Genomic DNA, 67,559 nt, shown 5'->3' with positions numbered 1-67,559 from the left:
TTGTGCTTTGTGAGATGCTCATGTGAAAAATAAACAAATGCAAACTCATACACACACATAATAATAATAATAATAATAATAATAATAATAATAATAATAATAATAATAGATAATGAAAAGCATATTCCATTGAATGAATTAATGAATGAATATGAATCAATTTGTGTTTGTTTATGTTTTGACATGCATCAATGTTTGTTGGTGTTCTTTGTGACAAACTCATCAAAGTAAATGATATTATGGGCATCAATGTTTGAGCCTTTTTTGAGCTACACCAAATCCAATGCTCTTGTTCTTTGTGCATTATCTTCCTCACTTGATGACTTAACCAAATGTTAAAGCTTATTTATTTAATTTACAATATGGATAAATTAAACATTTTAAATTTTCCACCATGTTTTAAAAAAAAAATTAACTCTCAATTATCTGCATAAAAATTAATTACACTATGACTATGACTTATTTATAGCAGTGGTAGTTTGGAATTTTTCTTAATTAATTAATTTTTTTATTTTTATTTTCTATGGCTATTGGGCATGAAGAATTTATTTATTTATTTGTTGTAAAAAAAAATTGATGTAGTCAAGCCCCTTTTCTCCGACCTACTCATTCACTTGCCTCCTTATATATATAGGGAAAACATCATCTAGGACGTCCCTAGATTTCAAATCTAGGGATATTTTTAAATCTAAGCCGTTGGATCATCATCTGATGGTTGATTGATTATATAAACACTGTACACCTTTCATCGCTCCGATCATGATCGACATACATGACTTTGTAGAACGCGGTTTTTCATCGTTTCGTAATGATAAAGAGCCAGTCGATTTTCATCGAGTGATTTACTTATGGGCGATCTCTAGATTTGAAATCAGGGACGTCCCTAGATGATGGGTTCATATATATATATATATATATATATATATATATATATGAAGTTATTAGTGGAAATGGGGAAAATATTTTTTTGTGGTTTGGGAACATATCTTGCTTGTTTTGAAGGCTTGAATGAAAGACATGTACTCTTTGTCTCTGCTTATAAATATAAATACATACATATATATATATATATGATTTATTATTTAATTATTCTTTTGTTTAATATTGACTTCATTGAGAGAAATGCAAACCTATTTATGGCCCACTTATTTTTTTAATAATCATGTTTCATATTTATTTTATCTCACTAAATTAGTCATTTATTCTTAGTTATCATATATATATATATATATATAGTAGTTAGAATGGTAGGTGAAATGCTTAGTTCCTACGATTAATTAAAGCATAGAAAGAAATTCAATCAAGAAATTACTCTTTTTCAAACTATCACATGCAATTAGTACAAATTTGAAACAATCTCTTGTTAAGTTAAATAATGTGGAAATTGAGATGTGGAAACCATGAAATTAATAATAATAAAAAAAAGATTAATATAAAAAAGGTCACTCAACATGTATATATATTGAAATAATATTTTAAATTGTAAAATCAATTAAAAAAAAGGTTTCAAAATAGCTCAAATTAAATAAAAAAATAATTTGTTTATTTTCATATTTCCAAATCAATACTATGAAATGATTTTATTTTTATTTTTTCCCTTTACTATTTATATATGTACTATTTGAACTGGTTTGTATTTATGCTCTATAAATCTATAGATTTATACACATTCGTTTTTAAAATAATATTTTAATAATTAAATGTAAGCTCGGAGGCTATAAAAAGCTTTTTCTTATAAACATAAAAATATTTTTTCCCAAAATTATACATAAAATTAGATATTTTTTGGATAATATATATTTTTTTATGAAATGTGGGTAAGTCATTTATTAAAGATGTGTACAGATGCGGAGTTAATATATTAATATACACTTATCACTCTACGTGAGTTAAGATTCAAACGCACCTCATTAGAATAACAAGCATATCATATAGCAGGGAATTAAACATCAATAGACCACAAAGTTATTGGCATTCTGAGAACCATTCAACACAAAAATTAAAAACAAACAACACAAACACACACACATATATATATATATATATATATATATATATATGAGGACGGGTCTCATAATGCTATTTATAGTGCAAAGTGGGATGTATAGTTCTTTGATCTTAAACATCTGATCATAATCGTAATTGTGATTCGATTCCCTAAAAAAAATTATAAAAATAAAACTCATCCCAACTACCTATTTTGGTTGAAAAATACATTGTTTTTGCACTATTCATGACAATGTTGATGCACGTGTGTGTTTGTGTCTGTCTCTCTCTATCTCTACTTTTTCTCATACTACGGATGTTCTATGGACATCTGCACTCTGGTGAATTCTCGTTATCTCTTTTTCTCTCTCTATATAATTATACACACTTTTATTATAATAGAGTAAATATTAGATATGGTTGGGGCTTTTTGTAAAAATCCATTTGAGAATTTAATCAAAGCCCTACTTAAGCAATTGATGGTGGAAACTCCACTAAAACAGGGCATAGTGTTGGACCTGATCATTTCTTTCCGCTACAATTGTTTGGGGCACCATGAGCTTATCTTTCATAAGACACCTAATAGATCTTCCTTTCTTTAAGGAAAAGCATACAACACTATAGGCAGGCTTTTCTACTTGGTGCAGTTTCGCAAGTAAAAGATGATGACTCCACTTTGTTTTGGTTTGATAATTAGGCAGAGAATCAAGCCCTTAAAATTCTCAACCCAGATCTCTTGGTCCTTAAATTTTCTCTACACTAATTATCTACTCTCCAACTGGAGCTTGCTATCCTGCATGACAATTCCTTCCGGTATGCTTTCCTTAGGCAAGGATTGGCGGATTTGCAATTGGGATAAAAATGGTATTTTCACCATCAAATTCTTTTATAGTTTCCTCAATGACGAGTCTTAGATGTTCTTTGAGCAAAGCTCTCTAGAAGTATACTTGCCGCTAAAAATCAAGATTTTCATTTGGCTCACTTGGGATAATAAAATCTTGACCTTGGACAACCTCGCCAGATGCAGTTATAATTTCATTTCAACTCCTATGCATGTGTTTTGCCACCAATCATTAGAAACAACGGATCATTTGTTTTTTCTTTGCAAATTTACTACCAGAATTTGGAAAAATTTTATGTGTTTTTCAGTATCCTCGGCACTCCTTCTCTTATATGTTTGGTTGGGGGAGTGAGGGAGGGGTGAGAGGGTGTAGTGGTTGTTTAGTTATGGGAGTGAAGGGGGTGAGAGGGGGTGGGGAGGGGTGCCTCTCATCTCTCGTAACCAATGTTTTTAAAACCGGACCGGATAACGAACCGGTCTCATATTTGGGTCACGTCACGGGTCGGTTCGACCGGGATGGCCCTGCTTTTAGTCGAGACCGGGATGACGTCATAAATAAATAATTATCTTAAATATTATATATATACTATATATATATATAATAACAAACTTTATTATATTTTTAATCATAATTATCTTAAATATTTATTTTAATATCATTATGAGAAGATTCAAATAATTAATCTAGATAAAGCAATAAATACAATTCCCTAAACTTTTTATTTCTTAATCTATTAATCATAAATGGATGATGATAACTACATAAATTAAACAACTAATTAAATTACTAATTATGTGAGGATGAGACAAGGCATGAACAAAAAAAATTCAAAACAAAACTAGAACTAAGTATGATTAATTTAATTCTCATATTTGATCATCATTACCATTAAAATAAAAGTATAAAATAAAATAAGTCCTAAATGATCTATACTTCTTAAACAATTTACAAGTTTCTTTTTTTTTATTTTCTCATACCTCTAAACTCCAAAGTTCCAAAAATCCAAATAATATTTTCGACAAATCAAGACTCAAAGAGTATCATGAAATCAAGAAGAAAAAAAAGAGCCAATTCATGCCCTAAGTCCTTTCTTAAAAACAAAAAAACAAAACAAAAACAAAAACAAAAACAAAATAAAAAAAAATTGAAAACCGGGTTCCATCCGGTTTTGGTCCGACCGGCCGGTTCACCGGGTTTGGCCGGGTTTGACCGGTTCAAAATTCGGTCAACATTAATTCTAAAACCGGACCGGGCTATGGGCCGGTTCCCGGTTTTTCCGGTCCGACCGGCCGGTCCGGTCCGGTTTTCAAAACATGGCTCGTAACCCACTCCCCCAAATTGGAGTCTTTTGGGGGAGTGGGTGTTTGTTAAATTTTTTTTTTTTTTTATAAAATGATATAAAATACTAATACTACCCTTTACTTATTTCTATAATTTCCATTATATCCACGCTTATTAGAAATCTTATATTTTACTTATTAAACTTTTATGAAAAGACCAAATTACCTTTTATTAATTTGAGAAATTACTATACTATATATAATTAAAATCTAGTTTCATCTTTCATATTATTTTTTTCTTAATTTTTTAATGCGTCAATTAAAGATTAATAATAATATTTTCTTAAAATAACAATAATAATGTAAAAAGATAAACAAATATAAAAAATTGAATAATTATAGTATTAGTTTTAAAATAATATTATTATTTATATAATAATGATAATATTATTGCACAAATAATAGTATTATTAATATTAATAAAGTTTGTGTAAAAATAATCTTAGATACGTATAAAAAATTATTATGATTAATTTTATATAAAAAGATAAATTAGTAAAATACACATTACATCTCTTCTCAATCCTCCTCACTCCTCCTTCTAACCAAACAAAAATAAATAGATTACCCCTCTATACTTCTCAATTAAACCAAACATAAATTTTTTTTCAAACTCTCAATTCTCCTCCCTCCTTACTTCGGCTCACTCCCCCCTCCCTTCTCCCCCTCTGAACCAAACAGGGGTATATTTTACTTAGTAAATTTGAGTACTCCCGTTGTGTTTTATTTGGGTTGTGATCTTTTTAAGAGTCTTTTTTTTTGTTTGTCGTTATTTGTCTTTGAGTCTTGTAGTCTTTCCTTTGTAACGAGGTTTAACCCTTAAAAAAATTTAAAAACCTTTGAGAAACGGTTTCCCCAGAAAAAAAGCATGGAATGGGATCGTGTTCAAATCTCCACCTTCTGCTCTTTCAAAGATGGCTCTTTTATGAACTACATTCCAAATCGAAGCATTTTTTCATTATTTCTTATTCTTATTATTATTATTATTATTATTATTATTATTATTATTATTATTATTATTATTATTTTATCTGATTTTGTTTAATGCCTCGCCATCATCTGCCAGAGCTCGTTTCAATCTTTTAACTGCCAATAGGACTTTGTGCACAAAATCCAAGAAAAAAATGGTATCAAAGATGGTGCCTTTTTTATGAATTTGTGCTCAAGATTGAAAGGGCGGCAGAATTGGTTGTTGATTTGCTGCGGTGGATCTGTTTTCTCCTCCGGGTATTCTCCAAAATCGCAGCTTTTCAATCTTTTTTGTTTTTTTTTTGAGTGCATCTAAGATGCTCGATGAATTGCCTAAATGAATATTTATTCTTGTGAATAAGGATATTTCTTGTTTTCTTTAATGTATATTGTTACAAAATTGTTGGCACAACGCAGTGATCTGCTTGTTTTTGTGCAATTTGGTATGAATGACAAGTTATTGGCCAAATTTGTAGAATGGCGAAACTGGTTTTGGATTTGGGAGCTTCATTATGTGTCTAAATATCAATTGAAAATTTCTTCCTTTTTTGAGTCCATAACTTTGAACTTGGAGTTTTAAGTGTGTATATGATAGTTTATTCTACATGTTGGATTATCTTTTTGCTATGAATTCATTTGGGAACAAAGGTTTGGATGAAGTGCATAATCTAATTTGAACAAGACTTGCAAATTGCTTGTACTAAACTTTTAGCATGCTGAAGTTAAACGCTCTTATGTTGTGCTTGCTAGAATCTTACAAAATACTTGTGAAAATTCTGCATGTTAGAACATTCAAACTTGCAACTTGCTGAGTTATGATCACAACTGGTTGTCTTCAATGTGGATGCATCATTAATGGTTCACATTTCTCTTGCTTGCTCATTGACTACAATGAAAATCATGTATTTTGAAGGAGAAACTCTCATGAATGTTGTGACTTGTGAGAGCTCCGTGTTATATTGTTATTTGTTCTGTTTGACGTCAAACTTTTTGAATGACAGAATAACAATATTTATGTCTCATTTAAGAATTCGTTGTATCTTGCTGCTCATATTCTAGATATAGCGTGCTTGTTGGAGTCATTTTACTGGTCTCTAATACTTGGTTCATGTATGCTTTATAGATTTTAATTTCTTTATTTGTTGCTTTATTTGTTGCAATATGGTGCTGAAGTCAGTTGCAAGTTGCAATTGATAATACCAATGAAGATCTGATTGAATAAAAGAAAGTTTATATATTCTTGAACACTCATTGGATGCTCCAATGAGATGGTATATGATTCATGTTTCTGTAAAACCATGCCATATAGATTCATAGTTTGTCACAGAGGAGTTTGGTATGATTGGTCCTGATGAATTAAAGAAAGAGCACTTCTATAGTTGAAAAGAAAGAATCACTCACCTCATAGGCCAGGTGGAATCTAAGAAAAATTCAAATCAAATACTTGTCATCAAGATTTCCTATTGGAAAGAAATCTGTTTGCATTTCTAAATAGGCATGGTAATGAATAATGAGAGGCAATTCCGGTTCATAGTCCCAACCAAGTTCACAATTTTGTTGATAATTGTCTATAATGTTTCTCTCTTTTCATCGTCCTATCATTAATCACTCACCTCATGTTATCTCGGTTATACTGACAGATGGCTTCTTTGGCAACCGCCGAACTTTGTGATTCAAATGCATCTCTTGTAATAAAAGGAGATATTCGTGTTCTGCCACCAATCTTCAACATGTATGGACACTGCCGAGCATTCTCCGGGCCCATTGTGACACTGAAGGTGTTTGAAGACAATGTGCTTGTTAGAGAGCTTCTTGAAACCCCGGGAGATGGAAGAGTCCTGATCATCGACGGAGGAGGGAGCATGAGATGTGCCTTGGTTGGCGGCAATCTAGCACAGCTAGCACAGAACATGGGCTGGGCGGGCATTCTAGTCAATGGCTGCATCAGAGATGTCGACGAGATCAATGCTTGTGATGTCGGCGTCCGAGCATTGGCTTCTCATCCACAGAAATCATACAAGAAAGGCAATGGTGAAAAGCACATTCCAGTAAACATTGGTGGCATTTTAATTTACGACAGAGAATGGTTATATGCCGATAGTGATGGCATCCTCATTTCTAAGACAGAGTTATCTATCTAACAAACGCCGAAGATACCTTTCTTGAATAAAAATCATTACCACAAAGGTGGTAATCGGTAAGTAATCCTTTCCGATATTCGGCTATTTGATTGCAGCCAATTTGTATGTCATTGCTAATTTTTGGACATTGTAACCATTTGTGTTTCTTCTCTGAACCAAAATGTTGTGTAGAAATAATTGATGTTGTTGCTCAGGTTTCATGTTTCACAACCAAAGAACATCTCAAGAATCTCAATATATTGCTCATGACTCTTATCTATTTCTCTAAATGTTATGGTTATTTTAATAAGGATGGAGTGAGAAGTTTGTGTGGATGTAGAAGAGACCTTTAAAACGGAATAATTGTTAGTTACTCAAGAATAATTGCTTGTATACAACTATAAAACGGAATAATTGTTAGTTTACATCCCGTCGAATACTCTCACTATAACATGTAAATGGCAGTATCATTAACTCAATATGTGAATGATAAATGATAGTGTCATCAACTCAATATGTGAATGATAGTGCCATTAACTCGTATACAGATAATTTAAAATTAACCTAAAGTTAACCGAAAAATTTTATAGATACCATTTTCTTACTATGGTATTTTTAATAATTTTTATCATATATAATTGTTTGACTCTATAATCATATAATTAACCATCAAATCTGTCATAATAATAAAGATATATCACTTGCAACCAACTCAAACCATTTCATCATTTGAATGCTAATTTCATAATATTAATAATTAAATGCAAGCTCATATAGGCTTACAAAAAAAATTATTTCTTATTTACATAAGAAAAGAGTTTTTTTAAAAAATTATAAAAAAATTAAATATTTTTGTCAAAACCACTTAGTTTTAGTGGTTAGTGTGGCGATAGTAAGAGTTTGAATTTTTGTTGGAGGATTTAACTCACGGATGATATTACAACCCACACTCATAAGCCATGGAGACAGACGTTTGTCGACTTTTTATAAAAAAAAATATATAAATTAGATATTTTCTCCCAAACATTCACCACAAAAATATAAAAGAATATGTTGATTTTGATGTTATAGGAAATATGAATTTGATGGGGGTTATACATAAAATTACACACACTTTTATCATAGCGGAGTAAATATTAGATATAACTGGGGATATTTGTAAAAATCCCTTTGAGAAACGGTTTCCCTTTCATCCATACGTTTCTCACTCTTGTTCCTATCCATTCTCATCATTTTGCTCTTTCAAAGAAGTCTCTTTTTTACGAACTCCATTCGAAATCGAAGCCATTTTTCATTAATTTCTCTTTTTTTTAGTTTTTTTATTTGATTTTGTTCACTGATTCTCATCATCTGCCAGAGTTATAGTTTCAATCTTTAACTTGCCCATCGGAATTTGTGTACGAATTCAAAGAAAGAATCGGCATCAAAGATGGTGCCTTTTTGATGAATTTGTGCTCAAGATTGGAAGGCCAGCCGAATTTTTTGTTGATTTGCTGCTGTGAATCTGTTTTCTCCTCCGGGTATTCTCTAAAATCTCAGCTTTTCGATCATTTTTTTTGTGTGTCTCACATGCTTGATGAATTGCCTCAATGAGTATTTATTCTTGTGAACTAGGGTTTTTCTTGTTTTCTTTCTCTGATGTATATTGTTACTAAATTGTGGGTCAGCTTTTCGATCATTTTTTTTTTTTTGGGTGTATCTCACATGCTTGATGAATTGCCTCAATGAGTATTTATTCTTGTGAACTAGGGTTTTTCTTGTTTTCTTTGATGTATATTGTTACTAAATTGTGGGTGTAACACAGTAATTTGCTTGATTTTGGTGCAATTTGGTAGTGAATGACAAGTTATTGTTCGACAAGGATCTTCTCCAGGATGCTTCTAGCTCAGAGGAGTCTGAGACTGCGTTTGCCAAAAAGATTAACTTGCTTATGCAGTCTCACCGATCTGATGCCACTTCAATCACCCTCAACTCTCCTCCTGCCCTCGAAGGATCTTGCATTGTGTGCCTGGTGAAGCTAACGTTGCAAGATACCTTCCTCACGTTGGAATGAAGGCATTGGTTTCATGGCCCACCTTCTCCTCTCATCCAAGAAGAAAGGAACCGCAGATCTCTCTCCGGCATGTAATTCTTCTAACTTTTGATAAGAAGAGGTCTGAAGCTATTTATTCAAATAGAAAGAAATCAGAACAAAAGGCTACAAAGAGAAATGGAAAGAAGAAGAAACAACAAAAAAACACTAAAATTACAAAGAAATGCCATTGGCCAACATGACTTTCATGATCTAGTTTGGAAGGTCTCTACCCTGATGGAATAAAGAGATATCATGCAGGCTAAGACCATGAGTAGCAATGCTGAGAGCAGACCGATTCCAGTCTCAAGGAATTGAGCGAATCTGAGGTTTGCCCATTATAACCAATAATTCATTAAGATCTTCAAATTCACGTTCCAACCTCCGATCATCAGCTGATCTTCCATGATTAAGGACAACCCTGCAGATAGTAGTTTGCAGTGAAGACATGTTTGATAGCTATGTTTTTGCCATTAATACATCTGATTGGTCTGATTAGTCTGCAGATGGTAATGGTAATTCTTCTAACTTTTGTCTATTTCTGATTGGTCTGGTATCCAACTAGATAGGTACTGCATGGCACCCAGCATAAATCTAGAGGACTCCCAGCTTCATAAGCAATTCTGTGTTAAACTTATCTGCTAAATGGAGCCCTCTAGAGCAGACCTAAACAGGGTTCTGTGGAGACCTCTTAATAGGTCCGTACCGAGAGACCATGTTAACCCCTGTGAAAATCATCTCCTGAAACATGAGAGGCTTGGGCCATTTGTCCAACCAGTTCCTAGTTAAGGATTTTCTAAATATTTGTGATGTCCTCATCCTTGCTTCGACCGTTGACCAGAGAAAATTTTGGAAGAATGGAAGAAGCTGAGCCCCACCTTTCTTGTCTGTACCACCCTTGAGTTTTGGATCCGGTTGGAGCATTATTGAGTTGCAATAATTGAGGATTAGAGGATGTTAACTGAAGACCAACCTTCTCCTTTAAAGCTTGCTTCTTCTTCTTCACCGAATCAGCTGAAATTCCTTTTGAAGCTTGGAGTTGGAGGAAGGATCTCTTTACCGGTGGCTCATCGGAAGGACTAGTGATAGGTGATCCTTTTTGTTGTTGGTTTATTAGGTTCTTGCTTGTGTTCTAGATTTGTAATTCATGCTTGAGCCTCTTTTTTGTAAGCGTGAACCCTTGTTTTTATGCATCTTTGTAAGCTTGCTTTTGTGTTGAATGTCTGAACTCTTGTTGATTGCTTTCAAATTCTGGTGCAGGTCTTGGAGAAATATGCATATATGAATATTTATGTGTAAGCATGCCTTTGTGATTTAAATAAATTAGATTTATGTATGCTTGTTATTTTATATAAGTACGCTAGCTTAAATCTTGTATAAATTTTTTTGGTGTTGTTAATTTATTGTGGTAGTTTTATTACTATGTTTCTGGAATATATATATATATATATATATTGATTGGGATTTTCATGTTGCTTTGCAATCTTTTTGGCTTGTGAGCTAAATCACTGATGAGATTTCTATCTTATTAGGCTAATCTGTGATTAGAATTAGCACTTAACTTGTGAAGTTTTAACTGCAATCATGTTTCTCCTATCATGCTTAGCACTTTCTGGACACATGTGCACACTTTATTTTCATTTCTTTATATTTTATTAGATTTATGTCCTTGGGTTTTGGTTGTTGATTGATCTACCCTTCTCAAGCCTTGAGTTGTGGTTAGTTAGGGTTTAGTCCTTGGTTTAAGAGTCAATTTCTTTCTGGCTTTAGGATTTTTTCATCAGAGTGACCCTAGTTTTAGGCCTTGAGTTTTAGTTGAGGGTTAAATCCGGCGGCATAAGAAGAATCCAACTTTGTAGCCCAGAATCAGGCAGGCTCTCGCACCCATATAATGTCCGGTAGCACTACAACAGAAAGCATGTACACATGGCTAAGACTTACTCTTCATAGCTGGGCAATTTGCCAAAAATGAAGATGTACTAAAAATCGTAGAAATACAGAGTACAGACAAAGAAAATACCAAATAAATCACTTCACAAAATAATTAACTTAAATAATTAAATAAATAACAAATACAGAATAATAAACAATACCAACATAAATAATGCAAGAACAAAATAAATAAATAAAGTAAATTGCTAAATAATTTTATAAATTAACCACGCACGAGAAATACAAAATGGTAAAATTAGTTTTGGACTATGGAGCTTCTTTATGTGTCTAAATATCAATTGAAAAATTTCTGCCTCCCCTGAGCATTAGCTTTGAAATTGGAGTTTTTAAGTGTGATATAGTCTATTATACATGTTGGGTTTTTTTGTCGGTGCTCAGAAGTGGATTTTGCTTTGAATTCATCTGGGAACAGAGGATTAGATGAAGTGCTTACTCTAATTTAAACAAGACTCACGAATTGCATGTGCTTAATGTTTTGCATGCTGAAGTTAATGCTCTGATGTTGAGCTTGCTAAAATGTTTCAAAGATGTTTGTGTGAATTCTGTGTTAGAACATTCAAACTTGCAACTTGTTGAGTTATGATCACAGCTGCTTGTCTTCAATGTGGATTCATCATTAATGTCTAACATTTCTCTTGCTGGCTCACTGATTACAATGAAAATCATGTATTTTGAAGGAGAAACTCTCATGAATGCTGTGACTTGCAAGTGCTCCATGTTATATTGTTAACGTTTGGCATTGAACTTTTTAAATGACAGAACAACAATATCTGTCTCATTTAAGAATTCGTTACAGATTTTACTAGGTATTTAATACTTGGTTCATGTATGTTTTATAGATTTTAATTTCTTTATTATTCATGAGAAGGCTGCTTTATTTGTTTCAATATGGTGCTAAAATCAGTTGCAAGTTGCAACTGATAATACCAATGAAGATCTGATTGAACAAAAATTTATATATTCTTGGATGTGCAATAGATGCTCGGATGAGATGGTATATGATTTATGTTTCTATAAAACCATGCCATGTCTTGTCATCTAACTTTTTATTGGAAATAAACATGTCTGCAATTTCTAAATAGGAATGGTAATGAATAATGAGGAGCAAGTCCAGTTCATAGTCTCAACAAAGTTGACAATTTTGTTGATAGTTGTTTGTAATGTTTCTCTCTTTTCACTGTCCTATTATTAATCTTTCACCTGGTGTTATCTCTGTTATACTGACAGATTGCTTCCTTGGCAACTACCGAACTTTGTGATTCAAATGCATTGCTTCTAACAAAGGGAGATGTGCGTGTTCTGCCACCGATTTTCAACATATATGGGCACCGCAGAGCATTCTCCGGGCCCATTGTGACAGTGAAGGTGTTTGAAGACAATGTGCTTGTTAGAGAGCTTCTTGAATCTCCGGGAGACGGAAGAGTTCTGATCATCGATGGAGGAGGGAGCATGAGATGTGCCTTGCTTGGTGGCAATCTGGCACAGATAGCCCAGAACATGGGCTGGGCGGGCATTCTGGTTAATGGCTGCATCAGAGATGTCGACGAGATCAATGGCTGTGATGTTGGTGTCCGAGCATTGGCTTCTCATCCACAGAAATCATACAAGAAACGCGTCGGTGAAAAGCATGTTCCAGTGAACATTGGTGGCATTATAATTCATGACGGTGAATGGTTATATGCCGATAGTGATGGCATCCTCATTTCTAAGACGGAATTATCTATTTAACATCTGCAGAAGATTACTTTCTTGGGTAAAAATCATTGAACTATTTGCCTGTACCAAAAAAGGTGGTAAGTAAATCTTTATGATATGCAGTAATTTGATGGCAAACAATTTTATGTGTCATTGCAAATTATGGACATTGTAACCATTTGTGGTTGTTCTCTGAACCAAAATGTTGTGTAGAAAAATAACTGATGTTGCTGACAACCAAAGAACATCTTAAGAAGCTCAGTATATTGCCCATGGCTCTTTCTTTCTCTAAATATTATGAATATTTTTGTTAAGGATGGAGTGAGAAATGCTTGTGTAGCTCCACATAACATTTATATATGTTTTTTTAATATATTCTTATAGTTAAAAATTATCTCTAGATACCATCATCTTCATACATTGGATTTTTGTTTTAATAATTATTTTTCCATAAGTTAAATAGCATATATATATATATATATATTTTTTTTTCCATAAGTTAATATCATATATATATTTGTTTTAATAATTTTTTTACCTTAAGTTAAGAGCATATAAATATAACTTTTTTTCCCGTAAGTTAATAGCATATATATATTTGTTTTAATAATTTTTTCCCATAAGATGAGAGCATATATATATATATATATGACAATATATCTTCTATGGACGTCCGATTATTAGCTGTTGGATCGTAATCCAACGGCTAACATTGATAAACAGTAATTACTGTTTCAAACAATAATCACTGCATATGTTACTATAATAATTACTATTTATCAATGTTTGACCGTTTGATCGAGATCCAACAGCTGATAATAGACGTCCATAGATTTTTTATCCATGAACGTCCATTAAAGCTATGGGTATCCATAAAAGAATAGTCCTCTATATGTATATATATGTACCTAATACCTGGTTAGCTCTATTATATACAACCATACAATCAATCATCAAAATCTGTTATAATAACAAAGATATATAAACAATTACTACCCACTAAAACCATTTCACCATTTGAATGCTAATGCTGATGCCCAGTACTTACTTTTCTTTGCATTTGCTATCAAAGCTCTGATAAATACAAGAAAACAATTGCATTGTATTGAAATCATATTAGCACTAAATTCTTGTATTGTGTTGAAACCATACCAAGCACTAAAAGCACAAGAGATTAGAGCATGAAAATTAAATACATTGAAGCTCAATAAACTGGTAAGTGACAACAAAATGAGGAAGCTGTTGTGGAAATAATGCTCTAGATTTCAACTTGAGATGTGAATAATTGTACAATGGTGGGGAGGCCAGTAAGGTGAGGCATGGCTAAAAATTAGAGAAAACAAAAATTACGGCATGCCCCGACGTTAACAAATCCAGCAAAAAAAAATACCCATGTCATTTGTTACTTTGGTCGCGGTTGCCATCTTTGTCGTCGACCTCCACCATTGCAGAGATGATACCTGAAACCCGACTTTCCGGAACTGGCTTGCTTCTGGTCTTTCACCATATCAGAATGAATCATCTCCTAAGTTAATGGAAAGGAGGTTTCCCAGGATCCTTTTCATTATCATTGGGCTTTCATTGGATTCATCTCTGCAGCTGAAGTATTGAAATGAAAGTCTGGGAAAGCTGTTTGGTTTCAACCATTTGGTTGAGGAGGTCTAAAGTTTGGTAAAACATATGAGGAACTTTCACTTCCGATTGGAACTCTGTCGAATATGAGGCGCCCTCCGCGTCCAATCCTGCCATGGAAGCGGTATGGTGGTGCAACAGATCCATTCTCGATTGGAGGATCAGGTGGCGGCACAATGCTGGCAACCGCTAACCGTTCTGGGTCGAGAGGCTTTGCGAACAACAAAACTGGTTCAAGTGGGTCCTGCAACATGTACATGTTCAATCACATATCAATCTACTAGGCAACAAAGGCGGAACCGATTAGTATTATGATTTATTTTTACGGTTCTTGAACAAAACTTCAAAATTTTAAAATTCCAATAAAAGTGGCCTTCAGAACATTCACTTTCTGTAAAATTTAAATTTCTGCAAGGAAGATGAAAGTGAATAAAGTGCAACTCTAAATACAACAGAAAATTATAAAGTCAGTTTGACACGAAGGATTAAGTTTTACATCATGCAAGGAAAACAAGCTGGACCTGCAATTTAATGGAAGTTAACTACTTATCATAGTCATAACCATATACAACCAAGTGGTTTTTGTGTATGATAACTAGTCCCTTGCACTTTTTCAAAGGATTAGATGAAAAAAGAACAAGCATATTTAACTACATGGTTGAAGCAATGCTATCATGCTACGATATATGGTTCATCTAAGATCTCAGATGCAATCCAAGGTTAATTCCAAGAACTTAGTGACACTTTAAAGTGACAGGTTTTTTTATTTTATTTTTTATTATTTTAATGTAAAAAATAAAGAATTGAGACCAAGTTAGGATTACCCTCTTCTGAATCCATCCATTTGCAAGAGGTCTTCGTTTTAGATCTCGTTTCATGCGCCCAGTTGTGATCATTATTGGCTTGGAGTTATTGAAGCGTGAATTCTGCACTCCAGCTGGGTGAATGCGTGGCTGAGCATTTGCTGCATCATCAGAGTCGATAGGGTCATCCTCACTTGATCCAAATTTGTATGGAGCAGATGAGAAGCCATGTAATGCCAGCCCGTCATCAAGAAGCTGTGCCTCATTCTGAAAATAATTAACATCCAATTCAAATACTTGAGTTATAGCAGAAGACATGATCAGAAATAAAAAAAGCACCATCATAAGGTTACAAAGAAGCTACTTGCGACCAAAATTTGAAGTTCAAGTACTTGCGTATTGAAGATGACATTTTCAACAAACAAAGAACAAATAATAGCCCTAGCATCATTGGCATTTTATTGTATTCGTAAAGCACATGCATTGACCCTCATCTTGAGATAGAGGAAAACCTGAAGTGTGCACAAGCTACTCCAACATAGACAAGAGTTTCTGCTTATAGCAAGCTAAATGCAGGATCTAAAACTAAAACCCCATGCAACAACAGCTTTTATGGCATATATACGTCTTGGATGTTTAGTTTATGATGCATTCAGGAAGATTTGGTGCACCAAATTCAGTTAAGTTGCACTGGCTAGGTACACTCTGCTGATGATTGGGAGCATTTTAATTACAAACAATGCAAAGAAAGCTTAGGGGTGTGTTTTGTCACCCACCCAAACACCAAAGTTATCCCACCAACATTCTTTTACAAAATTTAATTTACTAATTAATTTTTAAAATATTAATATTAAAGAAACACATATTATAAATTAGAAAATTAGAAATTTTTTTATCTTAAAACTATTTATTTTGATACATATACATATATATATACTAATTAAATCAAAGTTTGGTCAACTTTGTACAAAAATTTCCATCCAAAATGATTTCAAACTATGAAACCTTAAGACATAATATCTTGACTCCCAACCAAACACCATGTTCGACATGTAAAGTGCCTGCATAAATATTCTGAATGGCGAATGTCAAAACATAGACAGGCTTAAAACTGAGAAGCAAATCTCAAATGAACAACAATATGAGATGATTATATATGGAAGAGGAACTGAGCAAGTAAATTAAATATAACATACAGGGTGCACTGTACCTTAAACTTCATTTGAATCCGTTGAAGGTTAACCTCATTTTCCATGCACTCTCGCTTCTTCTCTTCCCTCTGCCAATAATGTGTTTCTTAGATGTTATGCATGAACTTTCCAATGGTGTAAACCATATATGAGAGAAAAGTAAATATCTAAAGAGGAGAACAAAATTCTGCATCAAAATGGAAACCTTAATCAAAACTTCCACCATTTTTTTGGCCTGGTCCAAATTACGCCTAACCTGAAACAATTTCATAATACAATACAAGTGAAATGAGCACCAAAATGGAAAACAACGACGAAAAGACACTTAAATAAAATTAATAAATAGCACAAATTCAAGCATAGAAACCATTAGATGCAAGACTTTCATAGGTATATATGCTTAAAAGGTAAGAATCAAATGCAATAATAATATCAAGTTAGATGTAGCATTAGATAGAGCCAATTTCTAAAAGATTATTTAGATAACAGCATAAAAGCCTTAAAACTAATCTAACTTTAAATAATAATTTATGCATACGGACAATGATGCCAGTTTATTCAGGCAGTAGGGAGACTAGAATAGTCAGCAGTGTACACATTCCTATATAGACTTTCACATTAGAGAAAAAAATATAAAGCAACAGACAATAATAAGAATAACAGTAATAAAAATATTAAGTCATGCCAATGCAATTTTAAACTTGAAGGGAAAAAAAAGACAAAGTTGGTCAAACTTGCTCCTTCATCTATTAATAATTTTAAGATTGAATTCAACCTCATCACTGCCTTCTCTAAAATAGCAAAACTCGTTAGCAATATCCAGACAAGCCTAAGGACATCATAAGTGGAGATCAAAGACACATGGCCATTGGATAGGATCCTGGTAAATCAACCAAAATAAGTTGGAGCATCTTCCTATTTCAATTATTGCATTGTCATGCTGGTATTGTTGTTTTGATGAGATCTTTGATGCTCTTTTGCTGGTCCATATTTCTCTCAAGTGAATTTTACAAGGCTCAAATTATTTGTTTCCCAAGGGGACTTTATAGGACTTTCCTACAGGCAGAAACAGACCAGCTAAGTGCAAACTTCAGCAGGAACTGGCTTTGAAACTAACTGATCACTCCAAAAGTGAACTGATCCTTTTCTGAATTAGTTTTGCACATTCACAAAACCACAAAAAAGGGAACTATCACTTTCTGTTCTGAAAGCATAGCATTCAAACTGAAAATAAATCCATGTCATTGATGACCTCCTTCCACACTCATAGTCCAGCTATCAGGATCCACAATAAAGAGGCAGCTAAACATAGAAAGAGATATTTCCACCATAACATGTAACAAAAATCATGAAGTCCACAATAAATAACAAATTAAACCTCAAAATAGGGTAATGTGGTTCAGGCTTTAGATGGATAACGTCAGCAAATCAATAAAATTTACAAGAGGGCATGTTCACAGTTAGGGAACAAAACAAATCACAGCATCATTTAAAGCTCAAATTTTACATAAAAACTCACCTGGCGGAGTTTTTCAAATGACTGCACATTGTTCTCCCTTCTTTGCGTCTGAAGAAAAAAATAGTAATTAACATTAAGAAAATCAATGAAAAAGCACCAAGTTGCCAAAATGGCCCAAAAACAATAGCACCTACCCTTCTTGTGTGAAGACGGTGAACTTTCTCCCTTGGCCTGAACACATTATATGGATTTGTATCATTAACTGGTGGAGGAGGCTGCAGAAAAACAATAATGGGCAAGATAAGTTCAATGGTCCTGTTTCCAAGTTTCCAAAGCTATCCAATAAAATGCATCAATACAGGAGGAAAGAAAATACTAGATAAAATGGCCATCTGAATATGTTCATACATTGATAATTTCAAACAACAAAAGACATTCAACCATCAATGTTGGGTATGTTTATCTTCTAAGAAAGAAAATTTAAGAGTTATGAGGAAAGAAATGGATATAGCATATCTGGAAACCAAATACATTGTAATAAATGTCTTTGAGGCAATGCAAGAGAATGTTACTACAACCGAGACTACCAAGCAAAAGAAAATATCAACCACTTCAGCTCATGGTGTCATTTAAGCACTAGAATGGGACCTAGGAAGCCAAACAAACAATGTGCATAAGAACATCTTTCCTCTAAACAGGGTCACCATATTGATGCTGTTTCATCCAATGTTTGAAATGATTTCTTTTTTATTATCTCCTTTTACAAGGTTCCCAATTACCTCACCTCATCTAAAAGACAGAGACACATCAAAATATAATCGAAGAAAGAACAGTGGAAAGGTTGAGTTCACAAACAAAATTTGTCAAGAAATAGAATCGCACAACAAAGTTCGCAGATGCCACCAATTTGATAAGCAAGCACAAGTAGCAATCATTTCTATTGAATGATAAACAAATCAATTTCTAGCACAAGTTGTCAGACAATTTTGACCAAAGGAAGAGAGCAAACTTCTCTTTCGTTGGCAAGACCAGCTAGTTTGATATAGTTAAAGATATAAACATGCATAAAACAAAGCACACATAATCCACTGAAAAATAACCAATTATAAGGAACCCAAAAGCTTATGGATCTCACCTGCAAACGTCTCAAAATAGGTTTTTGCCACTGTTCTCGCTGGTAATAAAATAAAGAATCCATCAGAAATTCTTCTATATCAGAAACAATAATCTTAGTCATTATAGTAGGCAACCGATGTGAAATTAAAATAAACATGTTTCCAATAGTAAGGGTGAGCTATATGATGCTTTGAAAAGCATGCACATGAATTTGCAAACCAAATCTTTGAAATATGTTAACAAAAAAGGGATGTGACAAGCTAACAGAAGAGCCAAATACCTTTTCTTTCCAATAGTTATATACAGACTGGAAAACTGCAAACCGTATGGATTGAGATTGCAATGCCTGTAGCATGAGATAACATAAAATGAAAATACAAAATAATTAAACAAACCTGTAATATGGCACATAACATAATGAAAAGTTTATGCATTAAGGGTAAAGCAAAATGCTGCATACACAGAAAGACTTACTAACATGCTAAAAATAAGATCATGTTGCTTAGATAAAATGTGTGATACATTTAAAAGGTTGGATTGCTCATCAAACACTTTACAAAAAGAGAAGTAGTCAAGTTCCATAGCAAGTAGGCCTTATTCATAATATCCAAGAAAATTTCCACCATGGTTAGAGCAGTTGAGCCAAAGACTTATTTTTCCTTATTAATAGAAACAGGGGGAAAAAGAGAGAATAAGGTTCTATCAATTTAACTCAAATCACAAGCCAAGAAAAGAACTGTTAAAGACATTCTGGTCATAGAACTCTCTGACAAAGACAGCCCTCTGGTTGATCTTCTGCTTCACTAAAACATATGCCATTGTAATCCAAGGAGATACTCTCATCTCAAATAGTTGAGATTGATATTTCTGATTACAATAATGGAACAAGGGATCGGTGAGAGTTTCACCATAACTGATTGAGCATACTAGAACATGACTTCTCATGTGTACTGGAATATAACTGATCATACAGTTATCTTTTTTTCACCACCACCAGAAAAAAAAAACCTAGTGATATATCACCTCAGCCGCAGCATCTAGCTGGATACGGACTGGAATAGGTGGGCCAAGAGTTGTGGTTATAAATCCGGCTCTTTCTCGCGCCTTTTGATCTAAAACCTCCAGCTTAAACAAAAGAGTCTCAAACCTGCAATTAAAAAGCATGTGAAGGTCCACATAAGCTCCAAAAAAGAAATGCGGTACACCAAGAAGGATAAAAAACAAAAAAAGATTGCATATCATTATCATGTAAGAAGATATATCTTTTTAAGGGAGCTTTTATACATAATCCCCATTTTCTTCTAAAAAGTTCAAAGAAACCAAATCATTTTACAGGAAAGCAAAAAAAAAAAGTCAACCAAAAGAGGCGCTCTTCAGGAGATACCAGACTTCCTTTCTAAACTTTTTCCTCAAAAAAGCAGGTAGTAAGTACTTGGGTCATTAAAATCAGGAGCCAGCAATGTGTAGTAGGGCGCTAGTAAGGCTAGGAAAGATCAAAATGTTTGCAGGCAGGTGGAAGATTTTGTAGCAGGAAAGGACATTCCTTTGTTAGAAATCAATTGGTAGGTGGCCACATTCAATAGCTAAGGATTGCTTCATGACATTGATTTAACTACAGTTTGGTACTTTACCCAAAATGTAACAAACCTATTGTTATTTTGCACCTTTCAAGTGGTTATGATATGAGACAGTGTTGACAATACAGAAATTACATAGAAACTTAGCTTCTCATTCTTCAACCAAGGCACGACCTTTAAAAGAAACAGGCTTATAATAAATAACCAGCTTCAAAGAGTGGAAACCGGAAAGGAGTATTCCTCCAAGATATTTAGTTGTAATGATCAATATTCTAAGGATTAAAAATCTCGTAGCAGAGGCACAACAAATGAAACCATGTCCTAAAACTTAATTAAATCACTAGACCAAAAGGAATTGTTTAGACAAAAAGGGTAGACCAAAAGTAACTATTTAGATAAAACTGGTAATCTAAGGACCAGTACTAAGGAAGCTTACTATGCCAGCCAGGAAAAAAAAAAATCAAAAAAATCTAACTCAGAGTCACAAAGTTACTTTTCAGGTGTAAGAATCTTTCTTTCATTGTTGAAATCTTGAAGCCAGTCCTCATCCTCATTGTCCAAATCATACTCAACAAACTCTCCAATCTCCGCCCTGGCTGCAAACAGTAATTTATGTTCAATAGCTTAACACTATTTCTCTAATAAAAATGCACCTTGTTCAAAACGCAAAAGGTCTGCAAACATACAGACCTCCTCTTCCACGTAAGTATGATGTTGGTTGCACAAACGACCGTGAATAATCTCTTTCATATGTATCCACAATGTTATATTGTGGTGTAGGTATTTCTTGAGCACTTCTCTTAACAGCAGTTTGTTGCACCTACAGTTGTAAATATTTTGAGTCAGTCAGAACTCCCACTACATATGTATAGGAAAAAGCCATTTAAATGTAACAAAAACAAAAAAATAGACTTCCACGTAAATACTGCCCAATATGATAAAATGTGACCAAACACTAGATATTGACCACCTACAAAGACATGCTATGCCAGAATATTTTTCAACAGCCAAGCAAACCATGTTTTCAAGAAGAAACAGTGGTGAGAATACAAAGTGTAAGAATGGTTAAAAATACACTTAACTATTGGCATACAAAGAAACTGAACGCAAAAGCAGAAGATGAAAAACCTTTAAACACGCCAAATTCGTAAACTGGCTAATTATTAATTTTGCTATCTATAAAAGTCAATTTGTGATGGAAAATTTTAGTTACTGTTGATATAGCATCAGAAGACCAAATTAACACGAGACTCACACTCACAAGAAATATCAGGGGAAGAAAAAATAAAACACATCAGAAAAACCACGTTGCTCAAGGTTGATGAGATGAACTAAATAACTCCAACTAATTTCCCTTCTTGTCGGAAGATCAAAAATCAATCAAAGCAAGGCAAGAAATTGAGAAGGTTTTTACCTTTGAACCTTATGTTTTTATAAGTCCATGAGAGCATCCAGTTCATTTTGCTCATTTTCTCAACGGTGCAGATATAACCATCAGCATCACCAATCAGCTAATAAATTGCCTGATCATAACCCACTTGTCGACATAACTAATTTACCACTATAAACCTCCCGTACAAAGTACATTTAGATTATCAAAATGGTATCACCAATGACCATCCAAAATTTTCTGCTATGCCCTAGTTGCAAGAACTTCTAGAACAACTTGAATTGGAAAAAATGAAAGAGATATAGAATCCTAGATTTCATCCCCCAACTGTCATGACTAAGGAGAGTAATACTTCCTACGGAACTCTACTACCTATTCAAAATCAGAAGCTATTCCACTTCCTCCATGCCACGTGCAAGTAAACGACAATCACAATCGATATAAGTTCATATCACGACAAATAGGTAACATGTATCATTTAAAAACAAAAGCAACATGACTAGCAATTTTCTAGGAATCGAATGCAAGCTCAAAAACCGCATTTAGCCGATCAGACAAAGACCATTATTTATTACCTCATTGTCCGTTTCAGCAGCGAGCCGGAGCAACTGAGAGTTGCGAGTGGAAGCACCAGTAGTTGGAGGTTCATCATCCTCAAACTCCTTAATCGATTTAACAATTGGTAGCTTCTTGTGGATGTCAAGGGGACGAGGCCTGAATGACAACCTACTCATTTCCACTTCATCTCTTTCCCTTCCAAAACCACACACCTCACACTCACTCCTCTGCTCTCAGACCACCAAAACCCAACACCACGAACCTCTCCACCAACCAAAAACAGCTAGAATATACACCCAAAGCTCAGAAATGATACCTCAATTCACCCACGAGCTCAAAGGCTCGCCATTCAATCCACTACCACAGTCACGAAAAGAATCAAACCCTGCAGCCCTGCAACCCTAAACAGCAACTCGAACACCAATTCCAACCCAGAACCAATCAAACCGAAGAATGCAAGCTTTTCCGACTTTGCCCAAGCCCTAACTCAGCACAAAAAAACAGACAAGAAACCAGCAAGTTCACAATCTCCACAAAAATTCCCCACCGGCACCGAAACCCCAAGTCCAGGAAACCGATGTACAAGATCAAAAAGCCAATCTTTGGGGTCAATTGGAGAGAAACAACGCCGAAAGAGATGGAGCGGAGGGCGGGGGCAGGGGAGCTAGGGCACGAAACAAGAGAAGCAGAATCGATCGGAGATGGATCAGAGGGCCAAGGGAGGGTGGATTGGGTTGAACAGAGGACGAACGAGGGATCGAAATCGAGGGTTTAAAGGGATTTGGAGAGCTAGGGTTTTGAAAGAGGGGAAAAGAGAGGGAAGCGAAGCGCAGGGCCATGAAGAAGAGAAACAATTTTTAAGGCTGGGTTGGTTTTCTCGGGTTCCCAGATCCATGGCCCTCTCAGCGACGTATACGCGTACACCGTATTTTAATACGTATAAAAAAAACACATTGTATACGATGACCGTTTTTCAGAATTTGGATTCGGGTTTGTGTGGTTCGGATTTGATTTGAGTTGATTGAATCATGATTTGAAATAAATTTGTGACAAGTATTATATATATATATTTTTTTATAAGATTATTCCATAGTTAAAAATATATATATATATATATATAATTTTTTTCTATCATTTATTCAAATATACAGGGGAATATAAAATGTGTATAGTGTTAAAGCGTAGAAAGAGAGATGATAACCACTAGTTAGTAGAACGGTAATCACGTATAGTGAGTGAGCAAAGACGCAAGGTTTTTTAATCTACACTGAAGTATGATTATAATAATCTATACTGAAGTACGGGTTATAATACTGTTGATAATCACTCGTAATTCAGCAGATCATCGTACACGTCTCATCATACTATGAACTTTTTAATGAAACTATATTTATTATTTTTGTTAAAAAAATAAATACAAAACAAACATGTGCATAAAAAAGGAACAGAGTTATCCTCCTCCATGATAACGCAAGTTCGCTTAATATGATACGTCATTATTAGCTCTTTCATCTAGCACCACAAGATCTCAAAAAATGTAAAATATGTTTTATTGACACTTCGAACTTTTTTTTTTATATGCAAGAGCTACAAACACCCAAAGCTAAAAAAGTATAATTAATTTTACTTAAAATCAATGCCGATATCAATGTAATTAAGTTTCCAATTGAATAGGTACTCTTTTTTTCAAACCAAATATTCTAAGCAATTGCTCTAAATAAAAAATTGCAATGTTCATATATATAATTTTAAAAAGCTCGAGGAATAAATAAATAAATATTATATAATTAATTTTCAGTCCCTCAACTTAAAAATCTTGACTTTTGGCCATATAAATTATACATAAATACTTTTTGGTCCAATATGACATATGTTTCTATCAAAAAGATTATTTTAATATTTATTTGTATAATTGTATTAACTTGTCCATATTTTACTATTAAGTTGACCGTTGATATGAAAAAGTTTTCATATTTTTTAATAAAAATAATAAAAAAAGAACATTTTTATTTTTTTATTTTTTAAAAAAAACCTTCATCTCTTTCGCTATTGCTTCATTTTTTAATAAAATAATAATAAAAAGAACATTTTTTTATTTTTATTTTTTTAAAAAAAACCTTCATCTCTTTCGCCATTGCTTCATTTTTTTTAATAAAATAATAATAAAAAAAGAACATTTTTATAATTTTTTTAACCTTCAAAAAACTTCATCTCTTTCTCCTTTGCTTCCCTCTCGCTCATCTGATGCTTTGCTCCCATGGCTTCTTCTCATGGCTTCTTCTCATGGCTTCCTCTTGGCTTACAAGCAACACCAGAGAAAACCCACACTCCTCACTCTTCTCTTTATTCCTCTTTCTTACTGTACTTGGTTGTGATTTGGAGCAAGACTCAAGGATGGAAGATGATTCCTTGCTCTCATGGAGGAGTTCTTCTTCATTCCGCTCTATTTCACTTCTTTTATGCCTCCTCCTCCTCCTCTCTCCCATCGCACCCTGTTCTCTGGTTCGCCAATGGCTGAGGATTCTTCGGAGTCTCTGACCTTGGAGTTCACCCCCACATGGGTGGTGGCTGTTGTCTGCTCCATCATCGTTGCAATCTCGCTCTGCGCCGAGAGGCTCATACATTATCTCGGAAAGGTGCCTCCTTTAGCTACTTGCTTGTTTGATTTCATTTGCTTGTAGGTCTGTTTTAATTGAGAGGAAATTGTGGAATAAATTTGAGACTTTTATCAAAATTGCATGTTCTTCCTTTTAACCGGTTATGGATGGATAAGTAAATTTTAGAATGTTCAGCTTATAGATGCCATGTCATTCAATCAAGGGAGAAGAATCTATTTGGAGGAGAATTGTTTATTGTTAGGAGTATGAAAAACTTGAAATTTTACTCTAATATGTAGGATTTACTGATTGTTTGCGCCATTGTTGTTGACTTACTTGCATTACATTAGATATTTGAGGAATTTCAGTCTGTTTTATGTCAAGCTATATTTATTCTGCTGCTTTCTTTTTTGCAACTGTCCTGGTCTTATTTTAGCTTCTTCCTTTTTGTTAACCTTGTTCTATTTCCAGTTTTTAAAGCATAAGAAGCAGAATGCGCTTTATGGTGCATTGCAGAAGATAAAAGAAGGTCTGTAACATAGGAACTGTATGCACTTTATTTTTTATTTTCATAACACACTTATGCTTAGATTAGAATACTGTCTAACTTGAAGCACATTTTTGTTTTCTTGCAGAATTGATGCTTCTTGGCTTTATTTCACTTCTTTTAACTGTCTTTCAAAGTCTGATCAGCAACATTTGCATCGAAGAAAAAATTGCAGCCAGTATGCTTCCATGCAGTCGTGCAAGGAAAGAGATAGACCATAGTAAAGGTCACTTTCTTGGACGTACAGGGAATGGGCGGAGGCTTTTGGCTGAAGGCGGTGGTTTTGATGTTTGCGCAAAAAAGGTACTTTGGCAAGGCAAGGGGCAATGTTTATTAGAGGAAGAAATTTAGCACCTTAACATCACAAAAATTATGCTGGTGGAATGTTACACATTTATGATGGCATCATATGATAGGAGTGAAGAAAACTAAGTTAATTAGTGCCTATGAAATATCTGAAGAGGCAACTAGGCAAGTGACAATGATGATTGATGGGTGAGGATGTTATAGTGGGATTTTGGAACAGAAGTAATGATGCCGCTGGAAGATCGATGGTGACCCTTAAGGTCTCATCTAATTCATTGCATCTGAAATGATTTCAAGATTGAGAAACATGAAATGAGTTTTAAACTAGTTGGCACTGGCCAGAGTGATAGAATGGCAGAAGTTAGGCTACTTTTGATTGGTTAGACATTAACGTGGTTAGTTTAATATTTTATACAGAATTTGTTGTTTCATATATCCAAAAGAAGTTCCGTGAATGAAAGATAGGGTAACATAGTTAAAGGCATATCAGGCTGAGACTTTTATCTGGAAAAGTTACCATTTGCCTGTTGTTTTCTATTATGGTGCTTATGAGGCTATATATGGTTGATGCTGTGGCCATCAACACTGCTAGAAGCACAAAAATTTACCTCCATGGCAGTGAATTTGACTGATGTCTCCATTTGGTTATGCTTGTTTTCAGGGCAAAGCTCCACTACTATCTCTTGAGGCATTGCATCAACTGCACATCTTTATCTTTGTTCTTGCGGTTGCTCATGTTGCATTCTGTGCCATAAATATGCTTCTAGGAAGAGCAAAGGTAATCCGATGCAGAGTACATATATCTTCTTTCATTCTAGTTCGCCTAATATTTCTGTATTGTGTTTTCTATAGATCAGAGAATGGAAGCTCTGGGAAGATGCAATTCGTGCTGAAACGCCCAAAGAGAATGTAAAACTCACTCCACATCAGCAGGAGTTTGTCAAGGAGCGGGCAGAAGGAAGCTGGCTGGTGAGCTGACCACAATACCTTTCCATATTATACACCATCAACTAAGAATCTTTATTTTTCTTTTAACTGAGCAAAGATAAAATGTTATAAATTCTGAGCCCTTTTTTTATATTCTTTTCTTGATAACCCTTGTGTTGACTCTTCCCCATTGTAATTTATCATAAAATCTGAACCTCCTGTGCCTGACATGGTACTTACACAGTTATCCATCTTTCAATAGGTTTATAACAAAAAATTAGCTGCATGCACTGGTCTTCTTCTTCTTCTTCTTCTTCTTCTTCTTCTTCTTCTCTACCTTGGTTTTCCAGAAGAAGAGATGTCATGCATAATCCTGACAAGTGTTTTAGCAATGACAATGTAGTACTCTGTGAAATTAGACTATTTCAATATGCTTGCAGATATTTCAAGGAGCCAGCCTACTGCATTCTAACCACCAGCTAACGATTGCATTGTTGTTAAGGATGGTTGTTACAACAAAATATGGTTAATCCTTGTTGCCTACTGCATCATAAATAAATCTTTCGGAGTTGCTTTTTATGGATTATGTTTCATGTGTAGTATATAAACAAGGATCAGATTGTCCTACTATTTCTTAAACAACATAATTTCCCCAGTCTATTTGTTTCTGTAGTTTCTTGACCTGCTCCAATTAAATGGAACATCTACCAGTGGCCTAATGAGACCCTGACATAAATATTAGCACCTTTTAGCTGAGGTTGTGGATTCATTAAAAAATGGTTGAAAAACCAATTGTTGTAATAAATAAATGTACAAATAATCCAAGCTAGACTTTGATAGTGCATCACGCGAAATTCTTGACCTCTGATGTAACAGTTGCAACATCGCTTGAGATTGTTGATCAGAAAAAAAAATTGGATAAAATGTACAATGTACTTTCACTTTTCACTTTTCACTTATCCCCTTTTCTTGTTTGAAGCTTTTGTGTGCTATTACAGAGTTAGATCCTAAAGAATGTTCGAGGAAATTGGCATGTTCTCAAAATATTTGTGGACCTTAACTTGCCTAAGTTTATAGTTTTCCTCGTTTGTGATATACAATTGCAGCCTTCTTCTGAAACAGTGCTGAGATTTCGTGTTTGTTGCAGATGTCGTTCTTCAAGCAGTTTCATTCATCTGTCAGCAAATCAGATTACAAATCACTACGAGCAGGATTCATCCAGGTAAGATGTGTATGGCAGTTAACAAGTTACAATTGCTGCTTGCATATTAAATTTATACTTAGGTCCAGGATTGAATCAGTTGATTATGTTTTTAATTCCAGACACATCATGTGACGCGAGAAACCTTTGATTTTCACGAATATATACTGCGCACTCTTGAGGATGACTTCAAGAAAGTTGTTGGTATAAGGTAGATATTGCTAAGGATTCTCAACTTTAATGTTTTTGCATGTTTTAAATTAACTTAGAATTTTTTTACTCTGAGCACAGCTGGTACCTGTGGCTATTTGTTGTCATCTTTCTATTGCTGAACATAAAAGGTATGTTCAGCTGTACAAACTACTTATGGCACATTGATGTATGACATTTTGAAGTCAGTTGACTGTTTCATTCTTCGAGTTCTTAGTTAATGTTGAAGCTATATCTAAGTCGATTTAAACTCTCAACATGGATTTTTTTTTGCAGGATGGCACTCATATTTCTGGCTATCATTCCTGCCTTTGATTGTAAGTGCACTCAACTATTTATAATTATTCAGAATTCTTTGATTTTAGCTACCTTCCTTAGCTATTTGCAAATCAGAATCAGTCATGCTTTTACATGCAATATTTATCGGTGAATGTTGCAGCTTTTACTTCTTGTTGGTGCCAAGCTAGAACATATTATTACTAAATTGGCTCAACAGATGAACGAGAGGGCTTCACATCAGCAACCAAGGATGAAGCTATCCAATGAACATTTTTGGTTCAATAGACCAGCCCTTGTCCTTTACTTGATCCATTTCATATTATTTCAGAATGCCTTTGAGCTCGCAGTTTTCTTTTGGATCTGGGTAAGAAAATTAACAAAAATAAACATTTTACAATGAAATATATAAGCTGATGATAATCTGTATTAAAATTACAGAGCACATATGGATTTCATTCATGCATCATGGAAAGCACAAAGTATCTAATTCCTCGACTTGTTGTAGGGTAAGTTTCAGTGATCATACATTCATGGCTCTTGGAATCAATTTAAGCATCATCATCATGTAAACTAATGCTTTCTATATTCGGCTTTTTCTCTGCAGTGTTCTCATTCAAGTGCTATGCAGTTATAGTACTCTCCCTTTGTATGCTATTGTCACCCAAGTATGTCTACACTTAACATTTAACATTAAACTTCTATGTCTGTCTTACTTTATATAATCTTATTAATCGAATGTGTCGATGAAGATGGGTGAGTCATTCAAACCTGCGATATTCACTGAGCGCACACAAACAACTCTGTTCGGCTGGGCTAAAGCTTCAAAGGACCACCGGAGGCCGAAATGTTTTGAGACATTGTTGAAGAAGATTGGTCTCGGAAAGGAGAACCCCGACACATCTGACGGTGGCACACAGATGCACAGAATGGCATTAGAAGCCGGCGAACCTTCGCATGAAGCATGGCAACCAAATGCTTTGGATGAGATAACAATAGCACATTCAGATGTTGCTAATGCTTCCCTTCAGCCTAGTCCTATTACTTTGCAAAGAACTTAAAGATATACACATGTACTGTTTCATGTGTTGTTCCCTCAAAGTTGTGATTTTTTCTTTTAAAAAAGAAGTAAAATAGAATAAAAACACTTGGAATAAAGTTTTGATGATCATGCCAGTGATCTGTATCTCATGTTTGATGATGATGATGATGATAGTAAATGAAATCTTATGGCTTTCAGCTTTCAGAAGCACTTGTTTATGTTAATAAATTCTTGGGGAAATTATTCTAAGGGGCTTGTGGTTTGTTTTTTTTTTCAATTTGATATATGTGATTTGATTGTTAATACTTACATACTCTGTAGTTTTAACTCTTTACAAAAAAAATGCCAAGACACTTAATCATGTTTAAAAATATATGAATTTACTTTTTTTGGCTTTAGTTGAGTGTAGTTTTTTAATATGAATTTAAGGGCAAAAAGATAAATTCATGTGGTTTTAAATGCCACGTCAGTGTTTTAGCATCTTTTTGCAAACAGTTAAAACCACACAATAATAAATTATTAACAATCAAACCACAAATACTATTACTGAATTGAAAAAGAGAGAAACTACAGGGTACTTTTGAATAATTTCCTCTAAATTTTTGTATGTATTGAACATTTAATCAAGCTGAAAACTCTTTTTCTTTACCTCATAGAACCATTCCACCTCCATAATGAAAAATAAGTAGCTTACACCATTAACCAACACTTATAAAAAAAATAAAAAATCAAAATTCATACTAATATGCATATTTGATAACCCTGGTCACTCAGAATTTGATTTGGTTTTAAGAAAATTCAAATGTGATTTTACATGAGAATTAATTGAAACTGAACTCAATTATCAACAAAGGCCCCTGTATATTTTGCTTGTTTAGTTTTACACTATACAACCATATCACTCAAGCACTGGTCACAACCATGAATTTTACAAAAGGGGCTCCTCAAGTTCCCATTTTCTTTTTTGAGATACAAATCACTAAAAGATAATCCTAAGATTACATCAGTCACTAACACTGATGATTGTTTAGTAATCCAAGATTAAGGATTAGCAACTGCACCAATGGAATTTGCCAACATTAACTACCTAAACTTCTTATGACTCGAATACGAAATTTTTACATCATGGGGATGCAGGAATTGGATCATTGCTGGAAACATAAGATGCTGCTTCTTCCTTTGCAATGGCGACGTAGTTTATCGGAGCTGCCAGGCGGGCGCTCTCTCTCCTTCCGTCTCTAGCTGTCGATCTCCCACCATTCATGCTGTTATTGTGGGTGTTAAGTGATAACCTCCGGTTCGGTGTTCCATTTGGCACACCTCCACCGGCACGAGGTCCTACTGCTTTCTTCGGGCCAAGAGATCTTGCTGGACTTGGCTTTGAGCCAAAAATAGCTTCCTGTTCTGTTGTCAGTTGCTCATGAAACTTCTTCTGATCCTGCAATAATGCATAAAACACAATGAGTTCATTAAATGATCAGAGTGGACTTGTTTTAACATACAAGAGATTCGGTATATATCAAATTTGAACAAGATAATGAGAGTAGACTAAGATTACCCTCATTCTACGTTTTTCTTCCTCTTTGTCTCTCCTGAGAATAGTATATTCATCGAGCATGGCTAGAAGAGGAACACCATCATATGTAAATGCGAAACCGTGGTCCTCTTCCCATGTTCGGGTCTTCGCCACCAGAGTATCAACAAGCGCTAGGGAACATAAATAATATTAAGTCAGAAATTTATATTAAAAACAAATGAGGAGCCAACAATTTTGTTCAATATTATATCAAAAATGCTTGATAAGAAACCCAATGAAAGATGACAACCAGCCTTACTCTAATAATAACAGCCGAGCGAAAATTGGGACACATTTTGAGGCGTAAAAAACAGGGTGTCATGGGTTTAAGGCAATAGTAACCTTTTAATATCTAGGGCTATAATAATAAGATGTCAAGTCAGAACTGATTCTTATGCCCAGATAGGATTACAATAAACCTCTGGAGTTTTAGATAACAAAGTTAATTTAGAGAATAATAATAATTCATATTTTGAATATGCCATGCATGAATGTAAGGCAGGTGGAAACAAGACTGATAATGTGAACTCATAGGAAACCCTTGTTGATAGAAGACACAGAAGCATAAATCAGAAAGGTGGATCATTGTTCATTTTTCAAAAGTATGAAACTTCCATCTTGACAGAGATTAAAGATCATCATAGTAGTTACTACATACAATTACCTGGAATTTTATTAACTAACACACGAGCTTTCTCTGCACGCTTGAGATTTAAGTGGGCTCCTCTGCTCGAGTTATACCTGTTTTCATCCTGAACAAAAAAGACAGATTAATGCACAAATGAATGTCATTATGTCAAGTAAAGTTGTGCGTAAAAGAATACACCATGCCCAACTAAGCTGTTTGGTATATGCCAATAATAATATAACCACGCATGCCAAAACTATCAAGGGGAATAATATTCTGTCAATTCAGTGGTAGGAATTCTTTTTTATAGTTATTTTTTGAAGTTATTTTCAAAAACCCTAGATGAAAATGTGAAAAGCACATTACTTTCTGTGATCATTAGCAGAAGAGAACAAGATGCCTAGACAAGATGCCTATCAGTAAAACCAGTTTCCAAATCTGCAAGGAAAGCAATATTTTTCTGACAATAACAGCTATCAGTGTCAGAACAGGTAGACTGCTCGTGGCCACCAGTGCATATGCATGACCGACACCCCATTAAGATTAGAACTTTAAACATAAATGAGATTGTTACCCGATTGTAGTCCTCAAGCCAACTTTCTTCCTCACAAGCTGACATCCATTTCTCAACCTTCTCCAATATTTCTTTTCTGCTTAGTGCTTCCTCTTTGGCTTTTGAAATCTGATTATCCAAGTCATTTAGTAGCTCTGAAGGTTCAAAATTCCCAGACTCGATTAAAGATACAATGTTCTCCCTCGCAGCCATTGTATCTATCTCTACATGGGCACGAGCATAGATGTCTTCTAGTTCAGCTTGTTTCTTCAAAGCTATTTCCTTCATCTTGCTTCCCTTTAGTTGATCAAGCCGCTCAACTTCAATTTCGGCCTGTTATGACAAATGTGAACAATGAGTAAAACCAAAAGATTAATTCAACAATCTGCATAAGTTACATTGCTTACAAACCTGCTCAATCAAGTCAAGGGCAAGGGCTCCAGGAGTAGAGACATCATCCACTGAAGCAGAGATATTACAGGTGATATGACTAAATAAACTTTGCTCTTCCTCAGGAGTATCCATTAAATTCCAAAGGTCACATAGTTGTGAGGCTAATTCTTGAAGCTGAAAAGGTCAAGAACCGAATATCATGCTACACACATGTCGTATAGTTAATTACAGACCAGTATGATGATTTGGAACATTTGCAAATCTGTCATCTCCCACAACAAAATGTGAATTTTATTTATCCCATATTTCTGTGGCAAATGTAATGTGCTGCTCTAGTTGTATAGACAACACGTGGGAAAAGCATTACAATTTTTTCAACATCAAGATAGTGCAAGGTCATTTAAGGATACTACAGATATAGAAATAGAATTCAGCATGGCCCATTAGCTTAGTGGTTACTCGCACCCATATAGAAGAGGTAAATTAATATAACCAAAATAACCTTAAACAAATTCTTCAAACTTAAAAGGAATTTATGATCTAACACCATCAATCATTAACCAACACACAATAGGGGAAAGGCACTGAAAAGTGTGGTCTGGCATTAAGGCTACAGCCTTCTAAAAGAAGAGCATACTATGCAGTGAAAGCAATAGGACACATGGGTGCTCACGGGGCAAAATTTTCTCTTGTGAAGTAACAGAAATACATAACCAAACAGGCCACTCGTGGATCATATTGTATGATATGTTCCTAAATTCACACAGCACCAAAAACAAAAATTTTAAGTGGAGAAAAAGAGGAATCTAGGTAAACCAGAATTAAGTATCTAATCCTACAGTTAACCAAAAATACCTTCTTAAGCCTTGACTTCTCATCTTCTTTCAGTGACAAGATTGTCCTGGAAAGCATCGATAAGGTATTATCACTAATGCTCTTGGACTGGACACCAATAGAATCATCTAAACTTGGGTGAACTTCAGTTATAGTACTGAAGAAATCCATTCCCAGAACAGCACAAAGATCATGTATCACACTAACAAAGTCGAGGACGTTGTGCAGCCTTTCACTCTGCCCAAAGAGAAAATATTTCAATAGATTTATAGTTAAAATTTGAAAAACAGAAGCAATTAGTTTCACAAGCGACCTTTTCTTTATGCAATTCTTGGAGCTGAGAGTGGAACTCATCTAACTTCTTTAGTGACAAGTCATCCTCATCAACAGCAGGAGTTTCCACATGCTCACCAATTTTCAAATTTCCAGCAATTTCTCCACTAATTTTCTGAATTTGTGCCTGAACATCAGCAAATTCTTTTATCCTCTGCTCTTTCTGCTTGCATAACTGTTCCAACGCTGGTGCTATGGATGCTAATTGCTCTTTGATTGTACCAGATGACCTCTCAGGCTGTTGAACACCAATACCAAGACTTAGCTAAATTCCTTGCTCCAGAAGCTCTTTTGTACGAAATGTTCATTTAAGTTCAAAAAGGTTAGTTTACTTATTTTTTCCTTCTTGCACATTCCTACATGACTAACCAGAATTAAAAAGTATTTATGCTGCTATGCAGTTGTGGAATAATAATGTTCACACCATGAAATACACCCAAATATCACTGCCAGTTTATTTGATACGAAGTTTAAAAGGTATAGAGGATTTCTCACAATGCCTGCAACACTTTGTTCTCCAAGGGAACAAAGAAGCCTGGCAAATTCAGCTTTGGAATCAGCCAATGCCTGAAGAAGGTGTGCCCTTGACCTTGAAGCTTGATCCACTTTATTTCTATAAACATCCAAACACTCTTGCTCAAGTTGGAGCAGCATTTTATCTCGTTCATCATCACTCTCACCAACCTCATCCCAGATTATCTGAAAGAAAGTGCATCAGCTGTGATCAAACAATTTCTTTCAATTGAAAGTGGAACTCAGAACATCAAGAAGGATTACCTGCAACTGTTGAAGTAAAGAGCCACATGTTGTTTCACGAGACAATGGATCCTGTGTTCCCATGACGACAATCACTACCTCAATTGACCTGGCCTGATGAAAGAATTTACAAGTTAACACCTAGTAGTTTCTTGAGAATGATGAGAGCAAAAGAAGCTACTAGTCAACCTCAGTAAGATACAAAGTCAGTGCAGCCAAGAAGATTGATGAAGAATACACTCTCCCGAGCTGCTTTCAAACAATTTCAGGTGGTTTCACAATTTGATTAAAATACTGCAATGACCAATGAGTATCAACATTAGGATTCAACATTTGGAATGCTAGTGATGAGCGTAGTTCTGCACCAGCCAAAAACGAAAAAAAAAAATGCAAATGCAAAGATGCAACAATTCATCTTTATGAATTTTATAGTGCTTATTTCATGAGGTCTGGAAATTTTCTAAGGATTTATCCATATGCAAGTTGACTCCTGCAAAGAAACTAGCCAATGACTTCGCCATAGATTGATGACCAAATCAATTTTATGTTTTTATGTGACTAAAGCAATAATAAATGTTACAGCCTGTCATAATTTACTGAATATAAACAGATATATTTACTACAAAAACCACTTTTTCACTGGCGTCCAAGATCATTTCTTTAAAACATAAACCAGATACAGGTGACTGAAACAATAGATTTGCCCTAGATATTGAAATATACATCAACTAAACAAAGCACGTCTATTGAACCGTATGCACTGAAGAAAGAACTAGTAATAAAACAATCCTAAGAGTCTTTCTACCAAACCTTCTGATCCTGCAAGGACAAGAATGTAAGCAAGTCATCAACAGCAGATCAAAACTTTTGTGGCCTACTGAAAACCACCAAAATCCAAGAAAACATCCATAGCTTCTTTCAAATAGTACATGAACTCTAAAGCATGTAAAATCATTCAAAAAAGCAAATTTTATACTTTAAAAAACGTTGAGGAGAAGTGGAGAACAGAATTCAGCATGGCGTCCAAAGAATAACTCCCAAGAAACATTCATTTAAGCAAGTCTTAGAATCAGAACTGATGCATTGAGTTCGCAACCAAATCTCTCAATGCCAAATTCACAAAATTCAAAACTTTGGCGCTTTCACCCAAGCAAAGCAACACCCAAAGTCTCAAGAACCCATCTTTCACTAAGTCCACCCACCAATCCAAACACCAAACTCACTTCCACTCTAATTCAACATAAAATCCATCCCCGCCCAAACCCCATTCTCCAAAACCACTTGCAAAAACCCTCATTCCCCCAAGAACCCCAACCCATCAAGCCCCAAAACCCCACATTGACCACAATCATCCCCAACACACCACTCAAACCCCCACCACACCGATCTACTTCAAATCAGCATCATTCGAGCTCCATCAACAGAAAAACTTCAAGAAACCAAAAACACCAAAAACACAATGAAGACAGAGAGCAAATACAGAGCAAAGAACACCTTAGGGTTTCCTCCAAGCTCAAAACTCCTCAAGATCCTCGTGCTTAGAGAGATCTGAAGGTCTTCTCGCTTCCCCCCCTCTTTCTCTACCTCTCTCTCAAACGCACAGTGAAGCTAAGAAATGGAATACCGATAACTTACACCGCAGGAACAGGATAACATCAAACTTTCTCACTTATTCGCTAGAGAGCCAATAAAAAGTCACGGGTATTCAAATATCCATCCAATGATCATACGCCACGTGTTGTTTAAAAATACGTTAGTTAAACTACTCCGAGGATCTTCTCCCTCGGCTTCCAAATTTAGTGTTCCAGCGGTGGAAGGGCAAGTGGGCAAACGGGTTATCGGATGTTTATGCTATCGGGTTCGGATCTTGAGTCATATCCATCCGTCCATTGATGTCTCGTGATTCAAGATTTTAAGTCATGCGATAATGTGAATTTTATATTTAAGTTTTTTTTCCTTTTTTTTTTAATGTATTTATATTTAATAATTTCTCGACGGTGAATTTATAGTTTTATGTTTTATAAGGCTGACGTTTTCCAATGGGCCTTAGACAGGGCCTGTGCGTTCCCGGGCCCGTACGGCCCAACAACCCCGGAGTTGGCTCAGTTGGCCCAGCACACCTCAGGGACCAGTTTAAATTTAATTATTTTTATTTAAAAATAAAAATAAAAAAATTCTAAATAATTGCCAAAAAAATAAAATTTTAAATAAATAAAAATTGAGAGCATTTAGAAAATCGTTATAAAACAAAGGAGAATCTATTATATATATATATATATATATGAAGATTTGGTCGACTACGAAACAAAATAGTAGAGAAAGCATGGGGTGGGTGTTGTTGGTTTATATAATTTTATGTGGAGGGAGGGGTGCAAATTAGTTTTAACGGCTGAAATTAAAAAAATTATTGTTGTTATAATTATTGGGCAGTTGTCAATAAAAATATTGTGTATTTCATTTTTATTATTTTTAAAACTATTCATAAGATTATTATGTATCACATTATACTGTTCACACACCGTTCAATCATTGTTTGATGTATTGTTTATTTTTGCAGATAATCTGTAGCCGTTGAATTAATTCAACGGTTGCTAAAAAGAATGTTCATAGAAAACATTTCTACAAATGTTTTTTTAGTGAAACTGATTTTCTATCTATATATATATATATATATATCAAGAGTGTGCGTAGGAGAAAAGAGGGGCCAAGTGCTTGTGCTAGACCTGCTAGAGGTGGGAGTAGGCGAGTAGCCTTTAGAGAGTGACAAAAGAGGATTTATCAGCTATTTTATTTTAGATTACAAGCAAACATCAAAGTTATCTCATCAATGTTTTTTAAGCAAAAGTTAATTAAACTTAATAAAACACTTATTATTATTAAAAATATAGTTTTTAATATTATAAATTAAATTTTAATTACCATTGATTAAACATAAGTTTTCTTTTCATTCAATTATTTTCAAACTTATTTGGATTGATTTGTGTACAAAAAATATTTTTAGTTGGGTAGAAAAAAGTTTTTCTATTGGTTTTTTCTAAGTAAAAGTTTTAATATTTACATATGAAATCCCAAATTACTTCTTTAGGAAGAAATTGCATGGTTTTTCATTCCTATGGGGGATATTTTCACTGAGAAAGTTAAATAAGAAATTTGTGTTTGCATACTCAAATTATATATATATATATATATATATATATATATATATATATATATATATTAATTCATACTTAACACTAATCCAAAGAAGACTTTAATCTCACACATTTATTCTCACACCAAACATGAGTTACATCATTATTCTTATCACTTAAAACTTTTACATTTTCTTTGACAAGTGAGGTTTTACCTTTCGGTGTGTTGTTTTCCTTAAAATTTACTAAATGTTTTTTTTTAAATTTTTTTATTGTGGTCCTTCAAGTCATTGTCTTTCACCAACAAAAGCTAAGATCAATATTTAATTAAAATTTAATTTATTTTTCACTTCATTAAAAAAAAAAAAACTTTTACACAAAACAACAGCCAGATCCGGTACCCTCTCTCTTTCTCTTTCCCTTCAATGTTTATATCATGGTCTAGGACAAACAAGAAGAAACCCTAAATCCAACGGCTAAGAACCACTTGATAAAACCCTAAACCAAAGTATATATATACCCTACTCAAGCCCAACCAATAATTATCTGCCACATCAGCATTGGATCCTGTTTAAGGACTTCTGACACACTAAAATGGCCACACCATACAATATATTCCTTACTTCCTTATATCCACTTAAGTTACTTAACCATCACCACCTTCCTTTCCCACCAAACAGCTCCATCTTCTTCTTCTCTTCATACTAATAATAATAATATATATATATAATTTATAATAATAATAAGAAGTAGAAGAAGAAGAGTTGTTGTTGTTGTTGTTGTTGTTGTTGTGAGAGTAAGTAAGAATGGGTAGTTTTGTTAGGGTTTCAGAGAGTGTTGTTGTTTTTATAGTTTTGGTGATGATGAGATGTGAAGGGATGAATCATGTTGTTGGTGGAGATCAAGGATGGGATGCAGCTTCAGACATTGCTTCTTGGTCTATCAACAAGATCTTCACTGTTGGAGATAATATTTGTGAGTTTTCTTTTTCTTATTCTTTTATATATATATATATATATATATATTTTATCAAATTTGACGCCTGTCAAACTGCGTGTTAGAGACATGCACAGCTTTGGAACTAAACTCAATGAACACTTAGTTTGTTTTTCCACGCATGTTGAGAACATGGATAGACTCGAAGCATGCTCAACAAACACCTATGCCTATCTTCGTGTATTTTGACGTTTTATTTTAGATTATCTTTAAATCGAATATTTTACCACACTCGATAGTACTGGTATCAATAACCAATATCAGTGTTACAGGACTAGGCGGTTGTTGATTTATTTATTTATTTATTTATTTATTACTATGTTATTTTCAAGATGTTTATTGATTTAATCACCATAAAATCACAACAAATAAACCAATAGTTATATTTTCAATCTCTGTTTATGTTTATGCGTGTCAAAATATAGTTAATAATTATCAACTTGGTTGATTCAAGTGGGAAAACTTTATATATAATATAATATCACATTACTTGATTTTTTCGTTGGTATTCTATTTTTATTAATAGTTTCATCTCCATAAACATGAGCCAAGATGCTGTTATTAGGGAGCTTTATATATATAATTTTTTTATGTGTATTACTTTGAGGTGTTTTTAATTAAATATGATTTTACAATAGTATATGAGTCTTTAAATTTATTGAGATTACTATGACTAATTATGATCATCTAGATTAAAAACTATATATGAAAATATATGTTTGAAGGGTTTACATACTCTGCGGCACGTGAAGGAGTATTAGAGGTAAGGAGCAAAGATGAGTTTGAGTCATGTGATGTTTCCAATCCGATCAAGATGTTCACCGGCGGCCTCGACACGGTGGCGCTCGATGGTGTTGGCTCTCGATATTTTGTCAGCGGAAGGCCGGAGGATTGTCACAATGGGCTCAAGTTACATGTCCAAGTATTGCCAGTATCGAGCGAGACTAATCATTTGACTAATGTTATAGATGTTGTGGCTGATGGACCCTGAACCATCTGGCTCGGCATCACTGATAATGTTCATGTACTCTTCTCTTATGTTAATTGGTTTAGTTGTAATTTGTTTTGTAGAATTTTAGAGAACTCGATTAAATGTTATTGTTGTTAGTTTTGTATTGGAATCATGTTTTCTTTTTTTTTTTAATTTCCAAGTTTATCAATGTTGTTTCCATTTATTTTGTCTGAATATGATGTAGGTAGTAACTATATAATCAATAAATGAAAAACGCAATGCGGGGATAGCTCAGTTGGGAGAGCGTCAGACTGAAGATCTGAAGGTCGCGTGTTCGATCCACGCTCACCGCACAATGTCAAACTTTTTTTTTATGGATATATATAACATTTTTTTGCTAATTTTGCACTACAGTCCCCGTGTTATTTTTATAGAAAACCCCTCCAATGTTTTAAAATATCAATAAAGGACGCAACACTTAATTTGCAATAACAACATTCTGTGTAGTCTAAAATGACAGATAACATCTTCAAATATATATAAAAAAAAATATACATTAAACATGAACTGAACAACAATTTACAGCCCAGAAAGGGAAAAACATGCAAGGCCTTCCCTGTATTTTACATTGAGATTATAACTGAATTAACCTACAAAAAGTTTAACCATGCACATGTCATTGATCAGTATTTTAGTCTAAGGTTAAGCACTTTTGATCAGCATTGCTAATTAGAACGGTCAATCTTCTATTTTCCTATCTAGGCAGGGTCTGGATTTTCAGCTCTTCTCTTCGAAGAGGTCCGACTATGACCAGGGGCTGGCGGAGATGCCTTTGGTGCGCCAACAAACCTCCTAACACGGCCGTACTTTGGTACAAACGGTTTGCCACTATTCATGGTCAGGCATTTCGGGCAGTACCACTCATCTTGAGAAAATTCTGCGTTATCAGATGGCGGGAGACACTTCATGTGTGTTCCTCTCTCGCAAGCATCACAGACTAGTAAGCTTTCCACATCATTGATTGTAGTTTTGCAAATCTGGCAGTTCAATGATTTGTCAATGTAATCAGTTGATGGAGGAGTCCAGTTAGTTTCATCAGTAACGGCATTCTGAAAAAGTAAATTTCCCGGAGGTGGTGTTTGTGTAAAAGAGACTCCATGAGCAACTTCATTCTTAATTGGATCGAAAGCAGGCAAATGTTTTGCCAGGATCAAGCACACTACTTCAGCAGCTGTTAGTTCTGCTGCAGGAACTGCAGCTTGCTTCAGTATGGAACCAGGAGTTGTTATTTCTGTATGAAAAGTAAATCAAAGGATTAATATTCAGACAATTTATGTTGATAGAGATGTGCTGCTCTGGCAACAATAAGTGAAAGCGGTACAAACAAAAATAACAATGGTTGAAAAGAAAACAATAATTTCTTCAGCAATATTGCCATAAGATATTATTATCAGTAAATGCGGGGCTTTCTTGTGATAAAGCTATTCCAAGTTTCCATAAAGCATCAAACAGGTATATAGAGTCGGATAAGCAAGAAAGACTGTTTGACATTTTAATCATTACATCCTATTTGCCAACACAATGATAGTGATTCAATAACATGACCCGAAAAAGGGGAAATTCTAGCCTAGATCGCCCAGATCTGTCGCATTGCACCACTCAATGGCAATAAACTTTAAGATAAATGATTTGGACACATCTTTACTGCCATGTGTTGCTTAATCTAGGGGTTTCATGCAATGCACTGTGCGTATGCAAGACTTACCCCACAAAAAATTAGTATTTGTGATGTCAACACATCCTAGAGTCGGATTCTCACCATACTAAATATAACTTCCATAACAATTGGGACAGCGAATCATACCTTGTGAAGAGAACAAAGATCTCCTCATATTAGTATCGCTCTCGTAAAATCATAAGTAATGTAAATGCCAATTATGTACAAAGATTTCAGTCAGTAACATTCTTTGAGAAGTGTTTCAAAGATATTTTTTAATCATCAATAACCAATAACAAAAGACTATTACCCTATACTCTGTTGCTGCTTTGCTAGATCAAGATAATGCTGAGACACAAGGAATCCAAAAAAAGACCATGAATAATTTTACCTTGAACTTTCTTTGCTGTAACAGATGCCTCCAAAGCCAGTAAATCTGTAGCCATAGCTGCTTCTTTTTCATTAACTTGAGGTTGGTTAACCAAAGAGGCTGGAGAAGCTGCAGGAAAAACACTATCACTGACTGGAAGAAATATGGAAGAATGTGCAACAGGGTGGGCAGCAAGATCTTTGGACTCTTCCATCTATAAGAAAGGGGAAGAATATGAAAATGAATAAAAAGAGAACAACACCACAATACCGAATGAAAAATCAAAATTGCTAACATAGTCCATGCAGGAACATACTAACACAGACATCAAGCATGTTATCCACTACACAAACAAATGTTTATGAGCAAAATAAAATTCATGAACTGAAGAAAACTAACAATGAAACTATGCTGAAATCCCACAGCAACAATTTTGAGCAGGTAACACAGTTAAATACATTGATCATGTACGTACTTGGTATGCTATTGAGGTTAAAAATCAAGTAATTTGCACAAAAATAAGCTAATAAAACTAACAAAAGAATTATTCGCAGCCACATCGAGACCTAGAAATAAAGAACAGCATTTGGTTCAAAATGCACAACAAGTCACTTGATTTCAAACAAATGCAAGCCCATCCAAACTTTATATATCAATATAGGAAAAAAAAAATTCAAAAAAGAGCATAGATTGAGAGCCATTAGACCTTTCTCTTAGAAACCAAAAACTTCTCGGCAATGGACATCCTCTGAGGTCTAGACCGCAGAGACCGATCATTGGAGCTATTGAGACCGAGATCCTTCACCAACGCCATAACCGTATCCTTTGGGAAGAGATCCTTCGGCCTCTCGGCGGCGCACAACGATACCAGCCTCGCCTTCGCCTCAGCGACCAGAGAACACTCCACAGGAGAAGGTTCACGGCTTGCCCTCACAGTCCCGATGGTGGAAAGCACCATCACAATCTCCGCAAGCCTCTTCAGTTCCCCTCCGCCGGCGCCACCGGCTCGCTTCCCCGGAGGGGGTGCCGTCGCCATTAACGCCGGCGAGGAGTTCGCCTCTGGATTGAGATGCAAGCGGATCGGATCTGATTTTAGCCAAGCTTTGCAGGATCCGTTTGATAACGGGTCGGGTTTCTGATCCGAATCTTCAAGAATCCGATAAGAGCCCATTCACCTTATTCACCGTTCGTTTTCCATAACAACCAATGTACGAATCTTGAAGCATGATGAACGGTCAAAAAGCGTTTCTCCGTTTCTTCTCACCCACCCCATTAACGGCGTCATACTTTATCCTATGACACCTACGTGGCATCATGGTATTGGAGGGTTTTGAAGAATCACAAGATTGATGAGCCGATAAAATATGGCCACGTATCAGATGTAGGTTAGTTAATGTATTCCTTCGATGGAGTTTGGTGCATTTATAACTCGGTTTTCTCGTAGCTGAGAGCGTCAAGGCAAAAGATAGTGTCAAAAGATGGGTCTCAAATCGTTCGTTGATGTGCCTCGGGATTCGCACTTCCCTCTGGAGAACCTCCCCTTCGGCGTCTTCCGCCCCGCCGGCGGCGAGCCGGCGAGGCCCGGCGTCGCCATCGGTGACTATGTGCTTGATCTCGCTGCCATTGCTTCCGCTGGCCTCTTTGACGGTCCCGTCCTTGGGAATCACTCCCAGTGTTTCCTCGAGGTCTACAATCTAGTGCTCTGATTGTTTGGATTTTTGGTTTTTTTTTTGGCTCATGAGTTCAGGGTTTTGATTTTCAGTCTTCTCTGAACTTGTTCCTCGGAATGGGCCGTCCGGCTTGGAAAGAAGCTCGCTTGACAATCCAGAGATTGTTATCAGGTTTCTTTGTTTCGATTTTGTGTTGATTTGATTTGATTGAAGTTCAATTCTACTGCTCTTAGTGTTTCTGGCGATGTTTTGGGTTTTGTTATGATTTGGTAATTCTTCTCTCTGTCTGTGTGTAGCTGATGAACCAACACTGCGTGACAATGCGAGCTTGAGAAAGAAGGCCCTTTTGCCAATGGTGACAGTTTAAAAAGAAAAAGAAAATTTTTTTGGTTGTTTTTGTTGAATTGTAGAAAGAATTTGATATTTTTATGTGGCTTGATTAAGTGCTGATGATAGAGTTGAACATGCACAGAGTGAAGTTGAGATGCTTCTACCTGTTGTGATTGGAGACTACACAGATTTCTTTTCATCTTACTATCATGCAAAGAACTGCGGGACCATGTTTCGGGGTCCTGAAAATGCCGTTTCTCAAAATTGGTATGTGATTGTTGTTTATATGTGGATTGGCGAATTTTGTAATCCAGAGCTCGGATTTTGATTAGCAGCGAGGTTGCATTTTGTTATGTATCATTTCAAATTGTTGAAGTTGACCGCAATTTTTAGGTATCACCTTCCTATTGCTTATCATGGAAGAGCATCCTCAGTTGTTATCTCTGGAACAGATGTTATACGGCCTAGGTGAGCAATTTCTTAATGAATCCTGCAATATGGGATGCAAAAGTTTATGACTTATTGATGCTTGTGGACGTTAACTTTTACTTCATTGGGACTACCAGTCTGCGTGATAATGCATCATTTGTTATTGCTGAATGGAGATGTTTGTTTGTCTTTGATGACATGGATTTTTGATTGTCAAGATATGCGTAATTACTTAATCCTTTTGCTGATTCTAAGTTTCTGATACTTCTCCCAACTTTTGACAGCTATTGTTTGTCTCTGGCCAACCCTTTGTTTCTGTTATTGTTAATCCTGTGGTTCTCGGCATTCTTTCTTGCCTTTGCTGTTCTTTATTGCCTGTATTGAATTTTTCCATATTAAATTTAATTATATTATGACAGAGTGCCATATCATAAAACAAAAGTTTGCCTATCCATATGGAAAGACACACTGAAATGAGAGTATTATGATTTCGACCAAAAAAAAAAAATTGTTATTATGAGGATACAATGTTAAAACAGCTCAATATTAGGAAGCCTGGAAGAGATATGGAATGATGATTTGCATCCTGCCTTATCATTATCCACATTCAGCTTGGTTCTTTTTCCCATTTTTAAACTGCCAGCGGATTTGAAGCTAGTGCAGGTGTTGAAATTCAGTCTTGTTTACTGGATAAGCTCAACCTTGCACCTCAGAAATTCCAGAGATGTTTTGCTAGCTGGAGTATATGTGCACACCCTGTGTTATTTATTGCTTACCGTATGAATTTGTTAGAATTTGCGTGGTTGCCAGTTATTATCACTACACCACCTTGATAGTTGTGCTAGTGATAGATCTTCATTGTTCTGATTGTCTGTCACCATTTTTTACAAGTTCTTCACTGCATTTCACATTCATTATTTTAAAATTTAAAGGGTAAAACATGCTACAAGCATGAGTTATTGAAGGTGCATTTTCTTGGTCAGAGGTCAAGGTCATCCAGTGGGCAATTCTCCTCCTTATTTCGGGCCTTCGCAGAAGATGGATTTTGAACTGGAAATGGTCAGTTGTAAGTCAGTTGTAAATAATTTGTGATTGGATCACTCATTTATTCCTTAAATTATGCGGGGCATGGTAGACCAGATCGATTTATCAGTTGTTGATTAATCTGCTAGTCTTAATTTTAGTTTAATTTTTTTCACATGGATTTGTATTCCAAGGCATGTGTGCAGATTATTGATCCCTTTATAGTCTTCAACATCTACATATTATTTCTAGATTCCTGAAGGAAGTAGTTGGTTGTCTCTTAATTTGGATCATAATGGTGCTTTCAGGCTGCTATAGTTGGCCCAGGAAATGAGTTAGGACGACCTGTAGGTGTTGATGAGGCAGCAGATCGGATATTCGGACTTGTTTTAATGAATGATTGGAGTGGTACTCATGGCTTAGTTTTCTATATTCCAAACTTCCAGTTGCTATCTGCTTAACTATTTTATTTATTTTATATGATTCCTGCTAATTTGGCTCATTTTCCAGCCAGGGATATCCAAGCATGGGAATATGTACCGCTAGGACCTTTTCTTGGAAAAAGCTTTGGTAAGCGCTCTCTGGCCATTGTTGTGAGCTCATAGCACAGTATTTTTCTCATACTAATCATCCTAAACTGTAAGAAATTATGGTCTATTTTTGATGTTCTCAGCCACAACAATATCCCCTTGGATTGTGACTCTTGATGCCCTGGAGCCTTTTGTTTGTCCAGCTCCAAAGCAGGTGACTAGACCTTTTTGAATTTGATTCTTCAGTAGTTGTGTTTTGCTCGCATTTAATCTACACCATAATTATTGACACTTTTGTTAAATAACTAGTCAGTTTTGTATGTAAATTTTGTTAAGTTGAATTTGCTGTGAACTGCAGGATCCTCCTCCTTTGCCATACTTAGCTGAGAGTAAGCATACAAACTACGACATTCATCTTGAGGTACATAACATACATTATATGTTGTCATTTTTAACATTATCTTCTGTAGTTCTTTAGTCTCTGATTCATCACCTAATGACGTGTCATCACTCCATAGTCCATGTACTGAACATTCTAGCTTCTTGGTTCAAGGTTTGTATCAAGCCCGCTGGACATGAACATCCATCAATTGTCACTAAGAGCAACTTCAAGCATCTGTAAGAGTTTGATAACCTTTGCATTCTTCATTATCGTGCATTGAGTTATTCTTTTCAAGCATCACACATCATTGTGAAATGAATTATCCTGTGCACCTACTTATTTTCATAATTGCTTTGTTTGTTGGTTTTATGATTATTATCTTTATAGTGATTGGTTTTATTGTACATGAATAACTGTATTTTTATTATGCTGTCCAGATATTGGACAATTTCGCAACAACTTGCACATCATACCATAAATGGATGCAATTTGAGGCCCGGTGATATGCTGGGCACTGGGACCATCAGTGGACCTGTAAGAAAGATTCAAATTTCCGGATATTGATTTATCTCTTGCTCCCATATGTACTTCCGAGTATTTTTATTGCCTCGTTTCATTAAAATCTTTTTATGTGACCATCAAATCAGGATCCCGACTCTCTTGGATGCCTGCTTGAGTTGACATGGAATGCGCAAAATCAACTTACCTTGAATGGAACTACTCGGAAATATTTAGAAGATGGAGATGAGGTCACCTTTACTGGATACTGCAAGGTAATTTTCATCAGAATCTCTTCAAATGTTGTCATGCTGAAATGAAAGACAACAATATTTGCGCATGCCTACAGCTAACTTTAATCCTACCTGTTCTCAATATTGATTGCATAATTGTGAAACATTGGTGGTTGAAAGTATGCATCTGTGAAACCATACTGTTCTAGTGCTCGAAAGCTGATGCTTCATAATTATTGCAGGGAAATGACTACAATGTAGGATTCGGAACATGCACTGGCAAGCTCCTTCCTTCAATTCCTTAAGATCGATCACTTCAAGATCAAAATGCGCAGAGTTTCGATTCTTGAACTTTGTATCTGATAATAAACGGTGTATACGGGAAACTCGTTGTAGCTTTTTAAGTATTATGCTTTAAATACTGTTTATTGTACTTAAATCTTTGGGACATCAGGCAAATAAATTTATGGCTTGCTTTGTACATGTTGGCTCTTAACAATGTTTCCAGTAATTGTTGGTGAATGGGTTGATGTTTTTGGTATTTTTGCATACTGAATATATATATATATATATTTATTTTTTGATAAAGTCGATAAGCAACAAAGCGAAAGACAAATACGGGTAAAGATGTGTATTAGCCATGGTGGCTAAATTGACTTTTTAAATATAAATCTTCTCGTCATGTAATTTCTTGAAAGAGAGAATGAGAGATATTCTTCACAAAGAATGTAAATTGTAATAAGAGATTCTAACTCAAGATCTTTCAATCATAAGTATGGGGTTTGGCTAATTTACGATTTTTTATTTAATATAGATTGAAATTCAGTTTTATGTTTGATTGGAATCATCCAATTGGGATATAAGCATTATATGTATATATATATATATATATATATATATGTGGAAGAATATATGAATTGAATTTTTTATTATTTATAATTTGTTAATCATATACATCATTATAAATTGTCAATATCTTGTAATTTTCAATTAAAAATCCTTGAATTTTTCATTAAAACCAATTATGTATTTAATATCTAATAATATATACCACAAAAGTTATATATAAAAAAATTGCTCAAAAAAATGATAAATAAAATAAAATTAAAAAAATAATGAAGTATATTTATAAAAGGTCAGGGTCAAGAAGTAAAAAACCCACTCAATCAAACCCATTCATCAAAATATTTAGCAGTGAGGGGGTTTAAGAAATTTTCAAACTTTTTGGGGGGTTAAAAATAAAAAAACCAAATCAATAAAACGTTTCCCGGCCCCGTTTCCCTTCTACTCTCATTCTTGGAAGCCTGAAGGTAAAAAGGCCTCCTTTTTCTTGGTCGCGATCATCGTCGTCTCTTCAAGGTGAGAACTTTTTAGGGTTTTCTTCTCGTTTTTCACTCCTTCATCACATCCATCTTCCTGATTTTCTTCTTAGATTCAGTGTAATCAGTATAATTACCGTAAGGATCTGAATCTATTGACTGGTTTGTGATTCTATCCATCTAATTTAGTTGTTGTTTTTATTGATGTTTTTGTTTGTTTGATTGGTTGAAAATATTTAGTGATTTTGATATTTGGGAATTGGTTGAAGGAATTGAATCAAGGGTGAAAAAAAAACTCCTTTTTGGGTGTAGATTTGTGAGGATGTTGGAGAAGATCGGGTTGCCTCCGAAGCCATCGATGCGTGGGGGAAATTGGGTGGTGGATGCATCGCATTGCCAGGGATGCGCTTCTCAGTTTACCTTCATCAATCGGAAGGTGCACCTCTGCGATCCTTTGTTGATTTTTATTTTTGTTTTTGTTCTGTGGTCATACAAGGTTGCTGAGTGCTGAATCTATGTTTTCTAATTGTTGATCTTTTTACCTTTTAATAAATTTTAAGCATTAGTTTATGATAATTGAATCGGAATCTATTTAGTTTGAGGTTCTTCACTTTGGTTTTTAAAATCACTAAATTTTCAATATGAGAAAATTTCTCTTGTGACCTTTCAGTTCTTTATGCCAAAATAATTTTATGTATTCTATGTCTATGTGAATTGTTCTGGATAAATTTATGGAGTTAGTTATAATCAGTGACAGTTAATAACTTTATGAATCTATTGATGTTTGTGATAGTTGCCTATCAAGTGTAACATAGATATCCCCCCACAAAAGAAGGTCATCTTTATCATAGATTTTGTTTTGCATTGCTATTTCAGCATCATTGTCGCAGATGTGGAGGCTTGTTTTGCAATAGTTGCACACAACAGAGAATGGTGTTAAGAGGGCAAGGAGACTCACCTGTTCGAATATGTGCTCCTTGTAAAAATTTAGAGGAAGCAGCACGTTTTGAGTTGCGACATGGACATAGAAATCGAGCTTCAAAAGGTCAGAGTTGTGGTTTCGTTTAAATCGTCCTTGTTCATTTTGCTTATTTGCAAGCCTATTTTGGTTCATATGAGGCAATTTTAATTTGAGAGGAGGTTTTAGTTATAATTCACTTTATCCTCACTATATTTGCGTATTTGAAGCTTGCATATTCTGTTTGATTGGAATTATGGCACAAGATTGTCAGTAGCTTGTAGTTTATGCCATTGTGAAATTCCTTTCGAAGTAGTATCAAATTCTGTTTTCTGGCTATTTGCTTATCTCAAACTCCTTACCTTTTTTTGTGCATAAACTTGAACTATAAGGAGTCATCAATGTGACATTCTGCTTCATTTACTTCTGCTTAGGTAGTTCAAAACAAACTTCAAAACATGAAGAAGTCTTAAACGAGCTTCTCAGAACTGAAGGAGCACAGTCCCTTTTATCTAGGCCTGAATCACATACTGATGTGATTTCTGATCTTCTAAGAACAACAAGCAGTCCATCTGCTTCAACACATGCAGAGTCTGCTGCTTCAGTTAATGGGGGTCTCAGTATGAGGAGTAGCTCTGTTAATGTGGAAAACCATTCCCTTGATGATATTGGATCTAGTAGCGTGGAGGAGTTGCGCCAGCGAGCGGTAGATGAGAAGAAAAAATATAAAATTCTTAGGGGTGAAGGAAAATCTGAGGAAGCACTCCAAGCCTTCAAGCGAGGTAAAGAGCTTGAGAGGCAGGCTGCAGCCCTGGAGATTCAATTGCGTAAGAACAGAAGGATGGCTTCAAAGGCTTCAACTCTGAGCAGTGTATCAGTTACTGACAAATCCGATGAGTCCGAAGAGCCTGGGAGCAAGAAAAAAAAGGTCAGTTCCCAAATGGGTAAAGCTGTGAAGGATGACCTTGCTGCAGAACTCAAAGAATTGGGATGGACTGATGCAGACATCCATGACGCAGATAAAAAGCCCGTAAAGCCTAGTTTGGAGGGTGAGCTATCAAAGCTTCTCAGTGAACTCCCTCGAAAAGCCTCACAAGGTAAAGGAGCTGGCAGCATAGACAGGACTCAGGTCACTGCTCATAAGAGACAAGCTCTTATCTTCAAAAGAGAAGGGAAGCTAGCTGAAGCTAAGGAAGAGCTAAAGAAGGCAAAAATACTTGAGAAGCAAATAGAAGAACAAGAACTGTTGGGTGGCGCTGAGGATTCTGATGATGAGTTGTCTGTTCTAATAAACAGCATGGATGATGATGACAAACAAGATGACTTGCTATTGGATGTTGGACATGACCCGAGTGTTGATTTTCACCAACTTTTGGGCGTTGGGGATGATCTTGCTGGTGATAACAATTTTGAGGTGACAGATGATGATATGAATGATCCGGAGTTGGCTGCTGCACTACAATCATTTGGTTGGACAGAGGAGGATGATCGAGCACATGGTAATGTTCTGCAATCTGCTCCTTTGGATCAGGAAGCCTTGATGAACAAAATTCTGGCTTTGAAAAGGGAAGCTCTTAGCCATAAACGAGCGGGTAATGTTCCAGAAGCCATGAATCTCCTCAAGAAAGCAAAACAGCTTGAAAAGGACTTGGAGGATATGCAACCTGATATACAAAGTTTTCCCTCAGAATCAACACAGAAGAGTGCAACGTATCAGGTGTCTGGAGAAACATCTATTGCCGCATCTGAGAACTTGAATGCTAAGCTGCCACCAAAAAATAGGCTAGCGATTCAGAGAGAACTTTTGGCTATAAAAAAGAATGCACTTGCTTTAAGAAGGGAAGGGCGGATAGAGGAGGCTGAGGAAGAATTGAAGAAGGGGAAGGCTCTTGAAAATCAATTGGAAGAGATAGAGACTGCATCGAAAAAACCTGATGTTAAAGCATCCAAAAAGAATGTTGAATCAAACCGAAGACTTGAGGATGGTCCTGGAACTTTGGATCTTGAAGAGGCTGGAGTAGATGCAGAGGTTACAGAACAAGACATGCATGATCCAGCCTTATTGTCAGTTTTAAAGAATTTAGGGTGGGAGGATGAGGATGCTGAGGCTACAAGCAGACCAATCAAAACATCAAAACAGATTAAAGATGTCTCTGATAGACCCTCTGTTGTACCTGTGAAGACATTCAAAAACAAAGCTGAAATTCAAAGGGAATTATTAGCATTAAAAAGGAAGGCTCTTGCCTTAAGACGTCAAGGTAAGACTGAGGAGGCTGATGAGGAACTTGAGAAGGCAAAGGTCTTGGAAAAACAAATGGAAGAAATGGAGACATCTCATATTGCTGGCTCTACGCAGGTAGAATCACATGGTATTGGTCTTTCAGAGAAATATTCAAGAAAAATCTGATAAGCGAGCAAATGCTGTGGATGTAAATGAAGCTGACAATGGCCATAAAGATCAAAATGAAACCACAGTATCTGACAAGCACTCACTCAATGAATCAGGTCCAAAATTTGAAAGCTGGTTGGAAGATTGGGTATCGAACTCGAACAAATCAGTGCAATCTGTTGATGCTCTGGGTCCTGTCCTAGACAGCCAGAGTATGGTTGTACAATCAGGTACTCAAAAGGTACAACACAAAGAAAGTTTGGAATCCAGTAATCTATCTCAAGCAACTACTTCCGTTAAGGTGGGAGATCAGATAACTGCTGGTATGCAAGAAACTAAGGTCTCTGTTTCCGTTTCATCTGTAAACACAGAACAGAACTTGGAACAAGGAATTGATATTCGCAAGGATGAAATTCTTGCACATAAAAGAAAGGCACTTGCTCTGAAAAGAGAAGGGAAGTTAGCAGAAGCAAGGGAGGAGCTAAGGCAAGCAAAGCTATTGGAGAAGAGCCTGGAGGAAGTTCAGCAGCCTCAAGTGGATTCTAAAACCACACCTACACAAAGCTTTGATGATGCTCCCGTTGTCCAAGAGATCAAGCCGAAGCAAGCTCAGAAGCCATTGTCAGGCCGCGAACGTCTAAAACTTCAGCAGGAGTCTCTTGCTCACAAGCGCAATGCACTGAAGCTCCGAAGAGAAGGAAAGATTGAGGAATCAGAAGCTGAATTGGAATTGGCCAAGGCGTTAGAGAGCCAGTTAGAAGAAGGTGGAGCCGAGGGCTCAAGTTCTAGCATGTCTGCTAGCAAAGCAGCACCCGATGATGCAGTTGTGGAAGATCTGCTTGATCCTCAGCTTATGTCGGTCCTCAAATCAATCGGATGGAATGACAGCGATATGTTTTCACAACCTTCAAAGAAGCCAGAACCAAAGACTGTCACGTCGAAAAGTGAGAAATCGGTAACAGAGAAATCTCATCTTGAAGAACAGATCAAGAATGAGAAGCTCCGAGCTCTTAATCTCAAACGAGCTGGAAATCAAGCTGAAGCATTAGAAGCTCTCCGTGCAGCCAAGCTGCTTGAAAAGAAACTTGCATCATTGAGTTCATAGATGTAAGCTTTTTCTACATTTACTGCAATAATGATGTACATTATTTACGTGTGATTGCAACCCAATTACAACATAAAATGCGGCCATTTTCCATTGTTTGCTTGCATGATGTGCTACATATATTTGTAAAGGGAGACACTTTGTTGATCTATTACTGATCGATCGGACACCATTTAATCTACTGAGACAGTTTTTCCAATCACTCACAAACCATTATTTACATGTTCTTTATTTGTCTGTTGATGCTTGGAAATTATTCACATTTGTTTCTCAGGATTTTTTGGCTTTGAGTTCTCCTGCACTTGCTTGCATCTCCTCTCCTTCAGTGCATCTCTTAAAGACACCCTCTTGTTCATCTTGCAGCAAAGCACAAATATTATTTCAGTTATCACATCTGAGACAACAACGGGATTTACCGAAACTTTTTAAACTTCTCAATTGAGCAAACCTTATCTGAGATTGTGCCACTGCAATGATACACAGCCGCAGATGATGATTTCATCCTCGACGCACTTCTTGCAGCCTTCGTTTTGTTCTTAATAGGTCCAAAGCCATCAGAAGGATTTCTCCGAAATTGTTCTAGAGCCGTCAAGATTAACCGATACATCATTAGAACCACAGCTCTCCCTCTCCTCCAACGCCATTTCCAATCTCTTCTTAACAATTGTAGTTCTTCTATCAATGCATTCATCGGTAGAATTATCTGGGCAGGCGGGTGGCCATCCATCGCTCCAGCCAACTCCATCCCATATTAGATTTATTATCATCAGTCCGTGCCGATTTCTTCTTCGCCGCTGAACAAGTTCTCAGCTGATTCATGACAGATTCATGTCAGACATGAACTAGTAATAATTCAGAAATCAAATCTTCGGCTTTTTACCTGTTGTGAAAATGCATAAGCCAGAGCTCTCTCACGTCTAGTCATTGCTTCAAGTCTGTTCTGAATTCTCATTCTTGAAATGTTGCTACTCACTGTGCTATCATCCCACTCTTCCTACAAAATAAGCAACAATTAATGCAGTTTCAATCAAATTAAGTTTCATATGATTCAGTTTTGTTCAATTACCTTCAATCTGTGCACTTGAGACTGAGATTTCCGCAGAATTCGGTGCTGAATTCCGGCGTTTTCATCCCGAATTCTTAGACTATCAACAGACCCTCCAATCTGAACTTCAGTAGAAATAGCCTCTGATTCCACACTAGGCTCTTGCAGTAATTCAACATGATCAACTATTCTTTCATCTGATTTTCTAATTTCTTGATGTTGTTTCCTTGCCTGAGTTGAATAACTAGAACAGATAAACAAGTGACAGCAACTAAAAATTTAAAAAAAAATTCCAAGAAAATAAAATTACAAACCAGAAATCCTCTGAATGCTGACTGAATAAAAATTGCTGCTGCCAATGTTTGTGAATTCTCTTCCTTTTCAGTTTTAATTATTGTTGAGTTACAACTCTGTTCAAGTGCCAATGTTGATGAAGATACTTCTGTTGAAGGCTTTGTTACTGTTGCAGCATCAGAGCTTTTAATGGAATTCAGATCATCCTCTGCAAGAAGTGAATTGAATTCATCTCCACAGAGATAAACTTTAACTGAACTCCATCTACTCTTTTCCTGTTTGACAACAAGTTTAGCTCAAAACAAACATAGAAAAAAAAAACACAAAGAATTAAAACACGAAACAAATAACAACCGATCGAGGATTCTTCGCGAAAACTCTTCTGACAAGACCACCAGTGAGACCCATTCTCTGCTATTCTTTACAAACACTGAAATCTAAATCAAGAATCAATGAATTTTAATGTATGTCTATATATATATATATAGCATGACAATGGAGGTTCTATCATGAGGACAGTGTTAGTAACTAAAAATACATGCGGACATGTGTTTGTTTGAGAGTTGGCAGAACTTTAGAGCTGGAAGAGGGCCTTATTAAAGCCATTAAAGTGGATAAAAAGGAGAAAAAAGGTGGTGGCCTTCTATATGTGCTCTCACTGTACTTTTTCTTTCACATGGTTTGCATCATGCTAAGGATTTTTTCTTTTATCTTCTTACTTCACCATGAGTTCAAGCATATTCCTTTATATATATACACACACATAACGCGGACAGTGACTGTTAGATGCAAATCCATTCATATACAGTATCAAATAGTGATGAGGTACAGTAATTAATAGTAACTCAACACAACATTCTACAGAAAGTAATTGTTAGATTATGATCTAACGGCTGTCAACAAACATCTCTACATTTTAAAAAAAGCTGAGGACGTACACGAAAACATATAGTCTATATATATATATCTTGAATTATAATTGTAAGTGAATGATGAAATGATGAAGGAGAAGAAGTGGGAAAGAAAAAGGTCAATTGATGAGATTCCATCTTTTTAGCATGCTTATTAAGAGACTGATTTATTCCTTCTCTTCATCTTCTCAATTAATGTCACTTTGACATGGAATATTTAATTCACATAGTTTATTAAGGACTTCATTTTTACTTAAAATAAAAAGAACCAATTCCTTCAAAATCAAACATTAAAACAATATATATAAAGGACAACATATATGGATAAGAAGATCATAAAGCAAAACAAACATCACATCTAGCATCACATGCATGTTAACTTCTTTTTCTTTTTCCTTAACTTTTTTTTTCTCCCTCTGGATCTACCCATGATTAATTTTCCCACATCTTTCTTGATCTTTAAGGCAAGACTTACAGAATTCTTTAAATCAAGTTCAAGAAAGCAGTGGAAAAAATTATGAGTAGAAAATATATTATATAGATAAATCTCTGTCATAATGAGCAAGTATGAACTGCTGTTGAATTATACACAATAAGAATTTTGTGAAAAGAATATCTCAAGTCTAAAAACTAACATCTATTTTCCAAGAAGAATCACTAGGGGGGATCATGAATGTCAAAAAATTATCATCAACAATGAAACTAAACTCTTGTTCTTTTGAGTTAAGCTTGCAACTTTTCGGTTTCGCACTTGAAAATGCGCCGAAAAGGCCTGATCCTCGGCCTCTGATGCTTAATTGTATGATGGAATTATTGTCTCTCAAATCAGAATCAATAGATTCAACAGCTCCACCAGAATTGTACATCTTTATCAATCCAATTGGTGCAAATTCAATGTTGGAACTGTATTTCTGTATAAGCATATATATATATATATACAAGTGAGAAGCATTCAATTTATCAATCTTTTTTACTAATATATATTAATTATAACTGACCTTGATTGGAGATATGGTAAAAAGTTCACATTCTAATACTTTTAATGAAACAGTAACTGTTTCATTCTTGGACAATCTGGACAGAGATCCTGCACACACACACACACACACAAAATGAGTAAAAAGTTTAGTTCAGAATTAAAAATGAAAATAGTCTAAAAAAATTCAAGGAATTACCAGCATTGAAAGAATAAACTGCAGAATCTCCGGTCCAATCCTTTCCGGCAATATTTTCAAGAAATTCAATGTCTACAGGTCTAACAGAACCAGTGAGTATCCTATCCGAACTGTTGCCGTCTTCATTACTGACCATGCCTGGCCAAGTACCTGCTCCTTGGCAATTGAAAATACCAATCACTCCAGAAAGAGAGTTCAAATTCCATATCTTCAAGAGACTGATCATTGAAAAGAGAGCAAACTTTAGTCGAAAGATTTACAAATGCAAAGTTTGGACTTGAATTAATTATATGTACACCTTTTTCCATCCATAACTGGATCACTGAATAAGCAATCTCTTGTAGGTCTTCCAGGATACTTCGCCCGGAGTACTGAGCCATCGGGGAGTACAAGCTTCTTCAGCAGTGAAAAGTCATGCTCACCCGGTTTATCGCTGTTGATAATCATTAGATAATTAGATGCTTCATATATTGATTTTGTTACAACTCCCGGTACTAAATTTACCTGATATAGACTCCACAACCGCCTAAAGCTCTCGCTGCAGCATGAAATTCAGCAGCATAGTGGCGGCTCTGAACAGAAAAAGACGATGAAATTTGATAGAAATAACAGCATTTGAGAATTCAATGATGTGCTAAAAGATCTTGTTATCTTACATAAAACATGTCCCAATCTGGAACCATAATCTCTCCCAAAAAAAGGCTATTGAATGCAACAGTAGCAATATGCAATGTTTGCGATGATGCATCTCTCGGCATGTAATCATCTGAAGCTCTTGCAACAGCACTTACTTTTGCACTGACAGTAATAATTATTAAACAGAAAAAAAAGTCATTAGTAGCAGTTATTGAAGAACATTTGAAAAGCTAATTGAGGTTCAGAATTCACCTGTAAATTGAGTCATTACTTTGACACATGCAGCAAATTATGCTGTTATCCTGAAAATTTTTGGCAATGGACCTTTCAAGGTTTTGATGGAACCATTGAGTCAACGAGGCCCGGCCTCCATAACCGGCTGCAATTGTCTCGAGTATATTCTGCACATCGACCTTAACTCCATCCACATTTTGCGATACGAGGTAGCTGTGTAAGTCATCATAGAATTCGAATATCTTTTCCGGGTCTATCATGCTGACACCATAAATTTGCATGCCATCATCCATAGAAAAATCTCGAATATGCGCAAGGTTTCCCGGAGATTGGTTAGGAATTACTAGCCTTGGATTGTACTTCTTAGTTCCCGGTGCATTTGGTTCAAGTCCTCCCCAATATCCCATTAAGGCATGCCATGCATAGATATACCTATAAATCACAAAGAAGATATAAGAGAACTTAGAATGGATATTTAGAGACACTGAAGTTAATTTTATCGACATACTTCAAACCATATGTCTTCTTAATCTTAGTAATGAAGTCCTTCAAGCCCCTAAACTTGCTGTTTTTCCTTGATACTAACTAATCTCGCTCCGTATCTATATATAGTGCAACAGAAATCAGTGAATGAAAAAAATATTTCAGAGTTTTGATGAACCTAGAAAAGAAAATAAACTCACTGAGATCCTTCAATATGTGGTTCGCCTTCTTTCTGAAACTCATTAGTTATGTCTTGCCAACCATCATCAATTATCAAAAATTTCACAGGAATGCCACCTTCATATAAGCTAGCCAAGAGAAATGCCCAATAAGATTAATTAGTCCAAGTTCAGAGGATACAAAGAAAATGTTTGTGACACTAGCTGTTGTTCATCGAAATAAACTTGAAAACAGCAAACAGAAAAGAAAGAATCACAAGAGTGTATACCTCTTAAGACCATCTTCGATTCCACGAGGACTAACTTCGGTGTAGAAAGCATCCCATGTACACCAACCAAACCAGTCTAACATTCCTGGTATCTGTTTTGAAATGCTTGCTTAACATTCATTTGTATCTATCTTTGATTAATCTTAGTAATTAAATGGATACAAATAGAAACAACATTATATTGAAACAAAATGAGATTCAGAGCAATCGCATACCGATTTGTCTTCACGAAGTGAAAATGTCCCTTTGTAGCTTCTTAGTTTCCTGCAATTGGTGGTAGATTAGCAAAGAGTGAAGCTGACTAATGTTTTATCTTTTGGAGAAAAAAAGCCGAGGAACTTACTTTATTGATTCATTGACAAGTTCAAAGGGATTGCTTTCCAGAGTTCACAAATACTGATTCATTGAATTGAGATGCTTGTACAGCAGGATCACCTGTGAATTAAAACAAGAAGAACACGTTCAATTCACCGATCGTTGAACAAACTAAAAAGTCGAAAATAAAGTGAATTAGCACCTACATACTGTCTAGCTATAACAGGAAGAAGATCTTAAGAATGACTACCGCTCTCGATGCAGAACTCAAGCTCATTGAAAGAGTTCCCTTGCAAACTACTTCGGAAGGGACCATCCAACACAGGCAAGAAGAGAATATAATCACTCGAACCATTTCGGCTTTCCTTCTCTTCCTTTGATTCCACAAGCAACATTTGTGTCTCCACAGGAATATCACTTCCCGAATTCCCCATTCGAGGTATCATCCACCATATCTTATGTCTAAACAAGCAAAGTAATCGACAATCCCTGCATGATAATATAGATAAAGGTTGACAAACACAAATCTAATTGATGAAAATCCAATGATAAACTCCATCTAACTTAACCACAACATTTTTTTTTTAATAAAATGTGGATGAGTTACGCCCTCAACACACATGTGCCCTCACCCTGCGTGCGCTGAAGTTCAAACTCGCCTCTTTGGCAAGAACACAAATACACTACACAGGAAACCGGTGCCAATAGACCAAAGCAATGGAAATACAACATCAGAGAAGATAAGATTCAGGAAATTAACTCACTCAAGAACTCCGAGCTTGAAAACATGGCGGCTACTCATCTCATCAGAAACAGCACCTAAGAAGACAGCAGAGCCATCAACAGGCTTAGAAACAAGAACATTATCAGGAACATTCTTCAAAGCCTCTTTGTCATTGATTTTCAAAACACCATCTTTGACCAATGGCTTAAGAGCAGAAACCAAGCTGAGAGAATGCCTCCATGGCCTTGGAAATTTTTGGTGGGCATTGGAGAAGAGCTTGTTAGTGTTTGGTTTGAGGAATGGAGAGAAGTTTGGATTGAAATGAAGAGGTATCAGAGGAGAATGGATCATCTCGTTGGGGAACAACTGCTGAGATTTTTTTTTCCCGGGAAAAAAAGAAGAAGAGGAAGTAGTGGTCCTATTTAAGGATTGGGCGGTAATTTTTTGAGCCAATGAGAATAGAGATGCTTTATTTGTGTTGCTCTCTTTTTGCCCACAATTTTTTTTTATAGATATTTCCTTTTTATTTTTATTTTTTTAATATATATATATATGGCAATACTTTTTTTGCGGTGCATCTACAGAGGATGAAAAATAAAAAAGAGAAAATAAAAGAGAGAAATAAAGACAAGGGTGAAGAGAAAAAATATGCAACAATAGTAAAGAAGAACGTTGAGGGATTGTAATTGGTGTTTAGAGGGTGAGTCATCTGTTTCACATTAATGGATGATGTGTAACCATTGGATTTAAATCTAACGGCAGATATAGGGACGTCATAAAACTCTTATCTACAGGACGTCCCTAGTAAAGTGGCCCTCTCTCTAAAATGTATACGTACCATAAATATATACACACTGGGTAATATTTCTAAAAATCACACATATATCTAAAAAAATATCATTAAAAAAATACATATATAATTTATATAATTATGTATAAAAAAATTACATGTTTATATATATATATATATATATATATATATATATATATATATATTTTTTGATCCATTAGTTTCGAGTCATGAGCTCTAAAAAAGTTAAGCTTAAAATAGTTAAAGAGAGGTACTCGGAGTTATGTAAAGATAAAGTTTAAAAATGATATGTATCATGTGTATATATATGTGTGTGTAAAAAAAATAGATTAATATATTAAAGAAACCGAAAAAAAATACAAGATTATATGCAAGAGGCCCTTTAAAGTGATAAAACAAAACAAAATATCCATCAAGTATCAACCTATTTTTTCCCAAAAAACACACACACACACACACACACACACAAAAAGTGATCAGACACTTTGTTTAGTGATAATTGTTTGTTCTTCTGAATCTTCTGAAGAAGCTCCTTTGCCATGAGAATGTCCTCCAAATATACAATGTAGGACTGCACAATCAATTGATTGTAAATTAGAGACTAAGCATTGACATTCAAACAAACACTGATAATCTTCTTAATAACAATTGCAGCACAATGAGACATGATATCATAAATATATGAGTTTTTAAGGTTACAAACAGAGAAAGGATGCAAAACTAACTATGACTTCCATCACAAAAATAATAACCACCACCTTCTCTCAATTCTCAAATCAAGTTACACTGTTCTACACATACTACAAAGAATTTGAGTGTCTTCTAAAGTTCTTCACTTTCTTTCTTCTATCTATGTAATTCATAACCATCACGGAGACTCGAAAATTCTCAGATAAATAACAACCCACAATGTCATAATCCATAATCCGCAAAGAATTCCACAACCGACACATGAACAATTGTTATCGGTAACACCAACGAGAAAATGACAGTCACCGATTGAAGGATCGAGGAATGTAACCATACCGAGCCCATCGAAATCACAGCTCCTTGCATCTTGTTTTTGTAACTGATAATAACTATTGAAAGCATAGGAAATGTTTCCTTTCTCTCCGATCGCATTGCATGAACCTCCGTAGAGAAGGGTGGTGCAGTCTGCCATGCTGCAAGCCAGCTTCATGTGATTTGAAGCACTGCCAAGATCTTGGGACGGGTTGGCGACGCACCACCTTGATGGAAGATACTCAACATCCTTGGCATTCTTCAGTATCCCGTTACCCAATCCGAGATTCAACGGGTACTTTGCCTGGCCATCGAAAGAGAAAATCCCCCAATGGCGCTCAAAGTTCCCGGGAAGTATACTCTTTTGCTCTTCGTCGAGAAGACTGAAGAGATAAATATCCAAAGGAGGAACCCCTGGTCTCAGTGGAGTTCCTTTGTTACTCAACACATGATTGATGAGACCTTGGTTGAATGCTCTAGCAGCACTTAAATTCGCACTGAAAGCCCCATCTGTCGGCCAACCCACCTCTCCAATAACGATTGGCATCTGACCATAACCGATTTTGTTCAATGCTGCAACCAAGGTATCGAAATTGCCATCAAAGGCATTGTAGTATATGTTTGAGCCATCCACGACAGGATGAGTTGAGCCATCAAAGAAAGCATAGTCTTGTGGGAAATCCGAACTCTGATAAAGGCTCAAAAAAGGGTATATGTTGACTATGAACGGAGACCCGTTTGAGTTCAGAAAAGAAACAATTTGGGTCATGATTTGAGTCAGCTCCGGTCGAAATGATCCTTGGGAAGGAAGTGAGGCTTCATAAGCATCAGCATTGCAAGGAACCACCAGTTTCACATAACCAGCAAGATTCACTTTTGCTAAAGATTGCTGGAGGTTGACCATAGCAGGAAGAACAAAAGACTGGAATTGGCCTTGGTAGTTTGACAGGAAGGGCTCATTGCCGACTGCTATGTACCTGTAACCAATCACAATCTTAAGCATTGATATCAATCAATTGAGATTTTTTTTCTTTTCAACAATTCATCATTCTTCATCATGCAACCTGCATGAGCAACTAATCCAAAAAAATTTAAAGCTTAAGACAATTATCAATCGTAGTTCTAAGTGGCTATTGTTGGGTAATGAGCAGAAGAAAGACTGAGTAAGCTATAGAAGACGATAAACACAAAGAAATTTTAGGCACTTCTTAACAACCTGTGGTGGTTGCTCAGCTGCAGTTGGATATGGAGCAGAACAAAGAGTGAAAATAGAAAACATTTAGGTACTTCTTGGCAACCTATTGTGGTTGCTTGGCAGTAGTCGGGTACAGAGCAGAACAAAGATTGAGCAAGCTAAAGATGATGATTAAAACAAAGAAATTTTATGCACTTCTTGATAACTTATGATAATTGCTTTAATTCCTAATTGAAACTCAAGCAAGCAGAAGGCAAAGCCAGAAAGTTCCTCTAGACTACAAAATTTGCAAGATATAATATAAGGTCATACATGATTCTACATTGCATGGATTCCAAGCAAAATTGGAAAACATAGTCCAGAAAGCACAATTTTAGCATGTATCATATCTTGAGATGCAAATATATCAGGAGAACCAACAAGATTTTTTTTTTTTGCTCTCAACCATCCAAAACAAGAAAAACCGTAACAATTCTCAGGCACTCATCACAAGTTCTATTCTTTCTTTTGGTAAACAATACAACACATTGCAGCAGAAAATAGCAGAAAACAAATAGAACATTCACTGAGAATGAAATCATGAATCCAAAACTCATCCTCAAAGAAAACTATAACTTGATTAAATGCATGAAAACTCCAACACTGGTCCTGCTTACTCTGAATAGACCATAAACCATGTAAATATTGATAAAAGACATATTAATCGCACTTTTCAATGTTCCCACAAAAAATGAGACAAGGATCTCAACATCAGAATCACCACTATTTCTTTACACCTCAGCAAAAGCAAATCCTTATTTCCTTTGTTCCCCTAAAAAGGAAGGCCTACCTTCAACTAAAAATCCAATTTTTAGATCAATTCTGGATGAAATCCCAATAACCATAGACATATCAACCAAAATTCACATATAGAAGACAACAAATCCAACAACAAATCACAAAATTCAAACTTGAGCAAATGAATGAATACCTGATATTGACGCCACCCTTCACCGCATACCTAGAAACATTCTGTGAAACCCAAAGATCAGCAACAGCAGGAGAAGAGCTCAAAGTTCCCAACATCTCATTAGGGATCCCTATCATGACCTCAATGCCACTCCCCATCAGAGCTCTCAGCACATTGGGATCAGCATCAAAGATCTTCACTTTCCCAATCTTGTTCTCCTTCAAGAGATCCACCACCACCGATGGAGAAAGCCTGTGTGAAGACAGTGTCCCCCAGTTCACTCCAATGCCCGATTCCACCACCAAAATGGATCCCAAGACGATTGAAATCGAGAGAAGAACATGCCCAACACCATCAAAATCCTTCATTTCGCCCAAAGATTAGATTTTTCCAAAGGATTCAATGGTTTTCATGGAGATGTTTTTGGGGTAGTGGTTCAAGTGTCTCATAGTGTTCTTATTTCGAATGAAATCAAATAAAAGAGGGAAAGTGCAATACACAGTGCAATGTCTTTCTTACAATTCCACTGAGATTCTGACACGTGTACAAAACAGGAAAAATGAGAACATGTGTCCGATATCTATTGGCTGAACTAGACAAAAGAACATGTGGCATAATTTAGTTGGATTAAAGATAATGTTTCCTGTTTTATCAAGTGTTTATGATGAAAATAAGTTTGAAAATTGAGACTTTGGGAAAAGGAAAGGTCCCCAACCAGACATGATATTTATTTTAGTCTCTTTAAGATATGATTAATGTTATATTAATGATAATGATTTATTAATATAATGATGGTTGTTAATAAGCCTGGAAGGAGAAAAAGGGAAGCAATTAGAGTGGTGCTAATTAAGGTTAATGACACTAAATAAGTAGAAAAAGTGGTTTGGATTTAATGAGATAAAGTTAGCAATTGTGTTTATAAACAATGCTGGTTAAATAAATACATGTGCTTTATCTACTTTTTAGTTTTTAAAGTGTATTGAGGCAACTAATTTAAGTGTACTGTGTTAAGTTGGTAATTGGTGTTTAATACAAACAGTCCAATAAATTTGATAAATGAAAGGAAAAAAATATTTATAATTCATTTTATTTTTTGTATTTTATGGTAAATTAGTTCAACTAAATTTTATTATAATATTTTCAGTATATATATTTGATATGTTTATGCTTAGTAGATTATTATATAAAATCAAATTAAATTACAGTATAAAATAAATAAACCACTAAATTAAAATAAAAGAGTTATAGAGATACACTGAGGAAAAGAACCACAACAACTTTAGTAGGAGTGAAGACCATTACAGATAAAAAAACATTATAAAACTAGAAATAACTGATAATAGATGACTGAAATGGTAATAGCATTGCTTCTTTTGATAGTACACAATGTACTCTTCAGTTTGATTCTCTTTGATTGTGGAATTGTACCGTAAAAGCCTACACTATAAACATGTGATTAATTTTAAAAATTGATTTAAACATATGATGATTTCGCATTAAACAAATTAGACAAATATTTCAAAGGATGATCATTCAAAGTAACTCCTAAACTTCTATAAGTAATTTCTGAAATTTTTTTTTCTAGAACTCCAAAGATCCCCAATGGATCAATGAAGAAACAGATATCCCAAGATATATTTGTAATAACTCTAGATGCAAGTAATAAATGGATATTAAAGGAATAAATGATTCAATTGATTCAATGGTAGTAAGACAAAGAATACAAGAAATAGTTACAAGTTTATAGCATCTTTAAGCTGCTAGATTTTCAAAGGGGTGAGGGTTTTATTTTGTTAGAATGATCGTATAAATATGTTTATCTTGTTTTTAAAAAAATATTAATATCACATTTAACATTATCACTTAAATTGGAGCATATAGGGAAAGTATTAGAACTTTTGTCCAGAAAACTTCAACAATACTATATAATTAATCCAAAAAAAATATAAATAAAAATTTATCAAAATCTTGCTAAATACTTACTTGGGACTTGGATTAATATGAATTTACAATATATATATATATTGATTAAATAAGATTATCACATCAAGGGTGTGAATCTTGATCTTATTTTCATGGGACACCAAATAAGAATGAAGCCACTTTCTTTGCTTTATAGTCCTCATTCTGATGTGGATTAAAGAAAAAAAGGTAACCGAAAGAGTGTAAAGCCATTGAATAATTTAATGTCACAAATAGTGATGATTTAATGTTAAGATGTAGATCAACTTGTTGCAAGTGATATTAACTTTAAAATTTAAATAGGATAGTGGGTTAAAGAAAATGATTAATTTATTAATTTGGGCTATATACTATTCTTAAAAAAATGAAATTTGACCAACTTCATTTTTTTTTTAGAATTATTGTGTAAAATTAATATTCATTATAATAATAATAAGGTTATGAGTTAATTAAGCTATTCATAAGCAGTTTCAGTTGATTTTCAAGCTCGAAACTCATTTTGAGCAAATTTACCCCATTAAGCTTAATTATATAACTTGAAATATATAAATATATAATATTATATGTTATGATATTAGAAACACAATATAATTTGTATTATTTTTTAAATTATATTATAAATAAAGTTTTGATTTCAAACTAAATCTATGTTGATATGAATTTTCCCAAAAAGATACTCACTTCTAAAGTAAAAAGGGCTTGATGTTTTTACATTAAAATTGAGCCGAGTCGGGTTTGTTCAAACTAATTTGGATCTCATACTAAATTTTAAACTAAAATCAATCCGTTTAAAAGTTAGTAATAAGTAACAAACATAGAGAATCTAACCCTTTTTTTTTATCAACCATTCACATGGAGTAAATTCTTATCTCAATACATATATAACAATTGTTTTTACAAAAATGCAACCATGTTATGGCCCTAACAATTCATATGAAGATGAGTTTTCTGACTTATTTTTCAAAGAAAGGTATTTGAATTTCAATTCATATGACTTTAAAATTCCTTACAATATTTATTTATTTCACACTTCCAAATGGTACATGAGTCCACAAAGAAAAATTAGGATAATAAATTATATAAAGATTTCTTTTTTTGACAAAGTCTACAAGTGATAAAACAAATGTCAAATGGGTACAGAGGTTGGAACTCGAGACATCTCAATTATAAGTACGGGTAATTACTGTTAGGCTAGCTAGGCCCATGGTTCTTAAAGATCATTTTTTAAAAATTAACATTAAAACAAGTAAATAAGATCATTTTTATAAATGATATAAAGATCTATTATTTGTTTTAAAAAATAAACAAATGTATTAATATTAATTTAATTAAATTCATATAATTTTTTTAATCCAAAACACGTTGAATCAACCAAAGTGGGCATAACCTCAATCATCAATTTTTTTCATGCAATTTCTTGAAAAATTATTGATAAAAGTATTTTTCTTTGTTTTTTTTTTAAAAAAATTTTTGTCTTTGATTCATGGTCTCCTGGGTGACATAGGGAAAGTTTTATAAACGAGTTCAATAGTGTTTTTTTCTTATACATAAAGGTTTTAAATTAAAAATTATTTACTTAAATAATCTAATCTTATATCTCTTTAGTTCAACCCGTTAGCAATTAGTTAGCAAAATTAGATGAAAGTTAATACATAAATAAATCACCAAAAACAGTGTTGAAATTCTCACTAATATAAAAAAAATTATTGTTTGGAATTTTTTAAAGGTTTTTCAAAATAAATTGAACCTCTTTGAGAGTAGTTTTGGCTTATGGAATCTTATTGTTTAAAATATAGTTACGAGAAATATGATTATGAAGTTCATTATATTGATGGGAATATGTGTTTAATTGACAAAGCTGTAATGTGTCTGGAATATAATATTACAATGCTTTATCAGTTGAAAATATTATATTATTAATTGTCTTTTTATTAAAATACCAAATATATTAAATCCCATAACATTTTGATCTAAATATCATAGTTGCTTAAAAATAAATATTTTTTGTTATTAAAAAAATAAAGTTTTAATTTTAAATATTTAAATATTTTATTAATTTTAATTAAAACAAACTTAATTATTTTAAATGCATACAGATTTTTTCTGCAACTTAATATTTTAAAAAAAAATTAATCTCATAATGGAATTTATTTGAAATGCATACCGGTAATATTTGAAATGCATAATGGAATTTATTTATTTATTTATTTATTATTTTTTTTTGTGCATTCCATGTAAAATGTTGCATTACCAAAGTTGATAATCACATTACCGGTAATATTACTCAAATTATTAGATTCCAAAAGTAAAGCATTTTCACTTTAAATAACTAAACAAAACAATTTTTTATTATCTAATTAAATTCATGGAATGATTTACCTCAAACAAACATCACCGTGGTCAATAACAACAACAATCTTGTTAAACATTGATAATCTCCAGCAGCTTCGGCTGATGCTTCTC

General features: G+C 34.8%; 12 protein-coding genes and 1 non-coding gene across 15 annotated transcripts; 7 read left to right on the top strand and 6 right to left on the bottom strand.

Annotated features, from left to right (window-relative positions):
• Positions 1-5,159: 5,159 nt before the first annotated feature.
• Positions 5,160-7,531, top strand: LOC120278933 (putative 4-hydroxy-4-methyl-2-oxoglutarate aldolase 3). Its single transcript, XM_039285678.1, has 2 exons — positions 5,160-5,395; positions 6,778-7,531. Exon 2 carries the CDS (start codon positions 6,778-6,780, stop codon positions 7,276-7,278), a length of 501 nt encoding a protein of 166 aa, XP_039141612.1. The 5' UTR covers positions 5,160-5,395; the 3' UTR covers positions 7,279-7,531.
• Positions 7,532-8,489: 958 nt separating this feature from the next.
• Positions 8,490-13,290, top strand: LOC120278932 (putative 4-hydroxy-4-methyl-2-oxoglutarate aldolase 3). Of its 3 annotated transcripts, none has more exons than XM_039285677.1 (3): positions 8,490-8,777; positions 9,131-9,381; positions 12,509-13,290. In XM_039285677.1, the coding sequence occupies exons 2-3, from the start codon at positions 9,307-9,309 to the stop codon at positions 13,007-13,009; spliced, it is 576 nt and encodes a 191-aa protein (XP_039141611.1). In that variant the 5' UTR covers positions 8,490-8,777; positions 9,131-9,306; the 3' UTR covers positions 13,010-13,290. The 3 variants fall into 3 exon arrangements, with proteins under 3 accessions (XP_039141611.1, XP_039141610.1, XP_039141609.1); XM_039285676.1 differs by having other exon boundaries at positions 9,119-9,381; XM_039285675.1 differs by having other exon boundaries at positions 9,093-9,381.
• Positions 13,291-14,218: 928 nt separating this feature from the next.
• Positions 14,219-23,560, bottom strand: LOC120279080. The gene is made up of 12 exons (XM_039285935.1): positions 22,719-23,560; positions 21,444-21,573; positions 21,247-21,349; positions 20,200-20,323; positions 19,457-19,522; positions 19,196-19,234; positions 18,255-18,335; positions 18,121-18,168; positions 16,807-16,857; positions 16,622-16,690; positions 15,433-15,678; positions 14,219-14,852 (listed from the first exon to the last, which is right to left on the bottom strand). The coding sequence occupies exons 1-12, from the start codon at positions 22,875-22,877 to the stop codon at positions 14,616-14,618; spliced, it is 1,353 nt and encodes a 450-aa protein (XP_039141869.1). The 5' UTR covers positions 22,878-23,560; the 3' UTR covers positions 14,219-14,615.
• Positions 23,561-24,948: 1,388 nt separating this feature from the next.
• LOC120278776 (MLO-like protein 13) lies at positions 24,949-30,011 on the top strand. The gene is made up of 13 exons (XM_039285507.1): positions 24,949-25,337; positions 25,770-25,827; positions 25,934-26,148; positions 26,813-26,929; positions 27,004-27,120; positions 28,226-28,300; positions 28,402-28,490; positions 28,571-28,620; positions 28,766-28,806; positions 28,929-29,132; positions 29,207-29,274; positions 29,373-29,433; positions 29,518-30,011. The coding sequence occupies exons 1-13, from the start codon at positions 25,119-25,121 to the stop codon at positions 29,824-29,826; spliced, it is 1,623 nt and encodes a 540-aa protein (XP_039141441.1). The 5' UTR covers positions 24,949-25,118; the 3' UTR covers positions 29,827-30,011.
• Positions 30,012-30,644: 633 nt separating this feature from the next.
• Positions 30,645-36,508, bottom strand: LOC120279298 (65-kDa microtubule-associated protein 1-like). The gene is made up of 11 exons (XM_039286203.1): positions 36,375-36,508; positions 35,070-35,174; positions 34,902-34,994; positions 34,620-34,823; positions 34,105-34,362; positions 33,813-34,028; positions 32,976-33,131; positions 32,586-32,897; positions 32,048-32,135; positions 31,366-31,514; positions 30,645-31,245 (listed from the first exon to the last, which is right to left on the bottom strand). Exons 3-11 carry the CDS (start codon positions 34,962-34,964, stop codon positions 30,931-30,933), a joined length of 1,761 nt encoding a protein of 586 aa, XP_039142137.1. The 5' UTR covers positions 34,965-34,994; positions 35,070-35,174; positions 36,375-36,508; the 3' UTR covers positions 30,645-30,930.
• Positions 36,509-38,687: 2,179 nt separating this feature from the next.
• On the top strand, positions 38,688-40,178 carry LOC120279363 (uclacyanin 1-like). Its single transcript, XM_039286289.1, has 2 exons — positions 38,688-38,986; positions 39,733-40,178. Exons 1-2 carry the CDS (start codon positions 38,818-38,820, stop codon positions 39,996-39,998), a joined length of 435 nt encoding a protein of 144 aa, XP_039142223.1. The 5' UTR covers positions 38,688-38,817; the 3' UTR covers positions 39,999-40,178.
• Positions 40,179-40,239: 61 nt separating this feature from the next.
• Positions 40,240-40,312, top strand: TRNAF-GAA. Its single transcript has one exon. It is a non-coding gene; the product is annotated as a tRNA-Phe (tRNA).
• A 252-nt stretch (positions 40,313-40,564) lies between these two features.
• LOC120278877 lies at positions 40,565-43,116 on the bottom strand. The gene is made up of 3 exons (XM_039285625.1): positions 42,753-43,116; positions 42,068-42,260; positions 40,565-41,250 (listed from the first exon to the last, which is right to left on the bottom strand). Exons 1-3 carry the CDS (start codon positions 43,080-43,082, stop codon positions 40,718-40,720), a joined length of 1,056 nt encoding a protein of 351 aa, XP_039141559.1. The 5' UTR covers positions 43,083-43,116; the 3' UTR covers positions 40,565-40,717.
• A 377-nt stretch (positions 43,117-43,493) lies between these two features.
• Positions 43,494-47,624, top strand: LOC120279466 (fumarylacetoacetase). Its single transcript, XM_039286397.1, has 14 exons — positions 43,494-43,731; positions 43,809-43,887; positions 44,013-44,071; positions 44,189-44,313; positions 44,440-44,514; positions 45,459-45,534; positions 45,807-45,906; positions 46,009-46,068; positions 46,172-46,242; positions 46,387-46,449; positions 46,582-46,646; positions 46,848-46,944; positions 47,058-47,183; positions 47,384-47,624. The coding sequence occupies exons 1-14, from the start codon at positions 43,525-43,527 to the stop codon at positions 47,444-47,446; spliced, it is 1,266 nt and encodes a 421-aa protein (XP_039142331.1). The 5' UTR covers positions 43,494-43,524; the 3' UTR covers positions 47,447-47,624.
• Positions 47,625-48,508: 884 nt separating this feature from the next.
• LOC120278873 lies at positions 48,509-53,111 on the top strand. Its single transcript, XM_039285620.1, is given in 5 exon segments — positions 48,509-48,622; positions 48,773-48,896; positions 49,337-49,505; positions 49,853-51,782; positions 51,784-53,111. Coding segments are annotated over 4 exon segments (3,342 nt in total). The 5' UTR covers positions 48,509-48,622; positions 48,773-48,782; the 3' UTR covers positions 52,913-53,111.
• A 24-nt stretch (positions 53,112-53,135) lies between these two features.
• On the bottom strand, positions 53,136-54,811 carry LOC120278872 (protein IQ-DOMAIN 1). Its single transcript, XM_039285619.1, is given in 7 exon segments — positions 53,136-53,268; positions 53,361-53,623; positions 53,625-53,722; positions 53,793-53,906; positions 53,979-54,188; positions 54,272-54,526; positions 54,606-54,811. Coding segments are annotated over 6 exon segments (888 nt in total). The 5' UTR covers positions 54,660-54,811; the 3' UTR covers positions 53,136-53,268; positions 53,361-53,466.
• Positions 54,812-55,668: 857 nt separating this feature from the next.
• On the bottom strand, positions 55,669-59,578 carry LOC120278739 (probable galactinol--sucrose galactosyltransferase 2). Its single transcript, XM_039285466.1, is given in 16 exon segments — positions 55,669-56,073; positions 56,161-56,249; positions 56,338-56,555; positions 56,636-56,770; positions 56,842-56,909; positions 56,994-57,135; positions 57,226-57,639; positions 57,716-57,777; positions 57,779-57,809; positions 57,891-57,998; positions 58,139-58,230; positions 58,354-58,402; positions 58,482-58,516; positions 58,518-58,573; positions 58,704-58,942; positions 59,218-59,578. Coding segments are annotated over 16 exon segments (2,337 nt in total). The 5' UTR covers positions 59,529-59,578; the 3' UTR covers positions 55,669-55,785.
• A 1,151-nt stretch (positions 59,579-60,729) lies between these two features.
• Positions 60,730-63,599, bottom strand: LOC120279558 (glucan endo-1,3-beta-glucosidase 5). The gene is made up of 2 exons (XM_039286479.1): positions 63,156-63,599; positions 60,730-61,967 (listed from the first exon to the last, which is right to left on the bottom strand). The coding sequence occupies exons 1-2, from the start codon at positions 63,500-63,502 to the stop codon at positions 60,857-60,859; spliced, it is 1,458 nt and encodes a 485-aa protein (XP_039142413.1). The 5' UTR covers positions 63,503-63,599; the 3' UTR covers positions 60,730-60,856.
• Positions 63,600-67,559: the final 3,960 nt, after the last annotated feature.

This window comes from Dioscorea cayenensis, chromosome 16 (assembly GCF_009730915.1).
Source record: "Dioscorea cayenensis subsp. rotundata cultivar TDr96_F1 chromosome 16, TDr96_F1_v2_PseudoChromosome.rev07_lg8_w22 25.fasta, whole genome shotgun sequence".
Taxonomy (NCBI): Eukaryota; Viridiplantae; Streptophyta; class Magnoliopsida; order Dioscoreales; family Dioscoreaceae; genus Dioscorea; species Dioscorea cayenensis.
Note: the sequence above shows the minus strand (reverse complement) of the source record. Positions and strands in the feature narration are given on the sequence as shown.

Bases quoted from the DNA above. Each gene is read 5' to 3' on its own strand.
- LOC120278877 (XM_039285625.1), bottom strand. From the start codon at position 43,082: ATGGCGACGGCACCCCCTCCGGGGAAGCGAGCCGGTGGCGCCGGCGGA. The intron at 42,261-42,752 runs GTCTAATGGCTC...CCTTTCTTATAG, and splicing joins TTTTGGTTTCTAAGAGAAAG to ATGGAAGAGTCCAAAGATCT. The intron at 41,251-42,067 runs GTAAAATTATTC...CTTTTCATACAG, and splicing joins TACAGCAAAGAAAGTTCAAG to AAATAACAACTCCTGGTTCC.
- LOC120278776 (XM_039285507.1), top strand. From the start codon at position 25,119: ATGGAGGAGTTCTTCTTCATTCCGCTCTATTTCACTTCTTTTATGCCT. The intron at 28,491-28,570 runs GTAGATATTGCT...CTCTGAGCACAG, and splicing joins AAGAAAGTTGTTGGTATAAG to CTGGTACCTGTGGCTATTTG. The intron at 29,275-29,372 runs GTAAGTTTCAGT...TTTTCTCTGCAG, and splicing joins ATTCCTCGACTTGTTGTAGG to TGTTCTCATTCAAGTGCTAT.
- LOC120279363 (XM_039286289.1), top strand. From the start codon at position 38,818: ATGGGTAGTTTTGTTAGGGTTTCAGAGAGTGTTGTTGTTTTTATAGTT. The intron at 38,987-39,732 runs GTGAGTTTTCTT...ATATGTTTGAAG, and splicing joins CACTGTTGGAGATAATATTT to GGTTTACATACTCTGCGGCA.
- LOC120278932 (XM_039285677.1), top strand. From the start codon at position 9,307: ATGAAGGCATTGGTTTCATGGCCCACCTTCTCCTCTCATCCAAGAAGA. The intron at 9,382-12,508 runs GTAATTCTTCTA...TTATACTGACAG, and splicing joins CGCAGATCTCTCTCCGGCAT to ATTGCTTCCTTGGCAACTAC.
- LOC120279298 (XM_039286203.1), bottom strand. From the start codon at position 34,964: ATGGGAACACAGGATCCATTGTCTCGTGAAACAACATGTGGCTCTTTA. The intron at 34,363-34,619 runs GTGAGAAATCCT...GGTGTTCAACAG, and splicing joins AACAAAGTGTTGCAGGCATT to CCTGAGAGGTCATCTGGTAC. The intron at 32,136-32,585 runs GTAACAATCTCA...TTTTTTGTTCAG, and splicing joins GGCTTGAGGACTACAATCGG to GATGAAAACAGGTATAACTC.
- LOC120279080 (XM_039285935.1), bottom strand. From the start codon at position 22,877: ATGAGTAGGTTGTCATTCAGGCCTCGTCCCCTTGACATCCACAAGAAG. The intron at 20,324-21,246 runs GTAACTTTGTGA...TTTTAATTGCAG, and splicing joins AAGATTCTTACACCTGAAAA to GTTTGAGACTCTTTTGTTTA. The intron at 18,336-19,195 runs GTGAGATCCATA...GTTTTTCTGCAG, and splicing joins CTATTTTGAGACGTTTGCAG to CCTCCTCCACCAGTTAATGA.
- LOC120279466 (XM_039286397.1), top strand. From the start codon at position 43,525: ATGGGTCTCAAATCGTTCGTTGATGTGCCTCGGGATTCGCACTTCCCT. The intron at 44,314-44,439 runs GTATGTGATTGT...CGCAATTTTTAG, and splicing joins AATGCCGTTTCTCAAAATTG to GTATCACCTTCCTATTGCTT. The intron at 45,907-46,008 runs GTACTCATGGCT...CTCATTTTCCAG, and splicing joins TTTAATGAATGATTGGAGTG to CCAGGGATATCCAAGCATGG.
- LOC120279558 (XM_039286479.1), bottom strand. From the start codon at position 63,502: ATGAAGGATTTTGATGGTGTTGGGCATGTTCTTCTCTCGATTTCAATC. The intron at 61,968-63,155 runs GTATTCATTCAT...GATTGGTTACAG, and splicing joins AAGGGTGGCGTCAATATCAG to GTACATAGCAGTCGGCAATG.
- LOC120278933 (XM_039285678.1), top strand. From the start codon at position 6,778: ATGGCTTCTTTGGCAACCGCCGAACTTTGTGATTCAAATGCATCTCTT.